Raw genomic sequence first — 72,089 nt, forward strand, 5'->3', positions numbered from 1 at the left:
TCCAGAAGTGTTGGAGTTAGGGAGTGTCACACCCCTCTTGTCGTTCCCCTGGGCGCCTTGGGGATTCAATGACAGGTCTAAATAGCCTGTTCATTGATGGGGGTGTGTCCCGACGCACGTATAGTGCTAGCTCGCTGTAAACAGGCGATTGACTGGCACGCCTTAGTTGCTTGTGGTTGAAACAGCGTTTTTATAAAGCAACTGAGATGGGGGTTTTTCCTCTTCCGGCGACCACATCCCATGACCTGGGTGGGTTGTCGACGGATCCTCGTTCATGTCTGGGGGATGATGACGGGATGGATCTGAACATATGTAGTGGGGTCTCACGCCCTTGGGGTGGGCCACCAGGCGCGGTTCGTCCCGACGTCTGGGTGGCGCCTTCTTTTCATGTTAAGATCAACACGCATATCTGCCCTTCTCCTGGAGTAGGCATGTCGGCGTGGTTAGGGCACGGGACTGGTTCTGGTCACGCTGGTCCAGATCAGTTGAACCCGTTGTCTGCCGGGGATGCAGATCTGCTGTTCTGGTACCCTGAGGGACTTGGGCTTTTTTCAGGGGGAAAAATGCCAGGTCGGTCTGGGTGTCACAGGGTTAAGCGCTATGGAGACCCTGGTTGGGTATGTTTTTACTCAGCACTGTCGTCATGGCTTACAGCCATGCCATTCTGTACGCGCTCGATCTCGTCGGATCTCGGCCGCTACACAGGTTGGTCCTGGTTAGTACTTGGTTGGGAGACCGCCGGGGAATACCAGGTACGGTGTGCTTAGGGGCTGGTTCTCCATTGTTTTTCGCTCCTCTCTCACGCATGGCGAAGAGGGGCCTGTGGGGGTGGTTTTTTGACCTCCTCTGGTGACCCTGTGCTTCCCGTACCGCCAGGCCCGGTCCGAAGTGATGTTTGCGACCCGTAGGCCTGGGTTAACCCTTTTTGGAAACTGAAACACTTGTACTGCGGTATAGCCGGTGTATACCCGCAGGTGTGTTTTGGAGTTTTTTCTTGAGGGGTTATAGGAACAACCACCGCATTGGGTAACACCGAGGTGGTTGATTCCCTGGTGTGTTGGAGCAGTGTCAACTCCCGGGTTCACCGGTTGAGGGTGCCCCTGCACGTTCATGACGTCTGCCAATCGTGTCAGCCTTCTCTGCCTCGACCCCTCTGGGTGGGGGTTGTTAAATGGAGGCTTGGTCATGCAACACCGCCAGCTTACGCTCCTTCCGCCGGGGCGGCTGTGTTCAGCTGTCCCCTCTGGCGCCTGTCTCGTCCGCAGTCTCCAGGCTAGGGTTAACAGCCTGTTGCCTGGTTTTTCCCCGGTGCGCTGCCTGCTTCCGTTGGTTAACCTTTTTTGTGTGCTTACGGCCATGCTGACTGCCTATTCTGCAGGGTCAGTGTGCCAGGCGGTGTACTATTGGGGGGACGGGGCCCGCTCGGCTTACTGGCCTGGTTGGTTCCGCCTGGGAATACCAGGTGCAGTAACTGAGGGGCCTTTGTCCGAATACGCTGGCGATGTGGGGGGCGGGGCACTACGTGCCCACCTGGTGGGGTCTTGATGCTGGCATCATGGACTTCTCCGGGCCCCCATTCCAGGGAGTCCAGTCCTTTTGGTGGGTCTGGGTCTTCCTTCGTGCTCCGCTGCTACGGCCTTGCCACGGGGTTGGGTTTGCCCTTAACCCCGTGATTCTGGGGGCAGTAACGAGGTTGTTCCTCCGTTCGTTCCCGGGTGGCATGCGGGTTGTGCGTGTGTGTAGTCGTGGGTCAAGCCACGGTCTGCTCACCCTGTGCGTTGAGTTGCTTGAGTGCCTCTTCGCACGGTCGGGTCCGTCGCCCTCCCGTGACGTCCCTAATAGGGGGGCTACCCTCCATTAGGGGGGGTCGGGGGGGCTCGGCCCTCCCTGTTCTGATGGTTTTGGGGGGCTGTCAGCGGGGTGTATTTGTCAGCCAAGTGGCTCCGCTTGGCCTCCCTTGTGCAGAAGGCGATGCCAAGCTAAGCCACTAACGATACAGAACGTTAGGTTATGACTATAACCAAGTTCTGTTAGTTAGGGGCGATGCTTGGCATCGGACGCCGCTGCAGCCCTTGTCCTCACCTTGTGGTGAAAGCTTGGGAAGGAGGAGAGCAGGTGACCACACACCTGCTTATGAAGGTAAGCTGATGAGGGGTGTGGTCAGACTAATACTGGTATTAGAGGTACATTTGTGGTTTATTCAGTACGCGTGCACGTACGCGAGATAGTGCAGAAGGCGATGCCAAGCATCGCCCCTAACTAACAGAACTTGGTTATAGTCATAACCTAACGTTTTGCTATGATAATTGGTAATGATGGGACTTGTACAGCACTTTGGTAAACTTTGTTGTTTTTAAATGTGCTCTATAAATAAAGTGGATTGGATTAATTAATTAAGTAGCCCCTTTCGTGACTGTGACGCGAAGCCAACAAGGTTTCACTCGGCTGTGTGATTTAATTCAAGGTGGATCGCTGTTGTCGTTTGAACAACTTCAGATTTCATGGGAACTACCAATCCCCCAAATCAAGAATGTTTAAGATGAATGAAGTAAGATTTTAATTATTTGAAATATGGCCTGTGTAGACTAAACTATGCACAGAATTATGTCAGTCTACAAGGTCCGGATTCTACATGGTCCGGCAATGTAGACCTTGTAGACTCCACTACAGACCAATTATCAGTGAATGTTCATGCATTTTTAAGAAGGGCTACTTCCACAAAAAAACAAAGAACTCACCAAAACATCTCAGTAGCACCTTATCTAAATGTTCTATTTCATATATGGAGATTCATATTTATTTATGTATTGCATGCATTTCTACATTTTATTGCCTATTTTGTTTATTCATCCCAGTATCTTTCTTTCTTATGTGTGGAATTCTACAAGGCATGTAGGTGTACACACACACACACACACACACACACACACACACACACACACACACACACACACACACACACACACACACACACACACACACACACACACACACACACACACACACACACACACACACACACACACACACACAATTATTATTATTATTATTATTTTTTTTTTACTTCGATTTTTTTTTTATGTTCGAAGCTTGTGCCATCGAACGAAGCTTCGAAGTATTTAAGACAGCCCTAAACAGTATAGGCTTATATTATTCTAATGACTTGCTTTATTAGGAGATCACAGATACTGTGCTGCCCTATAGTAGTAATTTCTACTACATCACAGTTCTACTACAGTCAGGGGCGTAGCTGGGGGGGGGGAGCTTAGGATGATTCCAAGGGCCCAGCACTGGGGGGGGGGCCAAATTTTTTTTTTTTTTCTTTTTTTTTTTTTTACTAGACATCACTCAGGTGTATTATTGATGCTCTCATTGATACTATGTTTCTTTCTGAAGTGTGCGTGTGTGTGTGTGTGTGTGTGTGTGTGTGTGAGATATATAGAGAGAGAGGGGGGGCTTTGGTAGACTATTGCATTGGTCCATTCATTGAAGATGAACGCAATGCGACATCCTTTACTAGGCTCACCCACCAACAGTGCAGGTGCTGAACTGCTGATCCGAATGTATAGGTGAAAACCATATTATGCGTTTTCATCAATAAAAAAATTGCCAAAAAAATTCCCGCTTGCGCGCTTACGCGCGCTCGCATTCACTGGGGGCCTACAAATACATTCTTTCATGGGGCCCAGAATCTGGAGCTACACCCCTGACTACAGTACAGTACAGTAAGTTACACATCTTAGCGTGACATCTCCACAGAGTCCGATCCGCTCACAGTACGCCCGACTCTGTGGCGGCCCTAAGATGTGTACTGTACTTACTGTACATACTACTAGGGCAAAGCATACAGTATCTTGTTACGATTGGGGGTGCTAATGAAGATGAGAACACAGTTGCAGACCAGGAAGAGAGGAGGCAGAGACGGCAGGGTAACATATATATAGGAGTTACTTGAAAGACGACACGATACAAAACGGAACATAAAATGGCTCAGCCGAGCTGGCTCTAATACAAAACGAAACTGAAGGACATGAGAAAACAAAGAGGAACCAAAACGGAATACTAAACTACTTACAACACTAATGACAACACAGCAAGGCAAGGGAGACACGACGAGCAGGGGAACACCAAGGTACAGGAGGAAATGACGCCACGAGGAAGTGAGGACAGACCCACACTTAAATACAAACACTAATTACAACGAGCAACACCTGGCAGGGCCGCCTATTCTTTATCCCCAGCGGAAGAGTGCTGCCGAGTGCTTCCGCGTTTTCCCTGATTGGCTGCGACACGCCCCGCGGCAGCCACAGAGCGGCAGAGCTTGCGGCATTATGTAGCCGTAATCCCTGATCTTTTTCATTCGACGCTTAGCTCAACTGGTATGCCGCCGTGCTGTGGATCCTGTGGTCCGTTGGTGACAAGTTCAATTCCCTTCAATTTTTATTTTATTTTTTTTTAACATGCATTCTTTCGCCGGTTAAGTTTAGGCATGTTAACTTTAAGCATTGTTTCGGAGTTGGTAATGGTTAAGGTTAGGCATTGTTTCGGAGTTGGTTAAGGTTAGAAGGGTTAAGTTTAGGCGCTGTTAAGGAGCTGGTTAAGGTTAGAGTTTGTCTTAGAGAATGGCAATATTCTTTCGGAGTTGGTTATGGTTAAGGTTAAGGTTAGGCATTGTTTCGGAGTTGGTTAAGGTTAGAAGGGTTAAGTTTAGGCGCTGTTAAGGAGCTGGTTAAGGTTAGAGTTTGTCTTAGAGAATGGCAATAGACAGCCTATTTCCGCACTGCCGCTCTCTCGCGCTGCCGCGGTCACATGGGCGTCGCAGCCAATCAGGGAAAACGCGGAAGCACGCGACGCACTCTTCCGCTGGGAATAAGCTACACGCGGCAGGGCCAGGCCAAAACACAGAATCAATAAACACCAAACTAGACACAAAAAGCAATAACACACACAACAACCAGACAGGGAGACGACATCAAACAAAGACAGGGATGGCCCAAGATAATAAATAATTAGAGATTAACTCTATTATCTTGGCAGTCAGTTGGCGTAGCGGAGATTGCGTTCGTCACCAACGCCGGAGATGCTGGATTTGCGTGTTCGAATCCAGCTCCCGGCGTTGTCACCAGCTTGGCTGGCCGTTCACACTAATACAATTGGCAGTATTAGAGGGTGGGTCCTGGGCGTTGTGGACAGCGACCCCTACAGTTTGGTCGGGGCGCCTGTTCAGCAAGGGTAGGATCTGGAGAGAGGTAGTGCGGCCTCCCACACGTTACACTCTCCCAGTGAGAATCTGCGCGGCCAGGCTGGCTGCCGGCAGGCTGCACATGCGTCGGAGGAAAGCATGTGACAGTCTCCGGCCTCTCGGACCAACAGTAGGGGAAAGTGCGCAACAACCAGGAAGGGTGGGATGGGAGAAAAATCGGAAAAAGAAGGAGGTGGGAAAAGATAAAAAAAATAAAATAAAAAAAAATCTATTATCTTAAACCAGACCAAGATGGCCGCCTGTACCATCTGGCTCCTCTGGCCACTAGAGGGAGGTAGGGGACCAGGTAGGAGACCACTGTCAGGAGGTAGGGAATGTCCAATGTCATTATCATAACTAGCCCAGCAAGGGCTGGGCCTCGGGACGTTACAAGTCAAGTGAATGAATGAATGAATGAAAACTTTATTTAACAGATTGCAGAATGGGTACAATACAGTACGGCTCAATACATACAATTGTTAAGGGGATGCAGACCTGAGAAAGACGTTTGTCTTGTTTCCATCAGGGTCCCCCATTTTCAATTCATATAGACATTTATGACATACACAACATACATGACATTTATGGCATAGGGACATATAGGTATTTAGTACTGATACATTTGTGACATAGGCGGTATTCAAATATACAGTACTGTTACCCCTAGATCCTGACAGAGTATATACATATGATGGGGAGGGGACTGTACATTAGGAGGGGGTGGGTGGGTGGGAGGGAAGTATACATACGGCGGGGAGGGAATATATACATGCGGTGGGGAGGAGACTGTCTATTAGGAGGTGGTGGGGGTTTTGGGCATTTACGGTGGCCAGTTTCGAATTGCAGCCTCCCGTAGGTGCTCAAGTCAAGTCAAGTCAAGAGTTTTATTTGTCACGGCATACAAGTATACAATGAAATGCGGGTGGTCTTGCCCGCAACGATGTGCAATACAGTAGTAACAACATATAATAGAATCCAATAAAACAACATTGTGCAATAAACAAGTAACATAGTAGGGCATATCGGTATTTGTACATAGTTATTTACATATTTTATACAATACAGTATCTACTATCTCCTAATGAAACAAGTAATTAGAATAATATAAGCCTACTGTTCATTCATTACACACGTAGGCTAGTGTGCGCGTGCGCACGTGTGTGTGTGTGTGCTGAACAGGTGGCCAGGAGTGCGCAACAAGACGGTATAAATATGGAATATTAATACAGTCTATTCCACTATAGATATATCCACACGATTATAGCTTTAGTTCTTATTTATTTGTCCACTGTCATTTGCAGTGTTGGTGTAGGGTTTTTATTTATTTTCGGACATTACAATGCCTCTTGAGGCATGACTGTAAATGGAAAACAAAACTTTTTAGCATACAAATATTGTCATATTTATTTAAATTATGATTAATTAATTCCAAGGAGGCCTGTAGAGTTGACATGAACGAAATCACCATGATTCCTCCCAAATAAAGCCTGTAAGAACACGGCGCACACCACTGCCCTGTCAAGGCTAACCACAGTAACTAGAAAAAAGTCAAAATTTAGTTATGAGTGAAATTGAACTTGTCAATAAATGTTTTATCTTGTGACCAAGTTTCAGATGTTAATGTCGCTCAGTTTTGGAGATATGGGGTTTTAAAAACTGCAGTGAATGAATGAATGAATGAATGAATGAATGAATGAATGAAAACTTTATTTAACAGATTGCAGAATGGGTACAATACAGTACGGCTCAATACATACAATTGTTAAGGGGATGCAGACCTGAGAAAGACGTTTGTCTTGTTTCCATCAGGGTCCCCCATTTTCAATTCATATAGACATATATGACATACATGACATACAGATAGTCAGTACTGCTACATCTATACATTTATGACATACCAGATTTGCAAATACAGTACTGTTTGTGATACAGAAGGAGTCAAGAAAAGGGAGTATATACATTTGACGTAGAAACTGTACATTGGAGGAGGTTGGGTGGGGGGGGTTGGGTACATTGGGATATTGACAACCATACTGGGTAATTTACATTGGAGGTGGTTGGGGGGGGGGGGGGCGGGGGGCACACTGTATAAACAAGTAACACTGTACATTGAGGGGGGGGGGGGGGGAGACACTGTACAAACAAACACAATTGTACATTGAACTATTGACAAAAGCATACTAGGTAAATGACTGTACATTGGAGGGGGTTGGGTTAGGATATTTACAGGGGCCAGTGTTGAATTGCAGTCTCCCGTAGGTGTCCCTTGAGAGAGGTTTTGAAAGTGGGTAGTGATCCACATTCCTTTACAGCTTTGGGTAGGGCGTTCCACATTGATGTGGCATAATTGCGAAACGTGTTTAGTCCCTTATTTGAGACGAATCTGGGTTTAACATGATTTGTGGAGCTCCCTCTGGTGTTGTGATCGTGGTATTCACTGACCTTTGGGAAGTATTTTGACATGTACATGGGTACCTTGGTCGTGTAGTGTATCTTGTAGACCAGGCCCATTGCAAGTTGTTGTACTCTGTCGTCTACTCTAAGCCATCCTAGGTTGTCAAAGTGGGCAGGGGTGAGGTGGGTTCTAGGAGTAAGGTCAAGCAGTAGTCTGACCAGTTTGTTTTGAGATGTTTGTAATTTTGTTTTTAGCGCCTTTGAGGTGCTTTGGTACCATGAGGTGCAAGCATAGTCGTAGTACCCCTGAATGAGTGCTCCTGCCAGAGTCTTCAGGGTGTTCTTGTTTACCAGAGAGGAGATCCGGTACAAGAATCGAGTTCGTTGGTTGACTTTTTTTATTACATTGGATGCCATTTTGTCACAGGAGAGATTAGCCTCTAGGATGGAACCCAGGTAGGTAATTTCATCTTTCCTTGTGACAATATTGTCACCCACTGTAACTGAGAAGCCGTCGGTCTTGCTGAGTTTGTTATTTGAACCGAAGAGAATGGACTCTGTTTTGCCCATGTGTAATGATAGTTTGTTATCAGCGAGCCATATGCAGATTCTGCCTAGTTCCGAGCTGAGGGTTTTTTCAACCTGTAACTTGTTCTTGTCAGAGACCAGCAGGGCTGAGTCGTCCGCAAACAGGAACAAGTTGCAGTCACAAGCTGACGACATGTCATTTGCATAAATTAGGAACAGTAGCGGTCCTAGTATGCTTCCTTGTGGAACACCACAGCTCACTGTGAGGGGGGGGGGGATAGGGTACCGTTTACCTCCACCATCTGTTCCCTCCCCTCAAGGTAGGATTGCATCCAGCTCACTGATAGACTATCAAAACCAATTGCTTTTAGCTTGTCAATCAGAATGGAGTGATTGACCGTGTCAAAGGCCTTTTGTAGGTCCAGCATGACCATGCCGCAGTATTTGCCTGCGTCCACCTCTTGTTTGATGTGGTCATTCAAATAGAGAAGGCATGTGTCAGTGGAGTGGGATGTTCTGAAGCCAGATTGGAATTCGTAGATTAGATTTTTTTCCGCTAGGTACTTTTCGACCTGTTCGTAGACTATTTTTTCCATGACTTTCGAGATGGAGGTGAGAATAGAAACAGGGCGGTAGTTGCCTGGGTAGTAACTACAAAATCACACACAAACCCAGGCAGACCGCAGTAACTTCAAAACTGAGAAAAATGGCTTTAAAGTTTTTTGACTTGCCATCCAAAATGTGTTATAGGTAGATAGATGATAGTACCCAGATTTATCATGTATTAATTAAGTAATCTTTAGGCATACAAAAATATGACGTAATTATTTTAATTAACCCCAAAAAAGCAGATACTGCACTCTGCTGCACGATTTCCTTAAATAATTATACAGGTAATGTACAGGCAACGTGCAGTAACTTCAAATACAATGTTGTTTTCCCTCCAGCTTTCATAACTTAACCCAAATAAATAGATAATATAGACGCTTCGCGCACTATCACTGACGTCATCACGCAGCGCCAGGCTGAGTGAGGAGAGACGAGCTGAGAGAGTCGTTGTCGTTCTCGTCAACTTTATTTTCTATTCTTATTACACACATAACTAATTAAACATGTACTACAGGTTAAACGGAGTCACACAAAGGCTCGCAGGAGCCGCACCCTCGGCGTATTTTCCTCAGGTAAGAAACATGAACTGATAATAACATGATGACCTTCACTGTCTACAGCCTCAGCTAACAATGTGTTTAGTAACGTCAGCGAGCAGCTAACGACATTATCCAGCTGCTGTGACTACTAGTCAGATACAAAACAATGTTCATAAAGAAATCACGACATAGCTTAACGACTTTTATCTAGGTTATCAAAGCTCACAGGGTTACTCTTGCTAACCGGCTAAGCTAACGTCAGCTCTACAGACAACAACGGTGATTGATTGAAAACTTTATTAACAGATTGCAGAATGGGTACAGTACAGTACAGCTCAATACATACACTTGTTAAGGGGATGCAGACCAGAGAAAGACTTTCGTCTTGTTTACATCAGGGTCCCCCATTTTCAATTCATCATAACATATATGACACACACGACATACAGATTGATTGATTGAAAAGTTTATTAACATATTGCAGAATGGGTACAGTACAGTACAGCTCAATACATACAATTGTTAAGGGGATGCAGACCAGAGAAAGACTTTCGTCTTGTTTACATCAGGGTCCCCCATTTTCAATTCATCATAACATATATGACATACATGACATACAGATAGACAGTACTGCTACATCTATACATTTATGACATATCAGATTTGCAAATACAGTACTGTTTGTGATACAAAGAGTGTCCAGAAAAAGAGTGTATATACATTTGACGTAGAAACTGTACATTGGAGGAGGTTGGGTGGGTGGGTGGGGTTTGGTGGGTGGGGGCTGTACATTGGAGGGGTGGGGGTGGGGGGGGGGGGGGAGACACTGTACACTACATTGGAATACTGACAAAGCCATACTTGGTAATTGACTGTACAACTGGGTTAAGACATTTGTAGGGGCCAGTTTCGAATTGCAGTCTCCCGTAGGTGTTCTTTGAGAGTGTTTTTGAAGGTGGGTAGTGATTCACATTCCTTTACAGCTTTGGATAGGGCGTTCCACATTGATGTGGCATAATTGCGAAACGTGTTTAGTCCCTTGTTTGAGCCGAATCTGGGTTTAACATGATTTGTGGAGCTCCCTCTGGTGTTGTGATCGTGGTATTCACTGACCTTTGGGAAGAATTTTGACATGTACATGGGTACCTTGGTCGTGTAGTGTATCTTGTAGACCAGGCCCATTGCAAGTTGCTGTACTCTGTCGTCTACTCTAAGCCATCCTAGGTTGTCAAAGTGGGCCGGGGTGAGGTGGGTTCTAGGAGTCGGGTCAAGCAGTAGTCTGACTAGCTTGTTTTGAGATGTTTGTAATTTGTTTTTTAGTGCCTTTGAGGTGCTTTGGTACCATGAGGTGCAAGCATAGTCGTAGTACCCTTGAATGAGTGCTCCTGCCAGAGTCTTCAGGGTATTCTTGTTTACCAGAGAGGAGATCCGGTACAAGAATCGAGTTTGTTGGTTGACATTTTGTCACAGGAAAGATTAGCCTCTAGGATGGAACCTAGGTAGGTAATTTCATCTTTCCTTGTGACAATATTGTCACCCACTGTAACCGAGAAGCCGTCAGTCTTGCTGAGTTTGTTATTTGAACCGAAGAGTATGGACTCTGTTTTGCCCATTTGTAATGATAGTTTGTTGTCGGCGAGCCATATGCAGATTTTGCCTAGTTCCGAGCTGAGGGCTTTTTCAACCTGTAACTTGTTCTTGTCAGAGACCAGCAGGGCTGAGTCGTCCGCAAACAGGAACAAGTTGCAGTCACAAGCTGACGACATGTCATTTGCATAAATTAGGAATAGTAGCGGTCCTAGTATGCTTCCTTGTGGAACACCACAGCTCACTGTGAGGGGGGGGGATAGGGTACCGTTTACCTCCACCATCTGTTCTCTCCCCTCCAGGTAGGATTGTATCCAGCTCACTGATAAACTATCAAAACCTATTGCTTTTAGCTTGTCAATCAGAATGGTGTGATTAAAGGCCTTTTGTAGGTCCAGCATGACCATGCCGCAGTATTTGCCCGCATCCACCTCTTGTTTGATGTGGTCATTCAAATAGAGAAGGCAGTAGTAGACAGTACTACTACATCTATACATTTATGACATACCAGATTTGCAAATACAGTACTGTTTGTGATACAAAAAGAGTCCAGAAAAGAGAGTATATACATTTTGACGTAGAAACTGTACATAAAGTATCTGACTAAAGATAGCTAAAGGTAGATGTTAACTAACTAAACTAAATACATAAGTAGCGACGTTGGCTAACGTATTAGTCGTGATCGAGTGGCAACATTACTTGATGTTGTCGTCTATTAGCATTTTCCTCCAGACGGTTCAAGTTGTTTTGTTTTTCCAGGGCCTGAAGCCTGGCCTGCCTGCCGAGGCTCCGCCGATGATCTTCGCCACTCCCACCAAACTGGTCTCAGAAGGCGGTAGTCGGGTGGAGTACCTGGGACCAAACAGAGTCCCCGACCTGCAGAGATTATTCCAGGTACCTGATCTACAGATTTAACCCTGATCTACATCTACAGACTTACCCCTAACCCTGATTTACAGGCATAGACGTAACCCTAACCCTGCATGTTGAACTGTATATACATACTGTGTATACCACAACTCCGTACATACATCTAATTAGCACTGTTACTCACAAATCTAAAAATCCATGGCAGCCTGTTGGATCCTAGCTGGTAGACCCAACTTCTACTGTGGTGAAAATACCATAGGCCTGAAAATAAATAATCCGCAATACAGGGCTGTCTTAAATGCTTCGAAGCTTCGAACGTTCGATTCGATGGCACAAGCTTCGAACATTAAAAAAAAAATCGAAGTTAAAAAAAAAAAAAATAATATAAATTTTTTTTTTCAAACATTTTTTTTTTCAAATTTTTTTTTTTTTACTTCGATTTGTGTGTGTGTGTGTGTGTGTGTGTGTGTGTGTGTGTGTGTGTGTGTGTGTGTGAACTACCCATCCCAGTTAGGACAGCCGAATCCCGTCCAATCTTTCGCCGTCGACTAAAGACTCACTTCTTCAACCATTATCTGAAATGATAAAAAAAAAAAAAAAAAAATCTAACCGTGACTAACCTTACTGTCATGCACTTGTCCTAATAAACTAACCTACACTGTAACACGCAACACTTTGATGAACATTGTTACTCAGCTGATAGAGTTGTACCCTTCTTGCTGTCTTGTCGTACAGAACTTGTAAGTCGCTTTGGATAAAAGCGTCAGCTAAATGACTAAATGTAAGTGTGTGTGTGTGTGTGTGTGTGTGTGTGTGTGTGTGTGTGTGTAGGTGTGTGTGTGTGTGCGCGCACCTTGTAGAATTCCACACATAAGAAAGAAAGATACTGGGATGAATAAACAAAATAGGAAATAAAATGTAGAAATGCATGCAATACATAAATAAATATGAATCTCCATATATGAAATATAACATTTAGATAAGGTGCTACTGAGATGTTTTGGTGAGTTCTTTGTTTTTTTGTGGAAGTTGCCCTACTTAAAAATGCATGAACATTCACTGATAATTGGTCTGTAGTGGAGTCTACAAGGTCTACATTGCCGGACCATGTAGAATCCGGACCTTGTAGACTGACATAATTCTGTGCATAGTTTAGTCTACACAGGCCATATTTCAAATAATCAAAATCTTACTTCATTCATCTTAAACATTCTTGATTTGGGGGATTGGTAGTTCCCATGAAATCTGAAGTTGTTCAAACGACAACAGCGATCCACCTTGAATTAAATCACAGCCGAGTGAAACCTTGTTGGATGCGTCAGTCACGAAAGGGGCTACTTAATTAATTAATCCAACCCACTTTATTTATAGAGCACATTTTAAAACAACGTTTACGAAAGTGCTGTACAAGTCCCACAACATAAGATACAAAAAAATAAAAAAAAAATATTAAAAAAAAATATTTTTATTTATTTATTTTTTTATTTTTTTTCGAAGCTTCGAATTAAAATCGAAGCTCGGCCCCGAAGCTTCGATTGCCAAAAAAAGCTTTGAAGGTCAGCCCTATGGGCCAGACATGATGTAAATAAGTGATAATGTAAAGACGTGATGTAAATACATGAAATTACTTTGTTATTACACTACCTTGGTTGCAGTGATCTTTTCCTCAAACTGAGCTACGCTATCTGACTTGCCATGGTTAAATTAAGTGACCTGGAAGCAGGTAACTTCAATTAGGGAAACAGGGCTCTACGCTAACCTTTTTCACTAGGGGCACAGGTGCTCCTAAATGAAAAAATTTAGGAGCACACAAAGAAATTTAGGAGCACCCAAAAATATTTAGGAGCACAGTGAAAATATTTCAAGTAACAGAGTTTATTTTAACTTTTTTTAAATAAATGTATATTTGTACTGTGCGTGCATGTGCAAACGGGAACGGGACACACATCTGTGCAATAGCACATACCACCAAAGTCACTGGCCCACTGTGTGCGTGTGTGTGTATCATCTGCGTGTGCAAACGGGAATGGGACACAGACATTTGAACTATTAATTAAGTGATTAATGCCTACTGTGGCAAAGTTGTAGCCAACAACTAGGCCTAATAAGAAAGGCAGTGACATTGAACAAAAAGGAGACACTGGCTTTACAACCAGGGCCATCAGTAGAGGGGGGAGCTAGTGTTGCTCTTCTAGAAAAAGAATACTTTCAGGGTTGCCTATTGAAATACTGTACACCTCCAGTACAGAAACATTGTTTATGAGTTTGCGTGTCAGGTAGACCATTGATTGACAGTCGATTCTGCCAATTACGACGTCACACCGCTTGCACTCTGGCCGTCCGGCGCTGCAGCTGGACCCTATTGCCCACCTCTGCGGTTGATAACGCTAGCCAAGTTAGCTGTACACACATACACAGTGGGCCAGTTGTAGGGGTGTAACAAACTAACAATGCATCGCAATGCATCGATCCTACTTTGCAATATTTACAAAACATGACATTGTTTTCGAACTCTAGCCATGGGAAAATGTTTAGCCAATTCATGTTAAATTTGTATGTCTTCCCTCCGGCTCCAGTGGGTGTAGCTTCGCTAGCTACAGTGGCTACATTGGGTGCTACAGTGGGGGTAGTAGTGGGTGTAGCCTCGCTAGCTTGGCCAACTTCGCTAGCATGCTGGCTAGCGTCAGTATCTTGGTTAACGTTAACTATCACCTCTGTAACCATGAGCTGCCTCGCCTGACTTCTCATTCTCCGGTATCTTTCGCGCAAAATAAAAATTAATGGGCTTTGACATGGCTGTATTGTCTGACTCAGACAGTGACGCTGATCGTTACTTTCAGTTTCCAGTCGCGTGACCACAGGAAATTCTACTGTGATTGGAACGTTTATGCGGCTGTGAACTGTGGGACTTGTAGTTTTTTAACGATTCTCGCAGCGGAGAAAAAAAAGAACGAATGAGGCTGTAATCTGCACTCGCACGCCGTGCGAGTAATTGATTTTTCAGGTTCGCACACACATATTTTTAGGGGCATATGCGAGCAATATGGTCGCACTGTAGAGTCCTGGGAAAGCCATAGGAACCCTCATTTCGACATGTCTGGTACAGGGACCGGACTCCAGCTGGTCCCTGGGGTCTTCTGATCAGGGCCTCCTGGTGGTGCCCAGAACCAGGCTAAAGACTAAGGGGGTGGCCAAGCTTTTGAAGTAGTGGCCCCTAGGCTCTGGACTGAGCTCCCCCAGATCTTGAGAGCCTCCCCCTCTGTGGACTCATTCAAGGGTCAACTAAAAACCCACCTGTTCAGGTTGGCGTTTGGCCATGTAAACAGTGGCTCGGGGGCGACAGTGGCTCGGGAGGTAGAGCAGCCGTCTGGCAATCACTTTAGTCAATGAGCGGGCGAGCACATTTGCGAAAGCATAAACTACATCTTAAATTATGGCTATGTGTCTAATATGCCCGTTGCTTATCAATGACTTGCTTGCAGTCAACATTGTCGAAAACGGATTGTTTTTTCATCTGTACATTTCCGTTTTATACCATTTTGAAAAAAAGCTCGTTTTTGAAAATTTCCAGAAAAAAGAGATTCTGCAGGAATCGGCCTTTACTGGAATACACAAAAAACATTGTCATTTTTCGGCCTATTTATGAATAATTTTCAAATAAACGCTAGATTATCGATAGTATATGTGTACTTATGCACGCTATAGAAGCGGGCTGAAAAATCGATTATCTATTTACTGATCAACACACACACACACACACACATATATGGCCCACGTTGATATATCTGTGAAAAAAGCTCTGATCATCCCAAGACTGGTAAAATAGATTCCTTACCTCAGATCAGATGTTCTCCAAAAAGATTATTCCAATTCCTGATCGCCATTCCAAATATCGATCGCGTTTATTGATCCAACTCTGGGTGCTCGAAACACATATTCCACGCTGTTCTGAGGGACCACAAAGATTGCAATCGGCTCGGATTACATGCCTGAGAAGTAAAATGTGGATTCCGGATTTTCTTTTCCCCATGCATTTTCATCGACTCCATTCCAATGGGTGCATTATCATCCTGGAGACGATAGGGGGCGGTATTTTTCCTGTTTGAGCTCAAAGCCAGTCCCAAATGGTAACGTGAGGCTAGATTTAGAGCCATATGAAATCCGCGATCACGGAATCGCGGACGGAATCGCGGAATTGAGCAATAAAAATGGAATCAACTGTAAAAAAAAAAAAAAAAAAAAAAATTTTTTTTTTTTTTTTTTTTTTGGGACTTGTACAGCACTTTGTTCAACTTTGTCAGTGCTGTAAAGTTTAAACCCTTTTAAATTTTAGACAAACAAAACACTTTGCTTTCATGAAATATTGTAAGCCGTCATTTGAGGCTTTATAAAAGCCGCACAATGAACACAAATCTGTCAGTGCCGAGTCCGACCTCATCTTAAATAACAAACAGCATTGCTTGTTGTAATTAACAAAGAGAGGCAGAGTTGATTTAGCAAAAAAAATATATATATAATTTATATTTTTATATTTTTTAATCAAATTTTATTTTCATATTCGAATCCCATGCCCATCGAACGAAGCTTCGAAGTATTTAAGACAGCCCTATTAAATGGACTGTTATATCTTATTAAATTGTGGACATTTATTCATTCCCACTTATTAGACACTATTTCTGATGGTAAAATGAGCATACAAAGCAAAATACAGAATTCTGAAATATTAAAACGGAAAAAACGGAATTTGGAAAAAAATATAATGGAATTTGGAAAAAAATAAAACGGATTCCATATGGCTCTAGCTAGATTGATGAAAAATGAATGGAAATCGCTAATTTTTTTTACGATTAATAACGAGATTTCTCGTGGCTGGCACTCAACGGTTGGCATGAACTAACGAGATTTCTCGTGGCTGGCACTCAAAGTGTTAACCTTGGATGTGTTTTTATTTTTTATGAATTGCCATGTTTTTTTTTTGTTTTTTTTTTACGTGTGCAGCACTCTGTGCATTCGTTCTGGGAAGGGTGCTATACAAATAAAGCCTTACTTACAATGCAATCGCATGTTGGATTGTGTAGCTCAGTTTGAGGAAAAGACTATAAACATTGCACTTTCCAAACGATCGACTGAATATTGCAACAAAGCCAACAAAGTTTACATTATGTTGCACCCAATTGGTGAGCATTTTTTTGTCTGGTATTTTCACTCAACCTCATAACATGCTAGGCTCACCTACAGTATGCATTTCTCAGATTGTTGGTAGTGCTGTCCATACGGTCTAACATGCTTTTACATAAACTACAATTTTCTCGGCCGGCCAACATGAGCGATAACATTCAAATTTACCGGCCAAGTGTAAAATGTAATGGCCATATCATGTAGTTAGTACACGTGTGGTCATAATTGAAATGCATGAAAACATGGTTAGGATAATTAATCATACATACTTACAGGAGTCTTTAATAACGTTGAATTGTGATACATTTTGTGAATAAATTCATTCTCTAACAATTTATCTGCTGGCAAATGACTCCTTTGGACAATCTGTAGAGCTAGGCCTGCCGCGATAAGCAATAAATCGATTAATTGCTGCGATAATTAAAATGAATGCAATGATTTTGACGGGCGCGATTAATTGCTATTTGCGCGTTTGTTTTAATGAGGCGGAACCAGTGCCCCTCAGTCACTGTCCGTGTTGGGAGGCGGGCCGCTGACGTTACTAGAGTACAGCACGGGAGCTCCGTGGGGCAACGCCACATAGACATTTCTCAATAGTGTTGCTCCTTTTAACCAAGTAGCATTATTTGTAGTGTAACGTTAGCTATTTTTAGACCCAAGTAGTTACTCGCTACTGCCCGGAGAAACTGGACTGCTAAATAAAGATTAAAGATCTAGCGTTCGTTGATGCTCATTCAATGCTAACAACATTAGCTACAAACGAAATACAACGTATAGCATAGCTACAAGTACAACACAGAATAACGTTAATACAATTACATGCATCATTGTTTACAATTAACGGGTGGGGCTAGTCAAAGGACTGGACACGGGGACAAGTTAAACATGAATTAATTTATTATAACACTCCGGTAGTTTCGAGTCGTGCTGCAGTGCTTACGCACCACAGCTATTATATTATATACTGCTTTGACGCTTCCTCCTCATCGTTGATTGCCTGTAGTAGCTGCATCTAACGTTAGTAGCTAACGTTAAAACTAACCTAAAGTTAGTTGTTCACCAACAATTTGTTTTATCATTAGCTCAAAAACATCATATCATTAGCCCAAGTTGTCGGCTCATAGTTTCTGCTTAGGATAATCACAAAATACTTCCGGTCCGGTCGGTGGGCTTCAAAATAAAAGTCTAAACACCGGAAAAGACGGAGCGGTGGGCTTCAAAATAAAAGTTTGGGGAAATAAATTTCAAAAAAAAAATTCTCTAACCGGTCGCAATAATATCGCTTATCGCGATATTTTCGGGGGCAATTAATCGCCCAGCAAAATGTGTTATCGTGGCAGGCCTATGTAGAGCTATTTAAACACATATTTTTTACAGAAATTATACCAAAATACCACTTACAGCACCTTTTAACGTGAATAAGCATGTCATTTAACCCATAGTCCATTCCAACCAGCAGTGAGGACCGTGTAGATCACTAATCTGTGTAGATCACATGGTTGTAGACCATAGGTGTCAAACTCACGGCCCGCGGGCCAAATCCGGCCCGCCGCGTCATTTGATGTGGCCCCCCAAGAGCTCAGGTAAAAAAAAATATTTTATTTTTTTTTCTTTTTTTTACATTAATATTGGGTTAAAAAATAGCAGTGTTAAAATAATTGTGGGTTAATGCGTTAATAAAGCTTTAACTTTGACAGCCTTAGTTATTACACATTCTTACACATACATGTATGTTGAACATCTGAGGTAACAAAGGAAAAAAGCCAAAAGCACTTACTCCTCAGACATTCTTTGACAATTTTACAGCCCAAAATACAAAAAAGATCCAGGCGGAATAGGTAACAAAGGGTTGAAGAAATATTGTCTGAACTGTCGGATGCAAACTGGCTGTGTGACATAACCGAGCATCTTGCTCAATTGAATAAGAAGCTGTAGGGACGCAAACAAGTCCCACCCAAAACTTGACCAATATAGTTGTGAACTGAGACAACCCTTATTTTGTTATTTTTGAGTACAGTTACAGTTGTGTGTTCATGCAGACACATAATAGCAATTTCATTACAAATTGAAAATGGGGGACCCTGATGTAAACAAGTCGAAAGTCTTTCTCTGGTCTGCATCCCCTTAACAATTGTGTGTATTGAGCTGTACTGTACTGTACCCATTCTGCAATCTGTTAATTAAAGTTAATTAAACTATCTTCCATTAGTTCCTCTGCAAGGTTGTGTGCAGCCATTTGTTTTTGTAACATCTGCTACATCTGTCCCACGTGTTCTTTGCAGCTCACAGTTGTTAGTTCTGCCCCTCTTGACTTAACAAACTTAATGTCATAGCTTGTATTTGATGATATTCTTCTTTGTTATTTACTTGAATGGTTTGATCATTGATTGGTGGAGTAATATGGAGTTCTGATAAACTAAAATTATTTGTTAAAATAACATAAGCTAACATATATTTTTACATTTATGCAAATGAATATGCAATATGTATAACTTTAATAAGTAATAAATACAGAAACACCATGTTTTAACAATATGTAAATGTGTAGCTACATTTATTTTACATTACATTAACATTTATACGGTCTTTGGCCCTTTGAGGGCAACCATAATGCTGATGTGGCCCTCTGTGAAAATGAGTTTGACACCCCTGTTGTAGACGGTCCTCATTTAAAATAATCTGAAAATCGTACACAGTGCCTGTTTTTAAGAGCAGTGTGTGTGTGCGTTCAGTTTTATAGATGGGTGGCCCTAGATGGTTTATTATCCTCAGAGAGGAAATTATTTTCCACAGTTTGTGCACACAGCAAAGAAAACGTATACAGTAAGAGACAAAAAAAGAAATTAATCATTACATTATACAGACCACCGGCTGAGATGAATGATCATCACTGAGGCAATATACTATGCTTATTTAGTGTTCTTATTGGCACAGGGGACACAGGACTATGCATATTTAGTTTGTATAGTTTATTTATGTTCGTATGGCACAGGGCAAAGGACGGGACAAAGTCTTTGCTCAAGGCCCTTCTGTACACAGGGTAACCAGAGGGTCAAGGTCGTCTTTATTATCCCCAAGGGGCACTTTATGGTACAGCAGTAACCACCTCTATCAGACACATAAACAGTCATATAAAAATCACAGAAATCACATTGACTTATTTAAAATAACAATAGCAGCAGAGATAAAATAACAATAGCAGCAGAGATAATGAGTCTGAGTTAATATGACTCGATACAAAAACACAAGATCACATTGACTTGTAAAGAACAATGGCAGCGTCAGTGTATTAGTTTCATCTTGGCAGATTGTACCTGCAACAGAACTCATCTGCCAGTGGGTGGCTGGGATGCTCCAGGTTTCACTTCCTCAATAAATAATAATAAAAATACATTTAATTTATAAAGCGCTTTTCAAGAACCCAAAGACGCTGACAATGAGCAAAACAAATTAATAGAGAGAAACAAAGAACCACAGGGAATAAGCAACAGTATGAATACGCAGTACATAAAACCACGGGTAACGAATACAGAGTCCAGTAGGGGAACAGTCAGGGAAGTAAGGAAACCGAGGGGAGGGGGGGGACAGGAGATTGAGAGAAAGTAGGGGAAGGGGAGGCAATGTTCTGACCTCACCAGACGGGTCATTTAGCATCAAGCCTGCTATTCTGCTGCACTGCAGTTTATTTTAGTTTTTGACGACAAGTGACCCGTACCGATTTACAAATGTAAGAGGACTGACTCAATAAAATAAAGGGGGGGGGGGGGGGGGGTAAAGTGTCTGTGAATTGGGTGCTCTCCATGTGTACTTTGCAGTGTTCAGGTAAATGGTGCATTTATAGAACAGCTTTTATCCAAAGCGCTTTACAACTTATGCCTCACATTCACCCATTCACACACCAACGGCGGAGGCAAACAGACAAACAGTCTGGCCAACATAGTCACATAGTCAAGATGGCCAGCAAGATAATTGGGACCCAGCAGTTTTCCTTGACAGACATTTATAACAGACAAATTCTGCGGAAGGCTCAGACGATCTTAGACAGCTCTGACCATTGTGGCAATTCCAGGTGTAGGGGTGGCAGAATAAACAACACACAGACCGGTTGCAGTTCCCAAAATCACTCTTTATTTTCTATTTAAATAATGATCGCTTGCTGGCGGTAATCTGTCGGCCGGGCGGCGTCTCCGCTCTGTGGCCTCTCGCCTTGCGCTGCTACGGGGGACTGAGAGGAGGCTCCTCGGCTCCATTAAGTCCCCCCTCCCCAGGGTTAGAAATTAAAAAAAAAATTCAAGGGCTTTTTTTGCCCCCCTTAATTGATTTTCGGGGTCTTTTTTTTGTATTTCGGGGCACTGAATTTTTATGATAAACGGTAGGTGTGGGACGGTTCACAAAATGGAGGTTCGGTTCGTATCACGGTTTTGGGGGTCACGGTTTTCGGTTCTGTTCGATATACGTAAATTTTTATTAAAAAAAAATAACACTCAAATCTAAACATGCTTCTCATATATATATATATATTAGAGCTGGGCATAGATTAATTTTTTTAATCTAGATTAATCTACCTGCAATCCTGGAATTAATCTAGATTAATCTAGATTAAAATGGCTCAAAAAAAATAAAAAAGTCTGCCGAAGGTGTTCAAAATAGGTGTGTTCTACCCAAATAATGACCAGAGGAGGAGATTTATCCTCTCCTCTTCATCTGAGGAGTCACTAGCTGTTCTATCTCCTTGTTCAACAGCATGAACATGTCTCTTCTTTTTGTAATTTCCAGTGTTTCTTTTAAAACCAGATTTATCGTAATTTTCTGTGCCCTTCCTTTGATGCCATTAACATTGTTACACTGATATTGACATCATATGTATATACTCTGTCAGGATCTAGGGGTAACAGTACTGTATATTTGAATACCGCTTATGTCACAAATGTATCAGTACTAAATACCTATATGTCCCTATGCCATAAATGTCATGTATGTTGTGTATGTCATAAATGTCTATATGAATTGAAAATGGGGGACCCTGATGGAAACAAGACAAACGTCTTTCTCAGGTCTGCATCCCCTTAACAATTGTATGTATTGAGCCGTACTGTATTGTACCCATTCTGCAATCTGTTAAATAAAGTTTTCATTCATTCATTCATTCACAGCTCTCTCCAGTGTCAAATCACTCTCTGTCAGTAGTTTCTTCTGTGAACCTTCATTTCTTAATCCACAGACAAACCTGTCTCTCAATGTGTCTTTTAGTGAATCTCTAAATTCACAATGCTGCTGACTGGTTGCTCACACACAGACTGCTGCAGAAGCAGGTTTCTCAACAAATTCAGTGCAAGCTCAGTGTAACAGTTCCATGAATGAATGAATGAATGAAAACGTTATTTAACAGATTGCAGAATGGGTACAATACAGTACGGCTCAATACATACAATTGTTAAGGGGATGCAGACCAGAGAAAGACGTTTGTCTTGTTTACATCAGGGTCCCCCATTTTCATTTATTTGCTCCATTGTCATTAGCCCCTTTCATGACTGTGATGCACTGAGTGAATTCACAGTCACTTGCTCCTCAATAGGAAACCAACCTAGATTTACCATGAAGGACTGGTTCTGGCCGAACCGTTCGTTATACAAGAATCACAGAGAAATTACAAAGGTACTCACAGTTGCACGAGGATTTCGGACAGAGATAAGGGATGGTGCGCATGCGCTGTGATCACCCAACGGCGGAAATAATGCCGTTTTGAGCAGTTTATAAAAATTATTTAAAATGTTTATTAGCAACGCAGAGCTTTCAAACCATCCCGTATCTCTGTCCGAAACCCTTGTGCAACTGTGAGCACCTTTGAAACGTCTCTGTGATTCTTGTATAACGAACGGTTCAGCCAGAACCAGTCCTTCATGGTAAATCTATGTTCGTTTCCTATTGAGGAGCAAGTGACTGTGGATTCACTCCGTGCATCACAGTCACGAAAGGGGCTACATTGTCATCAAACGGTCCAATATTTCCAATAACCCAAGCCATTTCTGTTGTAAACACTCACGATAGTCCAGTCGATCCTTCCTTTAGTGTGTAAAGTGGATTTCCTCCTCTTGTAGATGTTTTCAAGTGCCGCCCGAGTAACGTGAGCTAACATGCTAACATCAGGGTCTCCCATTTTCATTTCATATTGCTCCAGATTGTCATCAAACGGTCCAATATTTCCAATAACCCAAGCCATTTCTGTTGTAAACACTCACGATAGTCCAGTCGATCCTTCCTTTAGTGTGTAAAGTGGATTTCCTCCCCTTGTAGATGTTTTCAAGTGCCGCCCGAGTAACGTGAGCTAACATGCTAACTCGCTAAGCTAACGTTAATAATGGAAACAAAGCTCTCAACGGACTTCTTCTTTCTTGCATTGCACAGATTCAGACGTCCTCATCGCCGAATTGTGTTATATCCTGAGTGTAACTGAGGGGTACAATTCCCTGACTGTATTGATAAGTATGGTATCATTAAACCACTACCGTACTTTAATTACTGGCCATACAGTACATGATATATAAATATGATGAACACTTCCCACAATGAATCGGTTCCACACAAAGGTGTAATCAAGTATTTATTGCAGCAAAAGGTACATAATATACTTCTCTGTATTTTACTTTGGATGCGCTTATAAGGCAAAGGAATGTGCGTAGGCAAATCAATAATGAATGTCCATTCTCTGGTTACGCAGGAGGTAATTATACAACCTGAATCTTAGGGAATTATATCTATGGTACACTAGTAATATATAGCGGGAGATACTGGAAGGGTCCCCCCGGTTGTAAGCCAGCAGGGGTAGAGGATCTGTCGGTAGTAGAGAGTCTGGTCAACGATGACTAAGGAGACTCCAAGTACAGGAGACGGTGCAATAGTCTCTTGATCCACAGACGAATACAGCTGTTCTCCGTAGACTGTAGCTCCACAGTGAAGAAAGCTAGCCGGCCTCAGGCTCTCTGAGGCGCAGACTCGACTGGTCTCCTCACAGGGTAAATCCAACACGTGTAGGCGTCGGCGATTCTCTGCTCCATAAATCACAGGACCAAAACAAATATAATCCAGCCGCAAAGGGCTATGTAGTCGTCGGGTAGATTAATCCAGTGTACATGTCCACACGGTTCTCGTCTAGGTCTCCTCGGGTGAAAGCGCCATGAAAGCAGCCCAGCCTGGATAAGCACTCTAGCTGATACGAGGAAGCGTTGGTGATGCTGGTCACTGTAGAACTTTAGCCGCACGATACACTATACACAAATAGACTATTACTGACTTAATAGAAATATGTCGCACTCGACGGTATAGCGCCAAACTCTGACAATTCAGTTATTAATTCGCACGCGGTCTCAATGCTCTATTTTGGGGCCAAACAGGCCATACTTCACCGCACGGAGTATCGTGGGTGAGGCTTCAACTTATTGGGTAACTCTACTTCTGTATTCACCTGCGCCATATTTATATGCACGGCGAACAATCTAGTGCCAACCTCATTTCTGTCTCGTATCCCTGGGCAAGGCCGGGCATGTACAGACATGTCTTGACGGTGGCTTTGAACCTGACTCTGGAGGCACGGCCCCGGCGCCTGTGGACCGCTGTCCAATAGGAGAATGAAATATTATGGTCTGTAATAGGCTAAAGGGATATTCCGTGTATATGTACAAGGAATATACAAGGGATATCAAACGATATACAAATACTATGCAATATATATCAATCAATAAATATATATATTCGGTTTAATCTGATCCTTTGTAACACTGAGGACTTCTTAACCTCACCTGTATAACAATGATTACCGGACCACTACTTTAGTTTAACACATTATTCTGACTACAGCTCCGGTAGTGCAATCACTTCCTGGTACCACAGCTGGGAACTACGGCAAGTATTTAAGGACAATACAGACCCAACGTTGAGAAAAAGATTAACGGCGTCAATTATATTATCGCGCGATACTAGTCTCGCGATAACGCAGCATGTTAACGCCGTTAACGGCCCAGCTCTAATATATATATATATATATATATAAAAAAAAAGTTTACAGTGTTTACAGCCTTAAATAATGTTTGGCACCCAAAGACCGAACTGACTGAAAAATATAGGCTACATTTGTCAAAGTATTAACTTAGTGCAAACAAACAATATGCTCAGCCAGCACTAGACTTTCCTTTCTATAATATAAACACAAAAAAACAATGTCAACCATGTTTAAATTCCCTGATTGTCGGTTCTTAATGGAAAGATTTGTTTTCTGCTTGAAATTATGTATCTCTACATTTATTTAGACTAACATTATTTAAATATTGAGTGCAACTGTGGTGGATTACGTAATTCGTTGAGTTGGAACTATCTATGGGTTGGCGCCGGGTCCCCACGGACATTTTAGCGTGTGGCACCTTCAGCTCCGGTAACGTTAGGAGGAGATCATAACATCAACAAGTAGCACGAAAGCGGCAATAGTCCCGGTTGGAGTTAGTAAAACACAGTTGTATGTTAGCCTTCTTGGATGTTGAATAAACGCCTATCATTGTCTTTAAACACCCCGCCTCTCAGACTCTCATTCCCTCCTCTGCTAGCTTGTAGCTACGATAACATTTCATTGACTGTATTAGCTGGGGCTAGTGCTACCATAGTTAAAACGTGCATTGTATTGTACAAACTGCTAACGCTATGGCAAGATGTGTGTATGCCTATGTAATGTTAATGGCTATGTTTTTAAAGTCGTAATGAAGATTGATTTAGATTGTGCTTGCCATTTGTACACAAACTGACTAGCACCTTGCTGCAGTGCTGCTGCTGCAGCCAGTGCTCACCTCTCCCGGCTCCGCCAAATGATTTTTTTTAATTTGCGCGCCGTCTGAACCGTACGATACACAGACGCTCCATTACCGGATAAATATATATATATATAATTAGTAAACTGTCGGGGGCATTTTGTGCCCCCCTTAACTGATTTTCGAGGGCATTTTGTCCATTTTCAAGGGCATTATGCCCCAAGCCCCCGTTAATTTCGAACCCTGCCCCTCCCCAACAGGCGCACCGCGCCGTGATTCGATAATCACATAATCACTCCTGATGGGTCTCTAGTGACAGGTGCGTCCGGAAGCGGACGCCCAAACATGGGCAGCGCCCAGCCATTGGGTCGCCACGTAGCGCCCATCAATCACCAAGCCCAGGGGTGGCTTGGGGTTGCCACAGTACCCCCCCTCCAGCTCCGACCGTCGGGGAAGAGCGTCCGACGCCCAACAGGCATCCTTCCTGGAGAGGGCGTCTGCGTTGCCATGCGCCATCCCGGACCTGTGGATGACAGAAAAGTTAAACGATTGCAACTCCAGAAACCATCGAGTCACCCTGGCATTGGTCCCCTTTGTCTTGGCCATCCAGACGATGGGGGCGTCATCCGTCACCAGCATGAAGCGCCTCCCCAGCAGATAATAACGGAGCGTCTCCAGTGCCCACTTAATTGCCAGACCTTCGCGCTCCACCGCACAATAGTTGCGCTCGTGTGGCAGCAGCTTCCTGCTCACATATAAGATTGGATGTTCCTCACCCTCCAGTTGCTGGGAGAGGACCGCTCCCAGTCCCACCTCTGATGCATCTGTCTGTACCGTCATCTCCTTGTCGAAGTTCGGGCAGACCAGCACCGGTCCCGAACAGAGGGCCGTCTTGAGGTCCTAGAACGCCGCCTCCGCCTCCGGTGTCCACTTCACCGTGAACGGCCGCCGCGCCTGGGTCACATCTGTGAGGGGAGCAGCGCGAGCAGCGAAGTTAGGGATAAACCTCCTATAATAGCTCGCTAGCCCACTAAATGTCCTGACCTGCTTTTTGGTTAAAGGGCGAGGCCACTCCCTTATCGCATCAATTTTCCTCTTCTGCGGTTTTACATTGCCCCGGCCTATTGTGAACCCCAGGTACTCTGCCTCTTCTAGTCCCAGCCTGCATTTCTTTGGGTTGGCGGTGAGACCCGCCTCCCGGAGGGCACCCAACACCGCTCTCACCTTTTGGAGGTGGGAATCCCAATCTGATGAATGAATGATAATGTCATCGAGATATGCGGCTGCATAATCCCGATGGGGCCGTAGTACTCTGTCCATCAGCCTCTGAAAGGTAGATGGCGCCCCATGCAGGCCAAACGGGAGAACTTTATAGTGTAACAGCCCGTCTGGGGTGGAGAAAGCCGTCTTCTCCCTCGAGGCGGGGGCCAGAGGGACTTGCCAATAACCCTTCGTTAGATCTAGTGTCGTGATAAACCTGGCCAGGCCCAGTCTATCAATGAGCTCATCCACTCTAGGCATGGGATAGGCGTCAAACTTTGAAATGTCATTAAGCTCCTGAAATCATTGCAGAACCTGGTTGTTGAGTCGGGTTTCGGCACTAAAACAATATGACTGGACCACCCGCTACGAGACTCCTCAATCACTCCCATCTCCAGCATGACCCGCACTTCTCTTCTTACGGCCTCTCTTTTTGCCTCTGGGATACGATAGGGCTTCAGCTTTACCTTGTCTCCCGGGCTGGTAATGATGTGGTGCTGGGCCAATGTGGTGCGGCCCGGCGTGGCCGAAAACACGTCCCGGTTCTGTTGGACCAGCTCCCGAAGCTCCTGCCGTTGGGTCGGGGACAACTGTTCCCTGATGGGAACATCGGCCGCCTCTGCCACCTGCTGCGCAAAAGGGGGGAGAGGGGGGGGCGAGAGCAACACATCCCGGGCATGCCATTTCTTCAACAGGTTAACATGGTATAACTGTCGATGCTTCCTACGGTCGGGCTGGTGGACCTTGTAGTTGACGGGACCCACTTTTTCGATTATGTAGTAGGGTCCCTGCCATTTGGCTATGAATTTGCACTCTGCTGTCGGAACCAGTACGAGGACCCGGTCCCCCACATTAAACTCCCGTGGCTGTGCGCCCCGGTCATAAATGCGCTTCTGTGCGTCTTGGGCCTGTTGCATATGTTCTCTCACCACTGGCCAGAGCGCCTTCATCCTGTCTCTCATTACCTGCACATGCTCTATGAGAGACCGGTGGGGCGACGCCGCGACGGCTGTTCCTCCCAAATCTCCTTTGCGATGTCCAGGAGACCCCGCGGCTTGCGGGCGTAGAGCAGCTCAAACGGCGAGAAGCCAGTGGAAGCCTGTGGGACCTCACGCACAGAACATCAGAAAGGGCAACAACTGATCCCAATTCTTCCCATCCTTCTCCATCACCTTTCTTAGCATGCTTTTCAGTGTTTTGTTGAAGCGTTCGCACAGCCCATCCGTCTGTGGATGGTATATGGAGGTTCGCAGCTGTTCCACTTTCATTAGTTTGCACATTTCTTTCATGACCCGCGACATAAAGCACGAGTCCTGATCAGTGAGAATGGAGTCGGCAATTCCCACCCGACTAAACAAATGAAAGAGCTCCCGTGCCACAATTTTGGCCGTCACCGTGCGTAACGGGATGGCTTCGGGGTAACGTGTTGCATAATCTATGATTACCAGTATATACTGGTGGCCTCGGGACGATTTGACTAGAGGGCCCACCACGTCGAGGGCAATTCTTGAGAATGGGGTCTCAATGATGGGCAGTGGGATCAGAGGATTTTTATAGTGTACCTTTGGTGCTGCGCGTTGACACTCTGGGCAGCTCCTGCAGTAGTCCTCTACCGCTCTCTTCATGCCCGGCCAATGGAAACGCGCCTTTATGCGCTCCATGGTTTTGTCCACGCCCAGGTGCGCTCCGAGGATATGTGAATGCGCTAGCTGGAGTACAGTGGGAATAAAGAATTTCGGCACCAGCAATAGATCTTTAACCTCATCATTCTTTTTTACGACTTGGTACAGCAGTTGTCTTTTTATTGCAAAGTGAGGATATGACAGGTAAGGTTACTCACCCCCTCCACTGGATTTCCATCTACGGTTTTGATATTCGCCCGGGCCTGCGTTAGGTTTGGGTCTTCCAGCTGGGCCGTTCCGAACTGACCCGCCAGGTTCCTCCCCACCTCGTCCGCCTGGGGGAACTCCGCAAATGGGTCCTCGTCACTGCTATCCGTCTCGGGGCCCACCTGGTGCCGTCTCCGTCTCACTCCCAGTTATATTCAGAGGCTCCGGCGTGTCGTCACCCACATCTGATGCCGTCTCAGTCTCACTCCCCGTTACATTCAGAGCACACACCTTCGGCTGACGTAATCCTTTCCTCTTCCTCGGTTTACCCGTGGAGGGTGGGGTGCGCGGGGAGATGACGGCTGAGCACAGCTGGCGATACAGGGGGCAGTCTCGACCAATCAGCAGCGCTACCGGCAGGTTGGGTATCACGCCGGCTGTCATCGAGCAGACCCCCTTGGTGGTTGTCAGGGTGATCTGCGCTGTGGGATACAACTGTGTCCCCGTGCACACAGGACACTGACACTTGCGGAGCCTCTGCGTCGCAGTGTGCCAAATGGGGCTGAACCAGCGTTATGACACTACCCGAGTCCAGGAGCGCTACTGCATCTTCGTCGTTGACGCGCACGGGTAAAAGTGTCGCTGATGTTTCCTTATGGGCCCAACAGGCTGCGCCATAATTGCACGTCTTTCCGCGGGGGTCTGAAGCTGCCGCCGATGGCATGGACACATCCCGGCCTGGGCAGTTCCACGAGAGATGCCCTGGCTCGCCGCAGTCATAGCAGCGTCTTTGGTCCTGGTCGAACAGCGGTCTTTTTCGGGGTAGTTCGGGATCACCTGCGTTCCCTACCCGGCCCCTTGGGCTGGGCTCGTCGGGACCCCTCCTCGTTCTTAGCCGCTCTGGCTTTTCCCCTCGCCCCCCTTTGAGTAAGTCCTGCGTTACCTGGTGGGCCTCCACAATATTCACTAGCTGCTCCACGGAGCGGGGGTCCGCTTGACTCGCCTGCTTCTTCGTGTCATAAGGGAGGGCTCTGACAAAGCGGTCCATAACAATCCGTTCCAAGACCGTGGGCCCTCCGGGGTCGGTCATTAGCCAGGCTCGGCTTATGCGGACTAGGTCGTGCATCTGGGAGCGCGGGGAGGCCTGTGCGTCATACACCCAGTCATGGAACCGCTGCGCACGGGACTGCAGACTATGGCCGTAACGGGACAAAATCTCCTGCTTTAGCCGAGTGTAGTTCTCGGCTTGCTCCGGTGGCAGGTCCTGGTAGGCCTTTTGCACATTACCCGACAGGAAGGGGGCCAGCAGTCCCCCCCAGTCGTCCTCTGGCCAGCCCTCCCGGCCGGCGGTGCGCTCAAACGCTAGGAGATAGGCTTCTACATCCTCCTGCTCCGTCAGCTTGGGGATGAAGCGCCCGGGGTTAGGCCGCGTCCCTGCGGTCCCTTCGTCCCGCCGGTGAGAGGCCATCCGCTGGAGCTCCGCGTGGATCATCCCCGTCTGTTTCCTCTGTTCTTGCAGGGCCTCTTCGTGCCGGGCCTGTTGTTCCAGGTTCGCCTATACGAGCTGCTGCACCAGCGCGTCCATGCTTCTTTTCGTTATTATTATTATATATATATATATATATATGTAAGGGATAATGTATAGCTACGAAGTCATTGTCGCAAAATAATTGACCGACACAGAGTTTAAAATACCGAGCCGCCTCGGCGAGGTGTTTTAAACGTCAGTGAAGGTCAATTATTTTGCGACAATGATCGAGTATAGCTATACATTATCCCGCTTATTACATGGCTAACTTACTAACAATATACCTAATTCATTTTACATCGACTCAGTCAACACTGGTTCTGGCTGCGTTCTGGCTCCGCTCGTCGCTTCGCCCCCTGTCATCGCCGGCAGCAGAACACCGGCAGTGTCTAATTGCACTGAAACAGTGTGCGTCAGTGGGCTTGATTGCGAACAGCTGCGCACAGCGGTCATTATTGTCCCACAGCGGTCATTATTGTCTGATAATGACCGCTGTCGGGGGGCTATTGACCAATCACAAGCAAGCATTTCGGCGAATGTGAAAACGCCATGTAATAAATATATATATATATTTTTTGTCTTTTATTCTACTTCGATAAAGTCTATTGTTGTTTATTCTGCACCCCTTATTGCCAGTAGACTATGCCCGCATTCTCCACCACTGTGGCAAAAATCCAGGTGTAGGGGTGGCAGAATAAACAACACACAGACGGGTTGCAGTTCCCAAAATCATACTCTTTATTTTCTATTTAAATAATGATCGCTTGCTGGCGGTAATCTGTCGGCCGGGCGGCATCTCCGCTCTGTGGCCTCTCGCCTTGCGCTGCTACGGGGGACTGAGAGGAGGCTCCTCGGCTCCATTAAGTCCCCCCTCCCCAACAGGCGCACCGCGCCGTGATTCGATAATCACATAATCACTCCTGATGGGTCTCTAGTGACAGGTGCGTCCGGAAGCGCACGCCCAAACATGGGCAGCGCCCAGCCATTGGGTCGCCACGTAGCGCCCATCAATCACCAAGCCCAGGGGTGGCTTGGGGTTGCCACACCATCCTCTCTTGGAGGAGTTTGTCCCCCTCCCCTCTGGCAGGAGATATAGGCTCCCCAGGCTAAAGAGCAACAGATTTAAAATGTCTTACATCCCCAGGGTACTAAATGCACTTAACTTCCTTTAAAATAACAGTAATGCATTTTCTTTTTCCTGGTTGGATTCTGTAAGATGTGATGTTTCTTGTGTTGTGTTATTTGTTGTTGTTGTTGTCTCTACCACTGCTGCAAAGCAAATTTTCCCTTGAGGGACAATAAAGTCTTAACTGAACTGAACTGAGGCGACCATGCAAGGTGCCAAACTGCTCATCGGGAGTAGTTAGGGGTTAGGTGATGTGATGTCTTGCTCAAGGACACTTCGACACACTGCCAGGAGGAGCCTGAATCGAACCGGGAACCTTCTGATTACCGGACGACCTGCTCTACCTCCTGATACACTGTCTAACCCTAACCTTCTGATTACCAGACGACGCTCTACCTCCTGATACACTGTCTAACCCTAACCTTCTGATTACCAGATGGCCGCTCTACCTCCTGATACACTGTCTAACCCTAACCTTCTGATTACCAGATGGCTGCTCTACCTCCTGAGCCACTGTCTAACCCTAACCTTCTGATTACCAGACGACGCTCTACCTCCTGATACACTGTCTAACCCTACCCTTCTGATTACCAGATGGCCGCTCTACCTCCTGATACACTGTCTAACCCTAACCTTCTGATTACCAGATGGCCGCTCTACCTCCTGAGCCACTGTCTAACCCTAACCTTCTGATTACCAGATGGCCGCTCTACCTCCTGATACACTGTCTAACCCTAACCTTCTGATTACCAGATGGCCGCTCTACCTCCTGAGCCACTGTCTAACCCTAACCTTCTGATTACCAGACGACGCTCTACCTCCTGATACACTGTCTAACCCTACCCTTCTGATTACCAGATGGCCGCTCTACCTCCTGAGCCACTGTCTAACCCTAACCTTCTGATTACCAGATGACCGCTCTACCTCCTGAGCCACTGTCTAACCCTAACCTTCTGATTACCAGATGACCGCTCTACCTCCTGAGCCACTGTCTAACCCTAACCTTCTGATTACCAGATGACCGCTCTACGTCCTGAGACACTGTGATAACAGTCGGATAAGTCGGGGAGTGGGAAGACCGATTTTAGTTTATGTGCAATTTGTGTCTCACAATTTGTTGTTTCTCCCCCTTGGTAGAAGTCTGACGGCATCCCTGTCCACCTGAAGAGGGGCTTGATGGACAAGCTGCTTTACAGGACAACCATGGGCCTGACCATCGGTGGGACCCTGTACTGCCTAATGGCCCTCTACATTGCTGCCCAGCCCCGCAAGTGATGCCCTATCCTGGCTCTTCACCACCACTGGATAAGCAAGATTTGACAGGAGCTACGGCATGGACAAATGATGATTACACTCTTGTAAATGGTCAAGAAAAGGAATATTATCCCCCCCCACCCACTTCCCTGTTGCTTTCCGGATTCACTTATCTTTATTTATGACCTAGTAGTGATGCTCTAATCATCTACAGGTTTAATTAATAATATACGTAGTAATCCTGCACAGTTGCTGGTGTGTTTTAACACAATCCTCGCTGGTGCGGTAATCATCTGTGTTGGACACAGCTGCTCAGCACAATGTGTTTGAACAGGGATCATTGGTGTGGGAGGGCTGTAGGGGTTTCGGTTACTTGGGGTTACTTTTGGGGGGGGGGGGGGTTGTTGATGAGGACGTGTGTTCAGAAATCCACCATGCAAACGCGATGCCAGTGTTCCTTGGGTAAAGACTTGTACAGTGTGTTCAAGAAGTTAATGTAATTTTCTTGGGAGAATAAAGTATATTTTGTTTGTAAAAAGGAAAGATTGTTTAATTTCTTTTGTAATTTTTAAAGACTTACAGAAAAGTCGGCAGCTTACTGGAGGAGTAACGATACACAAAGCTTTACTTTTGTGGAAAAGCTTTTAGATTTGGTTGCTTCAGTGCTAGAGGGGAAATCACATTTGAAAAGGTAATTAAAGAAATGTCACTAAGCTAGGAAAGGCCCCCCGTTAAATTTCAACAGATTGATTAAAAAGTCATTATGATGGGCCGTGGATGTGCAGTTCTCTCCCTGTGAATATGAAGTTACTGGAGTAACATGTTGAGGCTGTGCCTTCATCAGGGTCCAATGGTAGGGAGTCGGGACACACCCATTGGTCATTTGTATCAGTACAAATAATTGACTAGTCACTAAGAACAATAAATACATTTATAAAATACGCAGAATAAGCCTTTGTAGTGAAATCACTACATCTGCTGGGTATTAAAAAGTATTAATTCATAATTCTCTTAAAGGGGAACTATCTTATAAATGGCCTTTTTCAGTGTTTAGCATTGTTTCCTAGCTATGTGGACTTATATTAATAGGATCTATGTCTTTAATTCTCATATTGGCGCATTCTTCCAATTCTCCTCTCACAATATTCACCCTCACTGAACTGAGTCATCTGAAAATGTGCATATCTGTGATGTCAGAGATTTCTCAACTGCATAATAATGTGGCAGTTGATGTGGCAGTGCCGCAGTTGGCACCAGGCCACACAGTGGTTGGAGCCCAGCCTCAAAACGGCTTAAGATCTTGAGGTAGAAAAATGCTGTTTTTGAGTATTTGATTAGAAATACAAAACAATGAATAAAATTTTTTTTAAACTTACAGAGGTGTTCCATAGACTCACAGGAATTGTGTAAAAGTGCCCAAATAGTGAAAGAAATAGTAAAATAGTTCCCCTTTAAGACCTTAAAGGTATTAAACAATGGAATTTCCTACATTTAATTTGCACAGGTATTACCTTTTTTGGGAGGCAGCCTGGTGAAATGAAATATTATTAAATATATGAAATATTTTAGTTTTCAAGTCTTTTTTTGCTGGACTACCAAGAGCTTTGTGCATCTGGCAAGACCTTGTATGGAACCCGCAATAATTTAAATTGGTCTGCAAGTGCAGCCACCAGTTCAATGTTGCTATGTGCTTATCGTTTTTGTTGCTAGGATGGTCATGAAATTGGTACTAAATTGCTCTGTGGTATAAGTGGTATTAAAAAGGTCTTAAAATAAAGTATTAAATGTAACTTCTTGAAACCTTCAGATACCCTGAACATTGGACAAAGAAGGCCATATAACCCGGAACATTAGAGATGTAATGTTACTGCTTTCCTTTCACTTGCCCTCAATTTACAGCATCTGCTTATGAAAGAGGAGGATATTCAATCATGAAAAGGGCCAGAGACGTGAGGACGGCTTGGTATCCAAATGTTTTTATACTTTTACAGTATTGATCGAGTATTGTTTTGGTATTGGTATCCCATCCCAGGTATCGGTATTGGCACTGGTATCAAATATATATTTCAAACAATACTCAGGCTTGGACGTGAGCCAATGCTCTATAATCTGTATTCTATACATATCCAGGTTTGGACGTGAGCCTTGCCCTCTTTCCCACTTTCAAAACCACTCTCAAAGAACACCTACGGGAGACTGCAATTCGAAACTGGCCCATGTAAATGTCCTAACCCAACCCCCTCCAATGTACAGTAAATGACCCATGTATGGTTTTGTCAATATTCCAATGTACAGTTTTGCTTGTACAGTGTTCCCCACCCACCCCTCCTACCCAACCCCCCCCCCCCCCCCTCCTACCCAACCCCCCCCCACCCACGAACCACCTCCAATGTACAGTTTTTACGTCAAATGTATATACTCTTTTCTGGACTCTTTTTGTATCACAAACAGTACTGTATTTGCAAATCTGGTATGTCATAAATGTATAGATGTAGCAGTACTGTCTATCTGTATGTCATATATGTCCTGATGAATTGAAAATGGGGGACCCTGATGTAAACAAGACGAAAGTCTTTCTCTGGTCTGCATCCCCTTAACAATTGTGTGTATTGAGCTGTACTGTATTGTACCCATTCTGCAATCTGTTAATAACGTTTTCTATCAATCAAAGCCAAGGCTCTAATTATTCTATAGATATCCAGATTTGGACATGAGCCAAGGCTCTATAATCTGTATTCTATAGATACCCAGGCTTGGGCATGAGCCAGACTCTATAATCTGTTCTATAGATATCCAGGCGCTTGTACGTGATCCAAGGCTCTATAATCTGTATTCTATAGATATCCAGATTTGGACATGAGCCAAGGCTCTATAATCTGTGTATTCTATAGATATCCAGGCGCTTGGACATGAGCCAGGCTCTACAATCTGCATTCTATATATATATATATTAAGGCTGTCAATCGATTAAAATATTTAATCTGATTAATTGCATGATTGTCCATAGTTAATTAACGATTAATCGCAAATTAATCGCATATTTTGTATGTTCTAAATCTACCTTAAACTGATCTTTTTCAAGTTTTAATACTCTTATCAACATGAGAGTTGACAAATGCTTGCTTTATGCAAAAAAATGCATGTTTAATTATTGCCACAATGAGAAATACTGTCCAGAATCTTCAAGTAACTAAGATGTGCAAACTGCATTGTATAAAAAAATTAAAAGCCCAACAAAAAAAGAGCAGATAGGCATACCAATTTACTAACTAACATTACATAGTAATGATTACTAAGTAACACAGTAGTGTGTTTAAGCAGCCATTTAACCATTTGGTTGCCAAAAACGTAGAACGTAAGGTTATGTATATAACCAAGTTCTATGAATACTGGTGACGTTCAGCGTCATCTGCACTAACCTCACTTTGTGCACATGCACTGAATAAAAATCCACAATGTACCTTTACATACCAACATCCGTCTGGCCACACCCCTATCCGCTACCTTCATAAGCAGGTGTGTGGTCACCTACTCGCCTCCTTCCCAATCTTTCACCACAAGGCGAGATCAAGGGCCGCAGTGGCGTCCCGACGCTGAGCGTCACCAGTATTCATAGAACTTGGTTATATTCATAACCTTACGTTCTATATCATACTGGCTGCCGCTCAGCGTCATCTGCACTACAGGAGCTGAGCGGGAGCCTGAAGCTCGACAAATGTACCCCGCTGAGGCCCCCCACAACCATCAGAACCGGGGAGGACCGAGCCCCCCCGACCCTCCCTAATGGAGGATACCCCCCCCTATTGGAGGACGGGAGAGAGACGGATCCGACCGTGCGAAGAGAAACTCGAGCAACTCAATGCACAGGGTGAGCAGACCGTGGCTTGACCCCACGACTACACACACGCACAACCCGCATGCCACCAGGGAACGAACGGAAGGAACAAACCTCGTTACCGCCCCCAAAATCACGTGGTCGAGAGCAAACTCCCCCGTGGCAAGGCCGTAGCAGCGGAGCGCGAAGGAAGACCCAGACCCACTGAAGGGACTGGATCCCCCGGAAAAAGGGGGCCCGGAGAGGTCAATGACGCCAAGCATCAAGACCTCACCAGGCGGTCACTTAGTTGACACCGCCCCCCACATCGCCAGCGTATTCGGACAGGGCCCCTCCAAGAGCGGGCCCTTCCCCCCACTAGTACGCCGCGTCGAGACCCAAACACATCAATGGATAGTCTAACAAGACACCAGACATTGTTCCTCCAAGTCGCCTGGGAGAACGACAAGGAGCCGTCGTGCTTCATGTTCTTTCCTCTTTTTATTAAAAAAGAAAGAAACACAGACTGACATGAATCCCACGTGACGCGGCTGAGGGTAATCTTTTTTTTCATTTTTACATCCCGCCACCCTCGCCACAGGGAGGAGACGGGAATCCCCAGAGAGACTTCCCACGCGAGCTGTATAGATTGAAAAGAAATATTGCAACATTGAGCTATGTAACACTTGGGTTAGGGCTCTCCGAGGAGGAGGCACTGAACCAATACACACTCAATAATCAAATTGAATCGAATACACACACAATAGAGCAGAACTCCTTTTTGAAGTTCTACTGACTGATAATCCGACCCCGAAGTAGCACCCCAAAGCAGCCGAGGGACAGTTGAATGGTTGTTGCCCTTGCCACACATACCAACATTATGAATATAGTATACAATGCTAATTAATACTAACCTACCCAAAAAGGGGTTAAAGATGGCACATATCCACAATAAAATACATATGTAGCATAAGAAACAAGCTAGCTGAGATATCAGAGATTTTACTATCAGACAATTTCCATATTTTAGCTATATCAGAAACACACCTTGATTCTACATTTGAGGATGGGGCATTGCAAATTGATGGATACAACATTTTTAGGAAGGACAGGAATGCATTTGGGGGAGGGGTTGCTTTTTATATTCAGAATCTTATTCCAGTGAAGATTAGGGAAGATTTAATGAATAATGAAATTGAAACATTATGGCTGCAAGTACACTTGCCTCATTTGAAGCCTATGTTGATCGGTTGCTGTTATAGACCACCTAGTGCAAATAATGTGTATCTAGAACAAATATGTGACATGTTGGACCAAGTGTGTGATTTGAGTAATGAGATTTATTTTATGGGTGACCTTAACATCGATTGGTTTTCATTGAAATGCCCATTGAAAAAACTACTTCTAACAGTAGCAAATGCATGTGGTCTATCACAGGTAATTAACAAACCAACTAGGATATGTTTGAAAAATGATGGTAACCAGGTCTCCACCTGCATTGATCACATTTTTACTAACAATGCGGAACTATGTTCCAAGGCGGTATCTGTAACTGTTGGTTGTAGCGACCATAACTTAATTGCTATTGTGAGGAAGACTAAAATGCCAAAACTGGGACCTAAAATTATTTACAAAAGATTGTATAAAATGTTTAATCAAGACAGCTTTGTGAAGGATGTTGAAAATCTATGTTGGTCAAAGGTGTTGAGGGAAAAAGATCCTGAAAAATCTCTATGGGAATTTGATACAATTTTTATGCCACTTGTTGACAAACATGCACCATTGAGAAAGTTTACCGTCAGAAGCATCAGAACACCATGGTTGGATGATGAACTAAAAGAATATATGATAGAACGTAATCGAGCTAAATTAATAGCAAATACATCAGGTTATAAATCAGACTGGGAGGTATATTGTAAATTAAGAAATGTTGTTACAAAATGTAATAAAAAGAAGAAGAAATTGTATTATGAAAATAGGTTTAATTATATAAAAAATGACAGTAAATTATTATGGAATACTCTAAATGAAAAAAAAAAAATTGAAATTGCCATTCTCAGGATCTAATAGTCGTCCCATAAGTTTACTGCCAGTTTTAAGTAAACTGATGGAAAGAAGAGTAAGTGAACAGATTAAATGCTACTTTTCTTTTAACACATTGACCACTGATTTTCAACATGCATATCGTGAAGGACATTCAACAGCAACTGCTTTAACCCAAATGACGGATGATTGGCTGAAAGAGATAGATAAAAAGAAAATGGTTGGAGCTGTCTTGCTTGATTTTACTGCAGCATTTGACATCATAGATCACAAATTCCTACTTAAAAAACTTGAATGTTACGGTTTCTCCTCATCTGCACTATCTTGGATACAAACTTATTTAGAAAACCGGAAACAAATAGTTTTTTTTAATGGGAGTTACTCAGAAGTTAAAACGGTATAAGGTGTGGAGTACCCCAAGGAAGTTGCCTTGGGCCTTTGCTCTACACCATATTTACAAATGACATGCCTCTTGTCCTAAATAAGTCCTATATTTCTATGTATGCGGATGATTCAACGATTTACACATCAGCCTCAATAGCCAATGAATTAAATACGGTCCTAAAGGCAGAGTTGCAATCAGTGATGGAATGGATAAAGAATAACAAACTAGTTCTAAACATATCAAAGACAAGTAGCATCATTTTCGGTTCAAACCATACTCTAAGAACGAACCCAGTCTTGAAACTTTTGATAAGTGATGTGGTAATTAATCAAGTCCAGGAGACTAAACTCCTAGGGGTAACATTAGACAGTAAATTGTCATGGTCACACCATATAAACAATATAGTAGTGAAAATGGGAAGAGGGATTTCTGTTGTTAAAAGATGTGCTCATTTGTTACCACTAAATTCTATCAAACAGGTAATTCAAGCTCTGGTTTTGTCAAATCTTGACTATTGTCCTGCAGTATGGTCGAATGTAACGACGAATAAACTGAAAAAATTACAAATGGTACAAAACAAAGCAGCACGTATAGCGCTTCGCTGTGAGTACAGAACTAATGTTGCAGCGATGCACAGTTGTTTAACACTTTGACTGCCATGAAACGTCTTTTCACGTCATTGCTGGCCATGCTCAAGTTGCCGGGGGACGCTGTACAGCGTCCTTATATCAATATTTCAAAAATCTGCGATCGGATTCATAATCCCCCTCCGCTGGCCTGAGATCCACCAGCAGGACCCACTGAGCTCTCTGGCGGTTCAGGAGCGCCATCTGGTGGCCGATCGGCGCAATCGCCAAACAGGATGTTGAATAGAGGTTGTCCTAGACGGCCGTAGTACTTCCGGCGCTCGCTATAGGTCCCGCGACTCTGGCTCGTCACACTACACAGTGATCGATTGCCAATAACTCGATAAACAACATGATTTGGACGTATATACCATTATACAAGCTGGAGATGGACCGGGTAAATTTACATCCCATAATGATAAGATTTCAACTCGACGATGATCGCCCAACGGCGCGCGGAGACTGGGGTGAGTTTCAGCGTGTAACGTTACCGTCTTCGATACTAACTGATATTATCAACATTTGACCCACATTAGATGATTGGTATAACGCTGCCCACGGAATTATAAACGCCCCCTAGCCCATCCGGTCAACATCAGATGACGTGTAGTAACTTCTAGAAGTACGTCTAGTTGGAATTTTTTATATCGCGCTGATTGCCATAAAACTGTATTGCATCATCAATATAATGCATTTGGGGCTATAGATCACGTTCTGGAGAAAGCTGCAGAAAGAGATGAAAACATACTTATACATTAGACCATACTTTACTATGAATATGTGAATGAAAAAGTTTAACGTTGCTACACAATGAACAATACATATAGGACTTTGAATGGGCCCTAATAATGGCAATGTAGCAATAGAATTTAAAAAGTTATAGCCATGCAAAGAAGGGGTACTTCTCCATAGACAAATAGAGCCGGCAACCTATGGTATATCATTAATTTAACCCAAGGCAACCAAAGTGTTAACTTGGTTACTTGTCAAACATAAATTACTCTGCTCACTCCTTGTATTCACTAGGAATATTCTTGTTACAAAGATCCCCTCAATTTTATATAACAATTTATCTATAAGTCTTGACAGACACAACCATTCCACCAGACATGCTTCTGCACGAGGTTTTACACTTCCAAAAGTGAGGTCGAATGCAATGAAGCGAACTGTCATGTTCCGTGGTATGCAGGAATGGAACTCTCTTCCCAGACATGTTAAGCAGGAGAATAGTAAATGTCGTTTCAAAATCGTGGTAAAACAACATTTTCAACCAAAGAAATTGACATTCCCTAATAGATTGTGTGTACGTAAATGAAAATGTATGTGTCTGATAAAGGGATAGGTATATATGGATGAAAAGGCATGTGTCTGATAGGGATATATTATTAAAATATTGTATAATTGGCTGATATGAACATAGATAATGTATGTAAAAGCTAAATAGTATATTATGCTGTATTGTATTATGAATGAATTATGAGTAGGTATTATTGTATTGTATTATGAATTCATAAGGCGTATATATTGTTATATTGTATTATGAATTTGATTAGGGTTTTTATTGTTGTTTTAATTGTCTGTATGACATGTAAATGTTGTGAGTGTATAAGTCTAACTGTATTTTATGTGTTATGGACCCCAGGAAGAATAGCCTCAGCACTGCTGTGGCTAATGGGGATTCAAATAAACTTAAACTTACTCACCTTGACAATCTGAGGAGGAGGCTCTGAAACTCTGAGGAGGCTCCCTCACTGGGAAGGAGAGTCCGAACTCACAGAAGGCACTTCTCCCTGAGGAGGAGCTTCGTGAGGAGGAGCTCTGACAACTCCCTGAAACATCCATAACATGGAACCTGAACAACTCACGGAAGTCTTACCAATAGAGACGCGCTCAGTGACGTACTCTATGGCGGGTGTAACTGAGGGGTACAATTCCCTGACTGTATTGATAAGTATGGTATCATTAAACCACTACCGTCTTATGTACATTCCTACTGGCCATACAGTACACAGGTATCTAATGATGAACACTTCCCCACAATGAATCGGTTCCACACAAAGCTGTATTTAAGTATTTATTGCAGCAAAAGGTACATAATATACTTTACTTTACTTCACTTTGGATGCGCTTATAAGTCAAAGGAATGTGCGTAGGCAAATCAATAACGAATGTCCATTCTCATATTATGCAGGAGATAATCATACAACCTGAATCTTAGGGAATTATATCTATGGTACACTAGTAATATAGCGGGAGATACTGGAAGGGTCCCCCCGGTTGTAAGCCAGCAAGGGTAGAGGATCTGTCGGTAGTAGAGTCTGGGTCAACGATGATAAGGAGACTCCGAGTACAGGAGACGGTGCAATAAGATCTTGATCCACAGACGAATACAGCTGTTCTCCGTAGCATGTAGCTCCACATGGAAGAAAGCTAGCCGGCCTCAGGCTTCTGAGGGACGGACTCGACGTGGCTCCTCACAGGGTAAATCCCACACACTTGTGGGTGTCGGCGATTCTCCGCTCCATCAATTACAGGACCAAAAGCAAATATAATCCAGCCGAAAAGGGCTATGCAGTCGTCGGGTAGATTATCCAGTGTACATGTCCACACGGTCCTCGTCTAGGGCCCCTCGGGTGAAAGCGCCATGATAAGCAGCCCAGCCTGGATAAGCACTCTAGCTGATACGAGGAAACGTTGGTGATGCTGGTCACTGTAGAACTTTAGCCGCACGATACACTATACACAAATAGACTATTACTGACTTAATAGAATAGGTAGAACTCGACGGTACAGCGTTAAACTTTGACACTTCAGTTATTAATTCGCACGCGGTCTCAATGCTCTATTTGGGGCCAAACAGGCCATACTGCACCGCACGTCGTATCGTGGGTGAGGCTTCAACTTATTGGGTAACTCTCTAAGTGCTTCTGTATTCACCTGCGCCGTATTTATACGCTTAGATGAATAAACTAGTACCAGCTTTATTCCTGTCTCATATCCTTACGCAGTACCGTTCATGTCCAGGCATGTCCCCGGCGGTGACTTTGAACCTGACTTTGGAGGCATGGCCTTGGCGCCTGTGGACCGCTGTCCAATAGGAGAATGAAATATTATGGTCTGTACTAGGCTAAAGGGATATTCCGTGTATATGTACAAGGAATATACAAGGGATATCAAACGATATACAAATATTATGCAATATATATCAATCAATAAATATATATATTCGGTTTAATCTGATCCTTTGTAACAGCCGCCTCCTAATTAGTCCCACCTAATTAGCTAAGCAGAGACAGATTAACCGCACTGTCCACTACTCAATGTCTGTTGTGAGGGGTAGGGCAGTTCACAAAGTCATGGGGTCATGGTCGTCATCAATAGTATCGGGGAGCCTTGGCAACTCTATTAGCCTCGCCACAGGTCGGGTGTAGATCCGCCCTTGGACGAGCACTTCGGCTGCTCGGACCTTTCCGTCGGCACCGGTGATCACTTTGCTTACGCGGCCAGCCGGCCACATAGCTCGGGGTAGTGACTGGTCGATAATCATGACGACTGTTCCTTCTGTCAAATTGTCTCTCTCTTTCACCCATTTCTGGCGGGTCTGTAGAGACGGTAGATAGTGGAGTAGGAAGCTGTTCCAAAACTTGTCAGCCAATACTTGACTGTACCTCCACATTCTTCGGCCGTTCGCTTCTTCAGGCCTGTACACTGTCTGTGGTAGCGCGGGGTCCAGCCGCCCCATCAAGAGTGTGTTGGGGTTGACTGGGTCGACATCTGCTACATCACTTGAGACGTAACCGAGGGGCTTTGAGTTCAATACTCCCTCGATCTCCGTGAGGACTGTCATTAGGACTTCTTCCGCCACGGTCTGGGCCCCAAGCACGGCGTACAGGGCTGTCTTTATTGAACGTACTTCTCGTTCCCAAGTTCCACCGAAGTGAGGTGCATTCGGGGGGTTAAACTGGAAGTCAATCTGGTATGGAGCGAGGTGGGTCTTAAGTTCTGGGCCCATAGCTTGGAAGCTCTCTCTCAGCTCTCTTTCTCCGCCTTTGAAGTTTGTCCCGTGATCAGACAATAGTATAGACGGTTTGCCTTTCCGCGATGTGAATCTTCGGAAGGCCATAAGGAATGAGTCTGTGCTCATGGTTGAAAGGAGTTCTATATGCATCGCTCGGGTGGTCATGCATTTGAATACAATACCCCACCGCTTCTCGGTCCCTCTTCCTTTCTTTACATACAGCGGGCCGAAACAGTCCATACCGGTGGAGTGAAAAGGCTTGTCGCCGAGTCGGAGGCGACAGGGAGGTAGGTCAGCCATCCGGGGTATACTGGGCTGTGCTCGCCATTTACGACAGTCTAGACAAGTCCGCTGGAAACGTCGTACTGCTTCTCTCCCTTGCAGTATCCAATAACGACGTCTGATCTCCGCGAAGACTCTCTCTGCCCCGGCGTGATGCACATCCTCGTCGTATTTCTTTATGATCAGCTCTGTGACCTTGTGTCGGCTGTTTAAGACTATCGGGTACTTGACGTCATCCGGTAAGTCTGGAGCTCTCCGCAGACGACCACCCACTCTGATGAGACCATGGGCGTCGCTCTCGGGGGCTAGGTGGAGCAATCTGCTGTCTGACGGGACGGGCTTTGCTCCCTGTAGACAGTCTAGCTCATCGGGAAACGAGTCTCTCTGGGCTCGTTGTAGGAGAAGAAGTTCTGCTTCTTCGTAGTTAGCTGCAGTAATGTCAGTAGTGAGCTGAACCTCTGGGTGGTGCCACAGGAATGTCTTTAGCTGCGCACTCTCAAGGGTGAGGCAATCGTCTATGTCGGGGTCTGTGGAGACGAGTGTGGTCAATCCACAGAACATAGATTTCTTGTTCTCTGCCTCCTCTTTACTCGCTTCCCGTGGGGTGGGTGTAGGCCACTCTTCTTCCGGGAGCTTGAGGAACTCTGGCCCGTCACTGTATAGGTTGTGATGGGTGAGGTCATCCAGGGACATTCCCCGGGTGATGACGTCAGCTGGGTTGTGTTTTGTGTCCACATACCTCCAGCTTGCTGCTTCTGTTAAATCTTGGATCTCTGTGACTCTGACTCCCACGAAGACCTTGTATCTACACGAATCAGACCGGATCCATGTGAGTACTGTCGTGGAGTCTGACCACAAGATTGTTCTTTGCACCGGGATGGTGAGTTCACGTTGGATTAACGTGACGAGTTGCGCTCCTGCTAGGGCTGCGCAGAGCTCTAGACGCGGGATAGATTGTTGCTTGCGTGGGGCTATTCTTGAGCGGGCCAGGATGAAAGCAGTATGTATTTCTCCTCCCTCCTCTCGGGCACGCAAGTAGGCCACCGAACCGTAGGCTACTTCGGAGGCGTCGCTGAAGACGTGCAGGTCCATCTGGCACGTCTCCGGCCTCACTGTGGGTGGGAAGTAGCTGCGGCGTATGTTGACACCTGGGAGTGAGCTGAGTTCTGTCTCCTACTCTCTCCATGTGGAGGCAAGGTGTTCGGGTATGGGGTCGTCCCAGCCCTGGTCCTTGTCCCATAACGCTCTTACAATCATCTTTGCCCTGGTGGTGTAAGGTAGAATACATCCCAACGGGTCATATTGTCTGGCGAGTGTTCTGTATACACTCCGTCTGGTGGTCGGTAGTGCAGTCGACCTTCCCTGCTCCTTGGTCAGGGGTGTGTGTTTATAATGGAGCGAGTCTGTTTTGAAGTGCCAGACTAGTCCTAATGTCATTTCTTGGGCTTCTCCTGGGATGGTCGCCATCCAGGTCTCGCTGCTTGCTGCCTTGTCCTCGGGGGAGAGGCTGCGCAATACTTGAGGGTCGCTGCTGGCCCACTGCCTGAGATCAAAGCCGCCTTTGATCAGGGAGGCGCGGAGCTTGAGTAGAAGGGCCTCGGCTTCTTCTGGCGTCGAGACGCTTTGCAGACAGTTGTCCACGTAGAAACTATTTCCTACACTTTTTCGGACCTCTTCATCAGCTGCTGGGTCCTCTGCGACGTGTTTTTGCAGTGCAAACGTAGCACAGCATGGGCTGCATGTGGTTCCGAAAGGGAGGACTTCCCATTGATAGATGGCTGGTTGCTCGTCCCCGATCCTCTCTCTCCATAGGAACCGCAGCAGGGGCTTGTCCTCCTCCACTAGTCTCACCTGCCGGAACATCCCTTTGATGTCGCCGCTGATGGCCACCTTGTCTTGGCGGAAACGTAGTAACACGCCTAGTAGAGAGGGGCCGAGTGTTGGGCCGGGCAAGAGCTCTTTATTCAGATTTTGTGATCCGATCTGGTAGCTGCAGTTGAACACAATACGATCCGTTGTGGTGGACTTTGTGGTGCGGCACGTACCATGATTCGGTCGTCTGATCGGCCTCTTTAATGTCAATTTTCTTTATGTGTCCCGCTGTGATTAACTTGTCAATCTCAGCGCGGTACACAGTCTCTTGAGCGGGGTCTCTGGCTAGGCGCCGCTCTGTGTTCAATAGATACCGCTCCGTCGCTTCTTTTGGGGCGTGGAAGGTAGGCATACCCTCTCGCCTCAGGAGTGGAGTTGCGTATCTCATCACTCCGTTGACTTTGACTCTCTTTGTCCCCTGCTCGAGGAGGGCTATAGCGTAAATGTCTTCCTTGGAACGAATGTCTTTCTTTTCGTTCTTAAAGGGCATTGTCTCTAGTGTCCATAGCCTCTCGACATGCTGTAGGAGGGTGGTGTCTTCTTCTGTCACTCTGGAGTGGAGGCAGCTAGTGGCTGCTGTTCGGTTAAGAGACCTAGCAAGGGGGCCTTGTAGCGTTCATCCGAGGCGGGTCTCGACTGCTGCAGGACAGCCTCTGGGCCCTGTGTGGACCCGGTCCATCGGGACGATGAGGTCTGCATGGTCGGAGCCTATCAGCAGGGTCGGGGTGGCACCGTCTATGAGCGGTATAGGTAGTTGACGCAGGTGCACATATTTATCCATCAGCTTGGCGATGGGGTAGGTGTACTGCGACAGGCCTATGTCTTGGCTGGTGAAAGCGTTAGTGATCCTATACCGTCTATCTGGCTGCCCGCTTGCTGCGATAGTGAAGGAGACATTCTCGCCCTTTATCGTCTTTAGATCTCTTCTTATTGTCCGAATCGTCATCTGGTCTTCGCTCCCACGCAGCCCCAGCTGGGCCGCAGCGGACGCGAGGAGAAGGGTCTTCTCTGACCCGTCGTCAAGGACGGCGTAAGTGTCCATGACCTTGTCTTGGTAACTCAATGTTACGCGGACCACCTTTAAGAGCACCCGGGCGCCCCCGCTGCTGGCGGGGTCAATGTACATAACACTTGCCTTTGTGCTGCTTGAGGGTGCAGGCTTTCTTCTGTTACTGTCGTGTAGGACGTCTAAGTGGGCTCCGTCACACCGACTACACCTCTTCTTTAAGCGGCAATCGGCTGCCATGTGACTGCGCGCACATCGGTAACAGCGTCGGTTGGACTTTATCCATTGACTCACCTCGTCGGCGGTCATCTTCTTGAACGTGTCACATTGTGACAGCCAGTGTTCCTTTTCGCAGTACGGGCACACCATCTTCCACTTCTCTTTCATCGAGGGGGTACTGTGGTTCTTGCTGCTCGGTACTGATTCTGATTGGTGCATGACGGTCACCAATCTGCGGCCATCGTTTGCTCTCCTAGGTCCCTCTCTGGAGCTTGGTGTGCTCCGCATGAACGTATCCAACCGTAGGCTGTTGACTTCTCTCGCCAGGAAGTCGGCTAGGTCTAGGAGGGATGGCTCGGGACCGTTAGGATCACGGTGGTCTCTTTGCCGCCTGAAGCGCTCTTGTCGGGCGGGTGGAAGCTTCTCTAAAATCCTCTCGACATTAGAGTTCGCGTACAGTTCGTGCATACCCTTTTCCTTTTGCGCCCCCAGCATCCCTACCAGGGATTGTACCTTGATAGACAGGTCATCTAGTGAGCGATTGTCTGTGGCTGGGGGTAGACGGTCAATATTCCTTATCTCTTGTATTACGTAGTCCCATATGCGTCCATATCTTTGGTCGAGTGCTGCTAGAGCCGCGGTGTATGGGGTAGTAGAGGTGGAATATGCCAGCGCTATATTGTGCGCTCGGGGCACCTTGAGGTGCTTTAGTAGGATAGCATATTTGTACGGTTCATCAGCTCCATCGGACAGCATTGTCTCTAAGCACATTCGTAGCTCTGTGTACTGTGCTCTGTTCTCGTGTGTGAAGTCCGGGAACGTCGGTGTGCCAAGGTACGATGCCATGGATGGCTGGCACATCGGTGAGCGTTGGAAGAGAGGCCTCCTAGGCGAGTCTCCTCTTACGTGTCTTGGTGGGCTGGTACCTGCTGGGTACCATGGCCCGCGTACCCAGGTGCTGTTCCTCGGGGCTGGTCGTGCGTCAAGCTCACCCGTGAATTGAGTCGGGGGTCTGTAGCGCAGAGCCGCGGGGGTAAAGCCTGGGCTGTACTGGACCTCCTGGTCCTGTGGAGTACTGTGCTGCTGTTGGGCTTGACTCTCCTCCTCTCCCTCTTCTTCTTCCTCTGGCAGGTCATCTAGATCCTGTAGTCGTCTATTTAGCCTCTCCGCGGTGTAGACCGTTTCTTCCTTGTAGCTGGGTCTCGCTTGGACCGGTCGGGGAAGGGGTTCGGAGAGGGGTATAGGCTCTCTCTGGTGGTCGGGCTCAGGGTCGCTTGATCGGGTAGGGGAGGGTGCCCTTGACCCTTGTCTTGACGAGGCCCTGGAGCCCCGTGCGGAGGAAGGGGGGGTTGCCCTGGTAATCAGCTGCTCCATTATCTGCGCTTGTAATCGGTCGCGCTCGGCTTCGCGCTTGGTGAGAGCGAGGTCGCGCTCTGCTTCTCCTTGGGCACCGGCAGCGGCGCGCTGGGCTTCGGCGGCGGCGCGCTGGGCTTCGGCCCGGTCTCTTCCCATATTCTCTTCCGTCTGAAGGCGTCTAATCTCTAGACGTATACGGTCTTCATCACTCCGTTGCTGCGCTTGAAGGCGTTCTCTTTCCATGGAAGAATGTTCGCGCTCACTAAGCGTCTGTGCTTGGAGTCGATCGCGCTCGGTTGAGGCTGCCAGGCTGGCGAGGAAGGCCTGTGCCAGCATCTTGTCCGCCTTGCTGGGGGAAGACGCTGGTTGAGGTGATCCGCTCCTGGTAGTACTCGTTGGAGATCCGTTCTCCGGTGGCGAGTCAAGGAGATCCATCTCCGGGGTGCTCGTCCCTTCTTGTAGTGGGTCGAGTTCCATTCCTGGAGGGCTTTCTTTATCCTGGAGCTCTCCGGGGACTACTTCTTCGGTCTTGGCGCGGGGTAAAGTCATGTCAGGTCCCTCCTGGTCCCCACCGTGAGCTTGGTCAGTTACGTTAGAACCCACTAGGGCCTCTATTGGCGGGGTAGCCTGGTCGGTAGGGTCGGACATAATTTTACTATCTACTTTTTCCGCGTTTACCGTCTGTAGAAAGCTAGGTAGTATACTGGCAACGTAATCCTCTAAGTACTGAGGTGTCTGCCGTCTACGCTGCGGGCGATCTATTTTAGGAGAACCGTTTTGTGGAGTGTTCATCATTGGCCATGTCAATATTAATACCACTATATTAATATTACGCTAATTACCCTCCGGCTCGAAGGACCAATTGTAACTGAGGGGTACAATTCCCTGACTGTATTGATAAGTATGGTATCATTAAACCACTACCGTCTTATGTACATTCCTACTGGCCATACAGTACACAGGTATCTAATGATGAACACTTCCCCACAATGAATCGGTTCCACACAAAGCTGTATTTAAGTATTTATTGCAGCAAAAGGTACATAATATACTTTGTTTGTTTGTTTGTTTGTTTGTTTGTTTATTAACACAGTTAAACAGAAGTAAAAACAATACATAATAAGTTATAACGATTGTGAAGGAGAAGTTAGAAGCCTAGAGGCTTATCAAGAACGTCCCCCGTTTTATAAAATCAAACATACAAAAATACAAGAATATGCATATTATAAAATACCAGAATACATTAAAAGATTCGTGTTAATACAAACATACATACACACAGTACATACATGGATATACTGTGTACATAATAATATATAACAACCCACCCACCTGCCTATAAACCTACCCACCCACATAACCAAATGCATACCTACATGTATGACCTGTTATCTATCTACTACTTTTGGATGAGAATTTCTTTGTAGTTTGCTCAGCATAGGATCAGCTGCATTCCAAAGATTGGACCCTCTATACCTCACTGAGAACTGCCTAAGTGAAGTACCACAATAAGGTATATGCAGGTCCCTGGACTGACGTGTAGCATATGAATGGACATCTGAATTAAAAGAAAAAAAACGATTAAAACCATTTGGTAGATTGTGATCATGAATGCATTTCTACACAAATATACATATCTGTAAAGAATTAACCTCAGACACAGTCAGAATGTTTAGTTTCTTGAAAAGAGGAGCAGATGGTTCAAATCGATCTGAGAGGGTTGCCAGTCTAACAAATCTTTTTTGAAGTAAAATAATTTTTTGAAGATGAGATGAATGAGTGCTAGCCCAAATTATGTTACAATAAGATATGTAAGGAAAGATAAGACTATAATACAGGATTAAAAAACAACTTCTATTTATCAATGAACACACCTTCCTAATTATACCTACTGACTTCATTGCTTTTTTACAAACATGATCAATGTGTTTTTTCCAATTTAGTTTATCATCAACTAGGATCCCTAAAAACTTTGTTGAAGTTACTTGTTTGATTTCGGTGTTACTGATCAATATCTTTGCCTCCTTTTTCGAATAACTTTTACCTTTATTACAAAATACAATAAAATTTGATTTTTCTACATTTAACGATAGCTTATTAGTCTGGAACCAATCTGAGACACAAGATAAACCATCATTTGCTTCCCTAATTAATACTGCAAAATTCTCATGTGACATTATAATGTTGGTGTCATCAGCAAACAAGATCGAGAATACTCTAGGAGATACCCAAGCAAAATCATTTATATAAATCAAAAATAAAAGGGGGCCAAGTATAGAGCCCTGAGGAACCCCACAGACTAGCTTTGCCCTGTCAGAGTCATCGCCATTTATGGAAACAAACTGTTCCCTATTATAAAGATAGTCACTGAGCCATTTAATCACGTCGCCAGCCAAACCATACCTCTGAAGCTTTGATATAAGTATTTTATGGTCCACAGTATCAAATGCTTTGGATAGATCCAGAAATATGCCAATTGAAAATTGCTTATTGTCTAGTGCATCTGTGATTCTATCTATAAACTGTAAGAGAGCCATGTACGTAGAGTGTTTTTGTCTGAAACCATATTGATGTTAATATAATATATTATTGTCATTAAGATGTTTCAAAATTCTGGTATAAACCAGCTTCTCCAATATTTTAGATATGGACGGTAATAACGAAATCGGACGGTAATTGGAAAATAAGGATGAGTCACCAGATTTAAACAGAGGTATAACTTTTGCCACTTTCAAGTCTCCTGGAACAACACCTGTTTCCAGGGAGAGTGAAAAAACGTGGTTCAATGGCTCAATTATTGAAGGTAATACCTCTTTAAGCAGACTACTTTTAATATTATCATAACCTGCTGCTGAGTTTTTTTTAAATTTAAAATAATATTTTGCAATTCTTCCGAGGTAGGTGGTTCAAATGTAGACATAGATGGGTACTGACCTTGAATCTTGTCAAGTGGACAGTTATTTGTGCTCTTAATATTTCTAGCCAAGGAAATTCCAATGTTTACAAAATAATTATTGAAACCATTTGCAATCTCTGATGAGTTTGTGTATGTTTCATTTCCATCCACAAAAGTAGATGGAAATGAAACAGCATGCTTTTTTTTTATTAAGTAATTGATTTATGACGTTCCATGTGGATTTTATGTTGCTGGCAGCTTCTTTAAATTTATTGGAATAATATGTCTTTTTTGCTGCACGAAGCAAGTATGTAAATTTAACAAGTTGATATTGAAGTCCCCTAACAGAGTACACATTTTACCTTCCAAGTTAATTCCATCTAAAGTAGAAGCAAAAGCATCATTAAAAACTTTTATGTCAGTATTTGGGGGCCTATATATGCATCCAACAATAATATTTTTTCCTCCAAACATGGTACATGAAAGTATTTCTATAAACACTGACTCTGCATCAACTGTCGCCAAAGTTAATGCAAGATCTTTTCTTTCAATAAATTGAAAGTTCTGTCTGCAGGAATGAATTGAGTTATATTGTGACATATCATAGGATGCAGCGATATCCTCACAGAGCCAGGTTTCAGAGAGGGCAATTACAGAAAACTGATGCTCTAGTGATGATAAGTATTGGTTTAAATGATCGTACTTTTTCTGCAAACTACGTATGTTTAGATGGAAACTTGAGAATATGTTACTATGTACCTTCTGTCCTAGAAGTGTATTGTATTTCTTAAACTCCTCTTCATCATAATAATCACTAGTACCAAGTTCATTCTTAGTGTTGTTAAAAAACATAGAGTCAGGATCAAACTCATTATCATATTCCATATGTTTGTTATTTTCATTAAGTTCAAATGGATTAAGAATCAAGTTATTGAAGTCAGACAAAGGAACTAACTCAGACTCAAAAACAATATTGCTAAAATCTGTGTCATTTAAACTGTGATAAGGAAATATAGTAGAACAGCAATCACAAATCCATGATGACCATTCAGCTGAATTAAATCTATCTAAAGGTGTACACCTTGTATGAAGTAGTCTATTACAACATGTACAAACAGTACCACATTTAACTTTAGCATTGCATTTTAAACAAAGTGTGGTAACTGTCATTAAAAGAAAGTATGTGCATAAAGGCCTAAAACGTTAAAAACTGGAATATTATCCATTATGAATGATCACTGCTTGTGTTGGTGTTGGTGTTGGTACCAGGTCGGTGGACTATGAGTCGGTCAAACTTCAGGTAGGCGATGTTCCCTTTATCTCTCTCTTCTCTCATTTTTGGCAGCAATTCTTTTCGTTTTGCACGGACACTCTCTGTGTAGTCCTCATTGATAAAGATTTTGGTGCCTTTAAGTGATTTTGCACATCTCATAATCTCATCCTTGTCCCTAGAACGAAGAAGTTTAACAACAACAGGCCGATCTCGACCCGATGCGTCATACCTCCCCGTTCTATGGGCACGTTCAAATTCAACTTGATTAGCATTTATCTTGAGATGGTCAGTAAGTACTTTCCTGACCTTTTTTTCTGAGTCATTCCAAGTTTCAGATTTCTCATCTGGTAAGCCATCAAAAACAAGATTGTTGCGTCTAGACTGATTGTCAAGGTAGTCTGTTTTTGAGGAAAGACTGACCATTTCAGATTGCATTGTGGCGATGTTTTTTGATATCTGTTGCAATTTATTCAAATCATCCTGTTTAGCAGACTTCAAATCATCCACATCTGCCTGGGAGAACTGCAGACTAGATTTTAGGTCTTGAACATCTTTGGAAACATTGAGTAGATCTTTCATCAAGTTGTCAACTCGTACGTTTGTGGAGTCAACAATCAATTGTAGGAATGATTTGTAATTATTTTCTTGCAGCTGAATGAGATCTTTGTAAAACAGTTTTTGTTGTTCAAGCAGTTCATGAACCATTGAAATAGTAACAGCGTCTTCATCACTTCTATTTCCTCTACGTGACATATTTACAGTGACTACAGTGATTCAGTGAAGCAGAAAGCAAGAGGTCTCACCAACAAAACACAATGATGCTTAAGCTGAAGCATATGGATCCCAGGCTAGAGACGATGGTGGAGCCAGGGTGGCTGCTGCTAGCCTGGTGGTGCCCGGTTGCTGATGGTGGTAGCTGGGCTGTTGAAGCCTGGCCTGGTAGTCTGGCTGATGGTGGGGCCTGTGCTCAGCCTGGTAGCCTGGCTGATGGTGGGGCCTGTGTTCAGCCTGGTAGCCTGGCTGATGGTGGGGCCTGTGTTCAGCCTGGTATCCTGGCAGATGGTGGGGCCTGTGTTCACCCTGGTAGCCTGGCTGATGGTGGGGCCTGTGTTCACCCTGGTAGCCTTGCTGATGGTGGGGCCTGTGTTCACCCTGGTAGCCTGGCTGATGGTGGGGCCTGTGCTCAGCCTGGTAGCCTGGCAGATGGTGGGGCCTGTGTTCACCCTGGTAGTCTGGCAGATGGTGTGGCCTGTGCTCAGCCTGGTAGCCTGGCAGATGGTGGGGCCTGTGTTCACCCTGGTAGCCTGGCAGATGGTGGGGCCTGTGTTCAGCCTGGTAGCCTGGCAGATGGTGGGGCCTGTGCTCAGCCTGGTAGCCTGGCAGATGGTGGGGCCTGTGCTCAGCCTGGTAGTCTGGCAGATGGTGGGGCCTGTGCTCAGCCTGGTAGTCTGGCAGATGGTGGGGCCTGTGCTCAGCCTGGTAGTCTGGCAGATGGTGGGGCCTGTGTTCAGCCTGGTAGCCTGGCAGATGGTGGGGCCTGTGTTCAGCCTGGTAGTCTGGCAGATGGTGGGGCCTGTGTTCAGCCTGGTAGCCTGGCAGATGGTGGGGCCTGTGCTCAGCCTGGTAGTCTGGCAGATGGTGGGGCCTGTGCTCAGCCTGGTAGTCTGGCAGATGGTGGGGCCTGTGCTCAGCCTGGTAGCCTGGCAGATGGTGGGGCCTGTGCTCAGCCTGGTAGTCTGGCTGATGGTGGGGCCTGTGCTCAGCCTGGTTGCCTGGCTGATGGTGGTAGCTAACCAGCTACTGAAACAGCTACTTTACTTCACTTTGGATGCGCTTATAAGGCAAAGGAATGTGCGTAGGCAAATCAATAACGAATGTCCTCATGTTCTCATATTACGCAGGAGATAATCATACAACCTGAATCTTAGGGAATTATATCTATGGTACACTAGTAATATAGCGGGAGATACTGGAAGGGTCCCCCCGGTTGTAAGCCAGCAAGGGTAGAGGATCTGTCGGTAGTAGAGTCTGGGTCAACGATGATAAGGAGACTCCGAGTACAGGAGACGGTGCAATAAGATCTTGATCCACAGACGAATACAGCTGTTCTCCGTAGCATGTAGCTCCACATGGAAGAAAGCTAGCCGGCCTCAGGCTTCTGAGGGACGGACTCGACGTGGCTCCTCACAGGGTAAATCCCACACACTTGTGGGTGTCGGCGATTCTCCGCTCCATCAATTACAGGACCAAAAGCAAATATAATCCAGCCGAAAAGGGCTATGCAGTCGTCGGGTAGATTATCCAGTGTACATGTCCACACGGCCCTCGTCTAGGGCCCCTCGGGTGAAAGCGCCATGATAAGCAGCCCAGCCTGGATAAGCACTCTAGCTGATACGAGGAAACGTTGGTGATGCTGGTCACTGTAGAACTTTAGCCGCACGATACACTATACACAAATAGACAGACAAGACAGAAGAGCTTAATGAAGTCCTTCAGAGAGATTTGAACTTAGTGTCCACTTGGGTGTCTGAAAACAGGCTGAAGTTAAACATCTCAAAAACCAAGAGCCTAATATTGGGATCCAAGCATACTATAAGAAAAGACGTGAAGCTAAGTATATCTTTAGACGGAACAGCTATTGAGCAAGTTAGAGAGGCAAAGCTGTTGGGTGTCACACTTGATGGAACACTCTCATGGTCAACTCACACCAACAATGTGGTTGCCAAAATGAGCAGAGGTATTTCAATTATCAGAAGGTGTAGGTATTTTCTAGCCGATCTGATATTGAAGCAAGTGATACAGTCATTAGTTCTTTCCCACCTTGACTACTGTCCAGCTGTCTGGTCTAATGCCTCAAGACAAGAGCTCAATAAGATCCAGCTCACTCAGAACAGAGTGGCCCGTCTGGCCCTGAACTGCTCAATGAGAAACAGTGTGGAGGGGATGCATACCAAGCTGTTGTGGTTGAAGGTGGAAGACAGACTGGATTGCAGCCTGATCTTGTTCATGAGGAATATATATATCTCAAGAGAACCTATCTGTTTGTATTCACAGCTAACATGTACACATGATCGACATAAGTATAATACTAGGCATGCCTGTAGGGAAACGTTCACACTGCTACTACCAAAAACCAATGCAGCAAAGAAAACTGTGTTATATAGAGCCATGTCATATTGGAATAAACTGCCAGTACATCTTACTCAGATAACCAGTAAGATAAGTTTTAAAAATAATTTGAAAAGAGCATTGAGAGAAAAAGAAATTAGTTTACATTAAAGAAAAACACAGATACTGTAGTTTACACTGTAAAGATATGACTGTCTGAGAGTTTAATCCCTTTTATTGTATTTTCTGTGATCTGATACTCTGTTTGTGTACTGTAATGCTATTTGGAAATATTTTTATATTTTTATATGTAGGAATATTGGAATATATTTTTAAATGTATGCTACTATAATGTTATGTATGTATGTACTGTTTTTGTTGTGTGTGGACCCCAGGAAGACTAGTTGTTGCTGCGGTGATGACTAATGGGGATCCGTAATAAAGATAAAGATAAAGATAGACTATTACTGACTTAATAGAATAGGTCGAACTCGACGGTACAGCGTTAAACTCTGACACTTCAGTTATTAATTCGCACGCGGTCTCAATGCTCTATTTGGGGCCAAACAGGCCATACTGCACCGCACGTCGTATCGTGGGTGAGGCTTCAACTTATTGGGTAACTCTCTAAGTGCTTCTGTATTTACCTGCGCCGTATTTATACGCTTAGATGAATAAACTAGTACCAGCTTTATTCCTGTCTCATATCCTTACGCAGTACCGTTCATGTCCAGACATGTCCCCGGCGGTGACTTTGAACCTGACTTTGGAGGCATGGCCTTGGCGCCTGTGGACCGCTGTCCAATAGGAGAATGAAATATTATGGTCTGTACTAGGCTAAAGGGATATTCCGTGTATATGTACAAGGAATATACAAGGGATATCAAACGATATACAAATATTATGCAATATATATCAATCAATAAATATATATATTCGGTTTAATCTGATCCTTTGTAACAGCGGGGGACCCAATTTTTCAGGGCGTGGGACCAGGAAACCCCCCCCCCCCCCCTACCCTGTAACATGCCGAACAGCAACGTGACAGGAACCCTGAAGGACAGGGGGTTTTAACCCCTGACCAATCAGAAAAGGGGAGGAAAGGATTACCAGTTCACCCCTTTACGACCCCTCACCCCTGATACGATATAATGACAAAGTAGAGCATGACCCAGTCATAGCATGCTACATGAAGCATCTAACAGCTTCACATAGCTCATGTGCTAACCTGCTATCTGAGTTTTAATAAGGAAAAAACACAGAACAGAGAGGGCCCCTTTAAGAGCCCCGGTCCAGACTTACACATGTGCTTCTGTGGGCCAAACCTAACCCAGTTGTAGATCACAACGACACACACAACCCTTCATCACAACAAAAAATGGCAAAAGTACACTCTTACTACAGAGGAACGCCGTTTTTCATAACGAGAGAAGACACAAGTCCTCGATTATGTAATGGCCACAGACCTTGCTAAGCACACATGATAAGTGACCAAACAACCTTTTCTTTAGGAAAAAATAGTTTCTCAAGCGGAAGCACAACCCCAGCAACTTAAGCTGAGGGTTACATCGTATCCCCACAAACACAGTGACACAATATATTGTAAACAAACATGTCTGAGAGGAGGGGGGGGAAGCCCCAGGGAAACCGGGGGGTCACCCCTCCTATCTTACCCTTGATACGACCAAGTTGAACAGGTACCCCTGTTAATATGTGAACATGCTGTTCATTGTCATCACAGGCTGAGAAAAAGATTCATTCCTCAATCACATGTCACTAAGCATAGCTTCACAGGTTAACTAACCCTCTTAGTTGTGAGTTCACCCACGTTACAAACATTACATGAACACACATGTTCTCATCACAACTAACCAGTTCATTTTTACACATGTAAAAAACAATGCCGATTTACTATGGAGAGAGAAGCTATACCAGTGACAAGACAATTCACACACAACACGCGTCGTATCCTCAATGTATTGCAGCAACACATGTTTTGGAAACATCGTTATTACAAATCATTTAGAAGGAAAGAAAAGAAGAAGTGTTTAAAGTCCGGTCAGGACTCCTACCTTCACCCTGAGCGCAGGCCGAGAGGACTGCAACACTGGTCAACGGGACATGAGTCGAACCCAGCATCTCCTGCGTTGGTGACGAGGGTATGTCCGCTACGCCACCCAGCCGCCGTTTTCCATGTTGACGAAGTCCTCGCTGGCATGGCACCCGGGTGTAGGGTCGACTAACATCCTCTGTTAAAGATGAACGTCGTAGTCAGAGTGTTAAAGGCATGTTATAGTCACAGTAACGTTCAACAGTGTAGCATTAAGCTAACAGCCGACCGACTGATAGCAACAAGCTAACGTTTACTAGCCTAGTGAACACAACGAGCTAGCGCCGCAGCTAACAACTGACTGGCTAACAACCGTAGGCCACAAACTAGCACGCCAGCTAAGCAGCTATCACCTGAACTGTACACAACGACATAATAAGCCACACTTCAGACAGGCCGCCGCCTGAGTCCCTCCCCATCCTAAGAGGGAAGAGAAAAAGAAATGTCAAACACAGTTTTCAACAGTGATTTACCAGACATACAGCGGAGCACAATCCCCATCCGGGCTGCAGCCGACTTGAGCATGGATCTTCCGATAACGAAGATCCATGCCCACTTTTCCTCGTGCCTTAGGGTGTACTTTCACATTCACGTGAAAGATGGGGCCTGCACGGGACAGAGAAGCATCCGCTTGTCAAGAGAATCCTGGGTTCAACCAGGTCTCGGTCGCGGCCCACTAGGTTGACCATCATGGGCGTCAGACCAAGATCCTCCGTCCGCCGCTTAAGAAGCCGAGCAGAGGACCCCAATCCGGGGCCGGCTTTCGTAAAATTGTCAGCTAACCCCCATAGCGTTAACAGACAACTAGCGCTCGCAAGCAAAACAGTACTCACCCAGCACGGAAGCAAACCGGTTTCTCACAACAGCCGGTGCCTCCCACAGTCCAGCTGTATGACCGGAGGGTCAATACCCATCCAGCCGCAGCAAGGAGGACTGCAGTTGGGGAGTATATCAGCGGCGCGAGCCCCTAATACGAAAAAGCCGGTGGAGGTCAGAATGATCATCATCTTCCAGACACTCCAGTGACGAAGACAATATCGCCGTATTTTCTCGAAAATAGTGAGAGAGAAAATAAAGATATAATGTCAACGCATCTCCCTATCTTCCGTTTTCCTCTCAACTTTCTTCAGCTTAACAACCTCGTCAAGTGATGTATACAACAGGCACTTCCTTGTGGTGAAAGTGAAGAAGGAGGCGAGTAGGTGACCACACACCTGCTTATGAAGGTAGTGGATAGGGGTGTGGCCAGACGGATGTTGGTATGTAAAGGTACATTGTGGATTTTTATTCAGGCATGTGCACGAAGTGAGGTTAGTGCAGATGACGCTGAGCGGCAGCCAGTATGATATAGAACTACGTTTCTGTCGCCCGATCGTTGAGTGCCGGAAACGTAGATCTACGTTTTTCTCACAGTATTTCTTTTATTCGCTATTGCCATTCATAATTCAGCGGGGCACCTTGTGCATGCTGTACTGAATGTGTCTGAGCTGGCAGACTGTCTTATACCGCCCTCTAACGCCTTCGGCCATTATTGCACCCCGTTAGAAACGGGTTAGTTTATTTTCTCTACCGAGCTGCGGCGTGGGGGCGGTTCCTAAACACTCCGGCAAATCACACGCTTGTAGGGATGGTTTGGACTACTGACCCTGCCCGCCCGTTGAAGTGCAATGCCCAACAACGTCGGAGACAGGATCGCTGTGGATAACTGGAATGGCAATCAGATATTTGGATTCTTTTTTTTTGCATTACATCAGAGACCAGGTAAGGAAACTATATATGAAAGCTTGCGTTGATCTGATACTTATTTCTACGGCGATTGAAGCTATCTGTGTTTTATGTGTATGGCTGTTTGCCGTTGGGTTGCAGGAGGGGGGGACGGGACCCTTGTGAGCACAGGGAGAACATACAAACTCCACACAGAAAACATCGATGTACCTACCCTACCTGTGTACCCCCCCCCCCCCCGATGCTGCTATGACACTTGAATTTCCCCAAGGGGATTCATAAAGGAAAACATAACTTGATATAGACGTAAGGTGAAAAGAGGGCCTGCCGTGCAGAACCAGTCTTCATTCCACCCACTAAGCAGCTCAAATGGAGGTTCAGGTTGTCAACTGCCTTTCATAACAGTTAGTATGTTTCATATTGGAGGGTTGCATTAGTAACTCACAGTTTCTCATTTTCCTCGTCCTCGTCTAGGGATCCGGGTTGACCTTTCGATCCCAGGTTCCCTTATATAACCTCAGGGCGACCCCTGACTTTTGAAACATGAGCATGAAAAGATGGTGTGTCAGGAGCAGAATTCGCCCACACAGGAACGGTCGTTACAGAAGCCCCTCCGGTCAGAGGGAATAATCACATTACGTTAATGTCCTGTAGAAAACGTGCATCAAAGAATACATATATATCAAGTTTGATGCCGAAGAACTAGACGCCCCTATATATTTCTGATATTAACACATAATCATTTATATTTAATAAATGGAATGGAAATGGACTGCATTTAGATAGTGATTTCTCCAAAGAGCTTTACAATTTATGCCTGACATTCACCCATTCACTCACACATTCACACACCAACAGCAGAGGTGACCATGCAAGGTGCCAACCTGCTCATCGGGAGCAGGGGTTAAGTGTCTTGTTCAAGGACACTTCGACATGCTGCCCAGGAGGAGCCAGAGCGGTAATCGAAACAAGAACCAGATTACCAGCGCCCTAGTTCAAAACCTTTAATCTCAATCAGATCCGATCAGATTTTGAAATCCCATTTTTTTAATCCAGGATCAGACAACTCAGCCAGATTTTGTCCCGGTATTTCAAAGCAATCCAGGATAGGATCACCCTGATCCAGATCCAGACTTTTCAAGATGACTAGATCCTGAATATCAGTACTTTAATCTTACCGCTCTCCATCTAGTGGATATGAAAAATAATACAAGGAAGACAAGAGAACACATTGCAGAGACATCTATAATGTCTAATTATATTTTTTAATACATAAAGGACATAAAATCAGAATGGAATTGTAATAAAAAAAGAAAATACTCCCACTAGGGTAACAACAAAATAACATTCATTCAAAGGCAGCTGGATCATCCAGGCATGCTTTGAGGAGCTGAATTCTAAGTGAGGTTTCAGTTTGCTGAAGGTGATGACAGATGATGGACTTTTTTTTGTTGAAGATATCTTTTCTTTAATCTAAATTACATTTGTCATTGACAATCTTGTTTTTTAATGAAATGTATTTGCCATGAAGGCTAAAAATTATTTCAGTTAACAAACTTTGCCATCTTATTTATATTGAAACATATTTAAAAATAAATTGTATAGTACATTTTGCTCTGGTAATCCACTGGAAATCCACCACTCTGGTGGGATCAAGATAATCCAGTTTTTTTGGATCAAATTGATCCCAATCCTGTGTTGTTCCGGTTTGAACTATACTTCGAAGATGTAATCCAGTTAAAACTTGGATTTGATTTCCTGATCTGACCGGATATCAAAGTGATCCTAATCCTGTTTTTTGGTTTTGAATACCCAAAATCCAGGGGTGTAAAGTACTTGAGTAATTGTACTTTGTTACAATACTTAAGTACTGTTTTGGGGGATTTGTACTTTACTCAAGTATTATTAGGTTTGTATACTTTTACTTTTTACTTGTACTTTTACTCAATTACATTTCAGAGAAAAAAATACATACTTTTTACTCCTTACATTTAAAATGCAGACCTACAAAGTAGAAAGTACAAATCTCGCAGGTCCAACAATTTTAATTAGTATATTTGTTTCTCTGGCCGAACTAACGTTAATGTTATTAATCCTGCGGCTGCACTTTATTTAAAAACAGCCAATTAAATCCCCATCAATGGAAAATTAACCCACCCATACCCATGCTGATGGTCCTTGTGCAAGACTAGAAAGCTGGGATCTTTGATTAAACACCTGCTATCAGAAGTGTTATATTTTATATTTTTAACCTGACCTTCTCTCCCCAGCAACCTCCTGCAAAGCCTCACCTTCCCTCCTCTTTCTACCTTTTTACCCTACCCTCCAATCTCCCCCAATCCCATTCAATCTAGTTTGCTGCAGCTCAAATGTATCCCCTTGCCCCACTTTGCCTTTTATGTCTCTGTCTGTGTTTTGTGTATTTTGTATGTTTGTTTTTGTTTTTGCTGCCATTTTGGCCAGGTCTTGCTCGAAAAAGAGATCTTTGATCTCAAGTGACTACCTGGTAAAATAAAGGTAAAATAAAATAATTTTTTTTTCTTTTTACATTTACTCAAGTGTGTTTTTAGCCAGATACTTTTGAGACGGAGATGACATAACCACTACACCTCCCTATTGCACCCTTACTATGAATTGAAAATGGGGGACCCTGATGTAAACAAGACGAAAGTCTTTCTCTCTGGTCTGCATCCCCTTAACAATTGTGTGTATTGGGCCGTACTGTATTGTACCCATTCTGCAATCTGTTAATACAATTTTCAATCAATCAATCACCTGCGTGTTCTTGTGTTCTTGCATTGACCCAGTAACAAGCAGAGTGAACAGAGTGTCTGATAGCCTCACTGTGATTCCGCAGGACTGCCATAAATCAGCATGCAGACGGGAGGGGAGGAGGCAGGAGAAGTGGTGTGGAAGAGAAAGATGTCGGATAATCTAACGACTCAAACGACAAACAGTCTCATCTGTGACATGAGGTTTTCTGTGCTTGTGTGTTTGTTCTTGTACCTTTGAGGGCAAAATGATCATTTTGAGTATAGTCCTGATGCACTAACGAGAACTTGTTTGCCAGTTAGATTGATAAAATACGTATTTTAGGGTTAGGATAGGGGTAAGGGTTAGGGTTAGTTACTCTTACTAGTTATGTATCCCATACCTACACTGTAAAAAATAAATGTTTTTTCACTGGAAATTCACTATTATTTTTCAGATTACTTTTGTTTTTCTACTTTAAGTGTAAATGCCATAAAAATACAGTAAATTACCTTTTATCAAAATATGAACCATTAACCATTGATGCCAGACATTTACCGTTTTCTTGCAGCTTTTTTTCTTACAGTGTACTCTTATTAGTTATACCACTGACCAGTATGGCTTACTACCATATTATATTTATACTTGTATCACTGTACATAATAATACTGTACATACATCAGATTAGCATATTACTCAGTAGCTTTGTTATATATTGCATTGAATCACTTGTTACACATGTGCTTTACTGCTACATTTGCACTCTGGTTAGATGCCAAATAATTTCCGTTGTGACGTATAATGATAATACATTTTAATCTAATATAATCTAGTGTTAGGCACCTATAGGGTTATGACAGCGTTAGGGAATCAATTCAAACCAGTGGGTTTAATGCGAATGTTTGTGTATGCGCTCTGGGCGTCACTACGGGGAGACATATTGTTATTACAGTTATTTATGTTGGGGCACATCTTCTCTGGGACGTAATTACATATTGATAAATGCTTATTAACCGTGATGATTTGTACACGTCAGAGCAGCGGAGGAAACACGCACGGACACACAGACACACACACATACACACACACACACGCACACGCACGCACAGACACACACACACACGCGCACGCACACACACACACACACACACACAGACACACACACACACACACACACACACACACACACACACACACACACACACACACACACACACACACACACACACACACACACACACACACACACACACACACACACACACACACACACACACACACACACACACACACACACACACATTCAATTAAATTATGTCAGTGCTGTAAGCTGTAGCAGTTCACATGGCAACTGCTGGCTCACTCCATGTGATTCACACTAGTGCACTGCAACCTTGTCCAGGCCCGACGGGGCCCGGCCCGGCCCGGCGGGTTCGGGCTGGGTAGGGCTTTTTTTTTTATAAATAATTCGGGCTCGGCCGGGCCCGGGCACCACCGTTTTTTATTTTTTTTAATTTTTTTATTGCGTTTTTTTTCATTTCTTTTTCATATAACTAGGGTTATAGGATAACCTTCGTTTTCCTTAAGATTTGTTTTCTCTTTTGCGCAGGCTGTCATCAGAGAAACATTTGGATGTAATTACCGCAGCGCGCAGGGAGAACTCAGGGGAACTCGATTGGTTGTGTTGGAATATAGCCAGTTGGCAAACGTTTTAATTTGTTCTTGGATGTATGTAGCCGGTTGGCGAAGTTTTGTTAACGTTGTTCAACGCGTTGCTGACGTCGTGGTGAGTGATGTTTATTATTTGCTGGGTCGCTACCTGTTTTGTTGTGCTTTTCATTATTTTGCTCTGCTCGAAATCTGATTTCTGTTTTCTGTTTGTTTGTATAGTGACTGAGTAGGCTATTGTGTGTCGTGTGTGTGTGTGTGTGTGTGTGTGTGTGTCAAAGAAGATTCTATAGCCTTCAATACGTTGTACGAGGCTGCTGTGTGAGAGTCTATAAGCGAGCACTGGGAGGGACCATTCTAATAAGAGCGAAACAGGCTATGTAAATGCTTCTTAGTTTTCAGCGTGATATGCGTTATTTAGGCAGACCTATTGGACATTTTCGTTTTTGTTTATTTATTAAGTTAATATATAAAGTGTTTAGAATATTTAAAACAAAAAAATAATTTAATATTTGGATATAGCTATAGAATGGTTGTTAGTTTTCAGCATGATATGTGTTATTTAGTTAGACCTATTGGACATTTTCGTTTTTGTTTATTTATTACGTTCATATAAAACCGTGTTTCGAATATTTAAAACAAATACAAAAAAAATATATATTTTAATAATAATAATAAAAAAAAAGATTTCTGGTTTTCACGAGGGCTAGGGCTTAAAATATTATTTACAGTCAGGCTTATTTTCGGGCAGGGCCTGAAGTTCACGGGCTCGGGCAGGGCTCGGGCTTTATTTCAAGGCCCTTGCAGACCACTAATTCACACCTTGAGATGAACCGCGCAGACAGAGTCCCATTCTCTCCGCTCGCCTGTTTATATTGATGCACTTTACCCACACTCTTTTTAAATTTTTTTATAAAAGTTTAATTTGATTTATCGTATGGTTGATTTGGCACACAAAAGGCTGTTGTTGCTCTGCTGATATGTTGCTGTTGTTGTTGTTGTTGTTGTTGTTGTTGTTGTTGTTGTTGTTGTTGTTGTTGTTGTTGTTGTTGTTGTCAAATAAAATAAAATAAAATAAAATAAAATAAAATAAAATGTATTTGTAGAGCCCAATATCACATGGTATAGCCCCCATGGGCTTTACAAGTCAAGAAGAAACATCAGATCAAGAACAAAAACCACCATAAAATCTAGACTGGACACAGGTTCTATCTCCCTTATATTATGTGTGTGCCCTTTTATTGGCACTTCTTGTATGGTTTGTTATGTGTTTTGTGTGTATTTCCCCTTGTTGGTGCAGACCATTGATAACTTCAACATATATTCAGTATTTTCCTTTTTATCCAACCTTTTCAACGAGCTAAAGCGCAGTATAATTTTTGATGGCCACAATTAACATGATTAGTTGGAATGTAAACGGGGTTTCAAATAAAACAAAGAGATATAAAGTCATTAGTCATTTGAAATCCCTGGACTGTGATGTTGCGATGTTGCAGGAGACACATTTGAAGGATGAGGACTCTATTAAGTTGAGACAGAGATGGGTAGGCCAGGCCTACTCAGCACCAGGTACCGGGGCATCTAGGGGCATCAGTATTTTAATAGCAAAACGACTGACGTTTAGACTATCTCAAAAAATTATTGACAAGGATGGCAGGTTTATCATTCTATCAGGTTTTTTACAAAATACTAAATGCACGTTAGTAAATGTCTATGCACCCAATATTGGTCAGGCCGAATTTCTATCCAAATTGAGTGTGGCATTATCTAATTTTGCGGCAGACCATATTTATTTAGGAGGTGATCTCAACCTAGTTAGTGACCCGGCAGTGGATAGATCGGGCCACCCACTCATATCAGATGGTGCATTGTCAGCAGCGCTCAATGAGTTGCAGGTATCTCTGGCTTTGACAGACATATGGCGGGTAGTAAACTCTCTTGCCCGAGAATATACTTTCTATTCACACGCTCATAATTCGTACTCAAGGATTGATTACTTTCTTTTTTCACAATGTACAGTTGAGAATGTGATAGAGTGCAACATCCATAATATTATAATCTCAGATCATGCCCCCATGTCAGTGCGCTTAGCTCTCTCTGTAAACAATCACAAAAGTAAACAATGGAGATTTAACAACTCTTTGCTAAAAGATCAAGAGTTTGTATCTTTGATAAATGAGAGAATAACTGAATTTATAAATATTAATCTAAAATCTGTCCCTTCAATACAAATGGTGTGGGAAGCATTCAAAGCAACTTGCAGAGGGTGGATTATTAGCTATTCTACAGCCAGAAAGAAGAAAATGATAATGAAGAAAAGCAACTTAATATTAGAACTTAAGGCCGTAGAAACACAACACATGCCTAACCCTGGAAATATACAACTGAAAAATACTATGTTGATTCTTAAGACAGAGTTGCAATCAATTATACATGAGGAGACAGCGTTTGCTCTTTTCAGACTCGGTAGGAAATATTTTGAATCAGGAGATAAAGCCGGTAAGATGCTAGCACTAAGATTAAAACAATTAGAAAATCGCCAATCAATACCATTTATATGTGATAGTACAGGTGCAGTTATTTATGAACAAACAGAAATTAATAAAGCTTTCAGTGATTTTTATAGTAAACTCTATCAGTCAGAAGGGTCTAAAAAACAGGAAGACATGGATATATTTTTTAAGGACATATCCTTACCCACATTACAAGAGGTAGAAAGGGAGCATTTAGAGGGTCCTATCAGAGAATCAGAAATCATATCTGCCATGAACCTCCTTTCAACAGGGAAAGCACCAGGGAATGATGGATACACCTTAGAGTTTTACAAACAGTTTCAACACAGGCTAATCCCACTGCTTACACTAGTATTCAATGACATAATAGTTCATCAATCCATGCCTCAGAGTATGTGCCAGGCTACTATATCTTTGTTACCTAAACCTGATAAATATCACTCACAAATGGGTAATTATCGTCCCTTAAGTTTATTGAACAGCGATTATAAGCTATTTGCTAAGATCCTGGCCATGCGCATAGAGACAGTCATGCCTTCACTGATCCACCTTGATCAAGTAGGGTTTATTAAAGGCCGCCACGTTTCTAATAATATGAGGAGACTATTTCATGTCATGTCAAAAGCGGGCAACCTACAACAACCAGCGGTAGCTTTATCCTTGGATGCTGAGAAAGCTTTCGACAGAATAGAATGGCACTATCTGTTTTATGTTCTTACCAGATTCGGTTTTGGACCCACGGTCATACATTGGGTGATGGCGCTCTACAACAAACCACTAGCTTCAATTAAAACAAATGGCATTATATCTCAACCGTTTCAGCTATTCAGGTCCACCCGACAGGGTTGTCCGGTTTCTCCATCACTCTTCATCCTCGCCCTCGAACCGCTGGCATGTGCCATACGAGCAGAGGAGAAAATCACGGGCATCAATATTGGGGGGCATGACTTTAAAGCTAATCTGTATGCAGATGATGTACTATTAACACTAACACAACCCTGTCAATCAATCCCACAGGTGATGAAGCTGATTAAAGCATTTGGGGAGTTTTCAGGATATAAGGTGAACTTTAATAAGAGTGAAGCTATTCCTCTGAATAACCTGACCCATCCTTCACATATTGGTTCTGCCCCCTTACAGTGGAGATCACAAGGTATGAGATACCTCGGAATAAACATCCGGACACCTATAGACACGATTTTTGATTCTAATGGTCCACACCTCTTGAAGACAATTAGGGAGGATATTAAGAGATGGACAGTGTTACCCATTTCATTATGGGGTAGAGCAGAGATAATAAAAGTGAATATTTTACCTAGAATATCATTTCTAATATCAGCTGTTCCACTCAAATTCCCCTCGTATTGGTTTAAAGAGATGAATAAGCTATTTACAGGTTTCTTATGGAGGGAGAAGACACCTAGAATCAGCTACAAGAAATTGATGAGACCAAGAAATAGCGGTGGACTTAGTATTCCGGATGTTTACTCATACTATCTCTCTTATAATGCCAGATTCCCCCTGTCATGGGGTTACATATGCAAGACCGAAATAGGCAGTTGGAAATGGATTGAGGAGAATATTTTATCAGAACTTAGTAAGACGGTATCCTTGGTATCATTATGGTTTCACCCCAAACCTAACTTTAAAATGGATAACCCGATAATAAGATTTTCATGTGAGATAATCAAAACCCTACAGAAACGGCTAGCCTTCAAAGGGATCTCTCTACCTTCATGCCCCATATGGTCTAACCCCCTGTTAATGGCTGGGGGCAGCACACTAGTAAATACTTCATGGCAGATCACCCTTCGTCAACACAAAGCCCAGGAAGGAAACGGTGTCAGTGTGAAACACACACTTCTCTGCCTTAACAAATAGTTGATGCTTAAGGAGACGTTGAAGCACCTCACGAACGTGCAGTTGGTGTTGCACCATATCGCGAGAAAAAATCAGGATGTCATCTAAATACACAAATACTGACACCCCAATTAAATCCCGCAGCACGTCGTTGACCAGGGCTTGGAAAACTGCCGGAGCATTAGCTAAACCAAAAGGCATGACCAAATACTCATAATGCCCATTAGGAGTATTAAAGGCAGTCTTCCACTCGTCTCCTTCTCTAATCCTGACCAAGTTGTATGCATTACGTAAGTCAAGTTTAGAAAAGACCTGCGCCCCCTGTAAGCACTCAAAGGCGGTATCCATGAGGGGCAAGGGATAACGGTTCTTGATGGAGACGTCGTTCAACCCCCTATAATCAATGCACGGCCGCTGACCTCCATCTTTTTTAGCCACAAAAAAGAAGCCAGCGCCTGCGGGGGACGTGGACGGTCGGATATGCCCCGCGGACAGTGCCTCTCGAATGTAAGTGTTCATGGACACCGTCTCAGGGCGAGAGAGAGAGAACATCCGCCCACGGGGTGGAGAAGCACCGGGTAGAAGATCAATGGGGCAGTCGTAAGGTCTATGAGGCGGTAGTGCGTTAGCACGCGTTTTACTAACGCACACCTGCCAAATCGGGGTTGGGAGATAATAAAGAATCTGCAACGTCCACCGTCACCCTGGAGAGAGACAAAAGAGGGGGACGGGGGGGGACGGATGAACTCTCGCCAGCGTCAGCGCTGATGCCGCTTCCCATGGAGAGTTCACCCGTAGCCCAATTAATCAGATGATTATGCATCACAAGCCAAGGGTGACCTAAAACAATGTCAGAATGGGGAGACATGACAACAAAAAAATGCAAATATTCCCCATCGCTACCCGCCACCTGAACCCACAGTTTCCCGGTGCGCTGGGTAATAAGTCCACTGCCGAGCGGTCGGCCGTCTAGCGATCGGACATGGATGGGCACCTCTAGTGTCACTAAGGGAACCCCCCATTTTAGAGACACCCCCACATGGATCAAGTTGCCCGCAGCCCCCGAATCCACTAAAGCCCTGGCCGTTTTAGAAGAATCCCCCCACCCAACAGTGATGTCAAAAAAAGTCTATGACAGGAGAGACATGCCCACCTGCTAGCACCTTCCCCAGGTCTAGCGGGCTCCTCCATTTCCTGAGCCACGACAGGCGGCGAAGCGATGCCCCGTGCGGCCACAACGAAAACAGCGCCTCTCGTTGACCCGCCTCTGCCTCTCCGCTTCAGAGAGGCTCAGCGCTCCCAGCTGCATGGGCTCGTCGTCGCCCCGGTGCTCTCTCATGGGCTGGTATGCTGGTCGTTCGACACTAGGAGAGGGGCGGAAGAGTACCTGTGACGAAGCCTCCCTCTTGCGCTCCCTCTCCCGGTGACAATTATCCAGTCGTATGGCCAGGTTGATCAGCAGATCCAGGCGCTCGGGTAGCTCCCGTGTAGCCAGCTCGTCCTGCATGCGAACGGAGAGACCATGCAGGAAGTGGACACAACAGGGAATCTCAGGCCAGGCCGCCTCTCGAGCCACAATGCGGAAATCAATGGCGTAGTCTGCTACAGCGTGAATGCCCTGCCGGCAGGACATAAGTCGACCGCCGGCCTCGTAAATGGAAATCACCCTGGAGGTATCGAATACACGACATAACTCCAGGGTGAAGGCATCCGCGCTGCGGCAGACCACAGACCCACTCTCCCACTCCGCTGTGGCCCAAGAGAGAGCACAACCTGTGAGGAGGGTTATAATGTACGCTACCCGAGACACATCGCTGGGGAAAGTACGAGGTTGTAATTGAAAAATGAGAGAGCACTGGGCGATGAACTCACGACAGCCCGCTGGAGCCCCTCCATAACGATCCGGCGGCGGCAGGCGTGGCTCTCTGTATTCCTCCCGATCTACCGGATACCCCAGCTCTCCGTCCCCACCGATCGATGACACTCCTGCTGTGGATCTCATCGCTGGTGTCGTCCCAGCGGCTGCAGAGCAGACCTGGTTCACCGCCGCCAACGCTGTTTCCGCCGTCTCCTGAGAAGTTAGGGAAAGATCTCCCAGTCGACTCAGCTCGACCCCGACCGCCATCTGTCGATCAATCAGGATTCTGAGCTGGTCCGACCATCCTCAGTGGATGGGGCATAGTGTGGGGATTGGAGAGTGGGTATAGGGGGCCTTATAATAGGACGGGGGGGTTAGGGTTTAGAGTAGAAGGAGGGGGGGGTTGTAGCTGGGGTGGTATTTTTATGTGTTTTATGTACTGTTGTCTTATATGTGTGTAATTGTTCCTCCTCTGAACTCCTGGGATTGACCGTCCGGGCCCGCCGGGATCAGCACCTCTGTACTCAGCCTGGCTGCACTGGTATGTTCTCTACGCATTTATACAAGCTCGACCATGGCTAAATTGAATATTTTAATTTGGAACGCAGGAGGGCTTAACGCCCCACACAAGCGTGCCAGTGTCCTTTGGCTATTGAAGAGGAGAAATATTGACCTTGCTCTCCTTAGTGAGACGCATTTATTGGTAGGTGACGTGTCAAGACTGGCAAATCGGCAATATCACATTATCTCCTCATCCTCAGCCGATGATAAGACGAAAGGAGTAGTCATAGTTACAAGACGTAACCTTGATATCAAAATCTTGGATGTATGGTCGGACACGGAGGGAAGGATTACTATAGCAAAAGTTGAATTCTTGCATAGGAAGATGGCTATAATAGCATTGTATGCTCCTAACACATTTGATTCAGCGTTCTATAATACAATCACGAAGAATATGTTGGAACTTAATGGATACGCTCTCATTGTGGGTGGCGATTTTAATGCGTGCTGGGATGCGGAGATGGATAGGTCCGGGCCCTCTGAAACGAGCGACCAAAAACTGGCCTCTAAGGCCCTTAGGATGTGGGCCAAAGACACGGGGCTCACAGACCTTTGGCGCTTATGCAACCCCACCCTCAAAGATTACTCTCACCTGTCAGCCAGACACAAAAGCTTCTCTCGAATTGACTATGCATTCGCGTCCCCTAATATGTTTGATAGTTTTGATGTCTCATTGGTTCCCTTGGCTCTCTCAGACCACAAGGGGATTTTCCTTACGGCAACCTTTGGCAGGCTCTCCGCAAGAGCTCCCAGATGGCGTTTTAATTCGACCTTGCTAAAGAACGATGACTTCTGTTCTGAGTTCAGGAGTAAACTAGCTGAATTTTTGCAGATCAACGTTGGCACAGTAGAAGACCCTAGGGTCCTGTGGAACGCATTGAAAGGATTTATCAGGGGTCATGTCACACTATTTGCCTCCAATTTGCGAAAATCCCGGTCAAAAAAGCTAGAAGGACTGGAATCATTATATGCGGACCTATACGCATCCTTGCAAACTAACTATAATGAACGACTAAACACACAACGTAAGATAGTCAAAAAAGAAATAAACTCCATACTTAAACAACAGTCTGAGTTCTTGATACATAGGACAAGACAAAATTACTATTTTCACGGCTCCAGACCTAGCCATCTATTGGCAATGAAAATACGCTCAAATTATCATTTCTCGGATATCCCCTCGATTAGGACGAGCCAGGGTGCAGTCACTACTGATTCGAAAAAGATCAATGACACTTTTAAAGAGTTTTACTCACAGTTATATAGCTCAGAGGGTAATCTTGATGACTCTAAATTTGAATCGTTCATTGGCGGGCTTGAGATACCCCACATTTCTGAGGAAGAGGCCAAGGAACTGGGGAGACCGATTACTCTCGTAGAATTGAGGGAGACGATTATTGAAATGCAGA

General features: G+C 44.6%; 1 protein-coding gene across 1 annotated transcript; it reads left to right on the forward strand.

Annotated features, from left to right (window-relative positions):
* The first annotated feature begins 9,181 nt into the window (after nt 1–9,181).
* LOC311234189 (cytochrome c oxidase subunit 7A2-like, mitochondrial) lies at nt 9,182–34,918 on the forward strand. Its single transcript, XM_084321311.1, has 3 exons — nt 9,182–9,345; nt 11,659–11,793; nt 32,620–34,918. Exons 1-3 carry the CDS (start codon nt 9,277–9,279, stop codon nt 32,755–32,757), a joined length of 342 nt encoding a protein of 113 aa, XP_084177437.1. The 5' UTR covers nt 9,182–9,276; the 3' UTR covers nt 32,758–34,918.
* The last annotated feature ends 37,171 nt before the right edge of the window (nt 34,919–72,089 follow it).

Source organism: Notolepis coatsorum (assembly GCF_963971535.1).
Source record: "Notolepis coatsorum genome assembly, chromosome: 9".
Classification (NCBI taxonomy): Eukaryota; Metazoa; Chordata; class Actinopteri; order Aulopiformes; family Paralepididae; genus Notolepis; species Notolepis coatsorum.

What these genes read in the sequence shown, in the direction of transcription:
- LOC311234189 (XM_084321311.1), top strand. Translation starts at nt 9,277, where the DNA reads ATGTACTACAGGTTAAACGGAGTCACACAAAGGCTCGCAGGAGCCGCA. An exon ending in CCTCGGCGTATTTTCCTCAG is followed by an intron (nt 9,346 to 11,658) that starts GTAAGAAACATG and finishes TTGTTTTTCCAG; the next exon opens with GGCCTGAAGCCTGGCCTGCC. An exon ending in ACCTGCAGAGATTATTCCAG is followed by an intron (nt 11,794 to 32,619) that starts GTACCTGATCTA and finishes CCCCCTTGGTAG; the next exon opens with AAGTCTGACGGCATCCCTGT.